General features: G+C 37.7%; 6 protein-coding genes across 6 annotated transcripts in view; 1 reads left to right on the top strand and 5 right to left on the bottom strand.

Annotated features, from left to right (window-relative positions):
• Positions 1–9,115: 9,115 nt before the first annotated feature.
• Positions 9,116–12,578, bottom strand: LOC131334120 (two-component response regulator-like APRR9). The gene is made up of 4 exons (XM_058368999.1): positions 11,754–12,578; positions 10,807–10,983; positions 10,438–10,566; positions 9,116–9,562 (listed from the first exon to the last, which is right to left on the bottom strand). The coding sequence occupies exons 1-4, from the start codon at positions 12,270–12,272 to the stop codon at positions 9,449–9,451; spliced, it is 939 nt and encodes a 312-aa protein (XP_058224982.1). The 5' UTR covers positions 12,273–12,578; the 3' UTR covers positions 9,116–9,448.
• Positions 12,579–24,843: 12,265 nt separating this feature from the next.
• On the bottom strand, positions 24,844–26,092 carry LOC131334122 (brassinosteroid-responsive RING protein 1-like). The gene has a single exon (XM_058369002.1). It carries the CDS (start codon positions 25,688–25,690, stop codon positions 25,184–25,186), a length of 507 nt encoding a protein of 168 aa, XP_058224985.1. The 5' UTR covers positions 25,691–26,092; the 3' UTR covers positions 24,844–25,183.
• A 17,769-nt stretch (positions 26,093–43,861) lies between these two features.
• Positions 43,862–48,132, bottom strand: LOC131334119 (uncharacterized). The gene is made up of 3 exons (XM_058368998.1): positions 46,905–48,132; positions 44,802–45,344; positions 43,862–44,302 (listed from the first exon to the last, which is right to left on the bottom strand). Exons 1-3 carry the CDS (start codon positions 47,820–47,822, stop codon positions 44,198–44,200), a joined length of 1,566 nt encoding a protein of 521 aa, XP_058224981.1. The 5' UTR covers positions 47,823–48,132; the 3' UTR covers positions 43,862–44,197.
• A 14,770-nt stretch (positions 48,133–62,902) lies between these two features.
• Positions 62,903–65,316, top strand: LOC131333369 (uncharacterized). Its single transcript, XM_058367854.1, has 6 exons — positions 62,903–64,013; positions 64,122–64,236; positions 64,345–64,426; positions 64,521–64,572; positions 64,697–64,751; positions 64,841–65,316. Exons 1-6 carry the CDS (start codon positions 63,636–63,638, stop codon positions 65,017–65,019), a joined length of 861 nt encoding a protein of 286 aa, XP_058223837.1. The 5' UTR covers positions 62,903–63,635; the 3' UTR covers positions 65,020–65,316.
• On the bottom strand, positions 64,774–69,043 carry LOC131332634 (uncharacterized). The gene is made up of 6 exons (XM_058366930.1): positions 68,975–69,043; positions 68,752–68,811; positions 67,887–67,957; positions 67,055–67,111; positions 65,323–65,456; positions 64,774–65,237 (listed from the first exon to the last, which is right to left on the bottom strand). Exons 1-6 carry the CDS (start codon positions 69,041–69,043, stop codon positions 65,053–65,055), a joined length of 576 nt encoding a protein of 191 aa, XP_058222913.1. The 3' UTR covers positions 64,774–65,052.
• LOC131333368 (mitogen-activated protein kinase homolog MMK2-like) overlaps positions 68,890–71,367 on the bottom strand; it is a 5,535-nt gene continuing 3,057 nt past the window's right edge. Inside the window, exons 4-6 of the mRNA XM_058367853.1 lie at positions 70,088–70,420; positions 69,514–69,697; positions 68,890–69,413 (exon numbers count right to left, since the gene is read on the bottom strand). Coding sequence (XP_058223836.1) covers positions 69,247–69,413; positions 69,514–69,697; positions 70,088–70,420 — 684 coding nt within the window. The 3' untranslated portion in view covers positions 68,890–69,246. The remainder of the gene's footprint in view (positions 69,414–69,513; positions 69,698–70,087; positions 70,421–71,367) is intronic.

The following is a 71,367-nucleotide window of genomic DNA, read 5'->3' as shown; positions in this document are numbered from 1 at the left end:
AAAAAAAATGAGGAAAATTCTCAAATCTCAATTCAACTTTCTTCCAGGTTTTTTTTTAATTTTCTTCTCAATTATTTATATTCTTTCCCTAGGCTCCAAATAGTGCCTTAGATTCAGTGAGAACGTAAAAAAAAAAAAAAAAATTCCAATGTTGCTGCAAAAGATTTGAATCCAGATCCCTTAGGCCTTAAGAATTTTCAGTTGACGATCAAACCAGTAAGATCATTCTTGAAACACTTTTCTCAAAAAGTATATGTATACCCCTCAAAAGGGAAAATAATCTCGCCTCCCGCAGGAGTCGAACTTGTGTCAGCAACCAAAGCTTTCTACATGCGCTGGCTTCGTCAATATGTATATATATACCTTATACTATCAAAAAAAAAAAAAAATTGGTTGCCCTTGCCTGGGGTTGCCCAAGTTCGAGGTCTTGCGGGGCTTACCCCGGGGCCGGCCCTTGCCCTACTCCTCATAAACAACTGTGCGTGGTCAAAACACATGAGCCCAATATGGATTGGGCCAGGAACAACCCATTGTGATGATGAGCCCAAGTCGGGGGGGGGAGGTGTGGGTTGGGGTTTCTGCCTTGGATATGAGGCTCAGTCCTGACCGGCCCATTCTGAACATGGCTAGAGCGGCCAAATCCCGAGCTGTGTCAGAAGCTCGACTCGTTGCTAAAGGAACTTGATATTGTCAGATTAGATAAATATGCACATGCTCCGAAATGAAATCGATAGAAATGGAAAGGGTTGATCGTGCATAGGCTAGAGGATCCTCTAGAATAGATGAGTTCAAAAGAGACTCGTAGTCCCCTCCAAGGGTGATGCCACTGCAGCATATGCTAAACGATTATTATCTCTCGCGCTCTTGATAACTTGGAGCCCGAGAGGGAGCTCACTAGAAGTAGGGAGGTAATCCGTAGAAGAGCGGGATATTTTAAATCATTCACTCACTCTTCTTCTCTTTTCTTTGTTTTCGTTATTTCATCCAAATTAACTTGGGCATCGTAGTCCCTCCCTAGCCAAATTTGTCGGAAGCGCTAATAAGTGTCTTTCTTTTCGGTACTAAGGGAGAACAGACGAACCATTAGGGGTGATAGCCTAGTTGGTCAAGGCTTACTCCTTTTGGGTTTGGGTGAGGGAGGAGGTACCAAGTTTAAGTTGTGCTAGCGGCGCCACTCTCGAATTTGGTCATTTTCCTCTGTCCGCCTCTGGCCTGCAAGCTTTTGGTGGGAAGGTAGTTGCTATAGCTCTTTGGTCCTTTTCGGGATCTGCCGTCGGTTTGGAGTCCCTATGGTCACGCCCATAAAAGGGTTGCCATGCCCGGTTGCCCCCTCATCCACCTTTTTAGCTAAGCGAAAAGGGAGAACAAAGGAGTTGCACGACGGATCTCGGTCGTGACCCAAGTCCAATGATCCTTTAATTGACCCAGTCATTTTTTTGCTCTCAATCCTTACTCTTGCGAACTTTAGTAGTTTGAGATGTTTTTTAATAAAGCATCTTACGTTCGCGACACATGCATTATGTGACTTAGTTCATGACATCTCCGAATTCGTTGAGTGCGCGTATTCATACCTCGCATAGAAGTATAGAACCATCAACATCTGGTCCTCTCAAATACATGCATCAGGTATGTATTCGAATACAACTTGTGTTTTGGTATAAACAAGATTGAGCAGCCGGCAGACAAAAATTCAGCGTCAACTGACTATGAAGTTGGTGAGGGACCCCACATGAGAGAGAGAGAGAGAGAGAGAGAGAGAGAGAGAGAGAGAGAGTGTGAGTGAGTGTGTGAGAGAATTTTGTTGAGGAAAGAGAGAGGATGAGTTGATCGTCGCCTTTATGGATTCTCAACAGTTCACCCGTTGAAGGAATTTTCTGGGCTTTGCCAAGGCCTAGGGGCGGAGGGAGCTTTTCTAGCATTTGACTGCTTTTTGGACATCCCATTTCTCTCTTCGTAAAATAATTAATAAAGCTATGGGTACATATAAGTTTGTTTATACATTGTACATATGAGTTTTGTGGAATTCATTTTGGGTCCCTCAAAGATGATTTGAACCGTTTATTATTTTTAAAACATTTTTTATGGAGCATTGTAAAAAATCATCTCAACCCAATATCGGTGAGGATTTTTTTTGAATTCGTGTGGACGAAACTACTTAACTGCTCAATTTCGCTTGTACAAATTCAGAAAAAATCCTTAGCGATATTGAGTTGAGCTGATTTTTACATGGCTGCATAAAAAATGTTTTAAAAATAATAGACGGTCCGAATCATCTTTGTGGGACTCCAAGTGAATCCCACAAAATTCATATGTACATAATATGTATATTGTATATATACACATAGCAGTACATAATTGACACTCCACAAAAATTCATAAACAGAATCATTACACCTGACTAGCTCCTCAATTAGATAAAATTAAAAGAAAGGAAAAGCAACCCTCAAACAGCAGGCTAAAGATTCACCAAATTAAGCCCTAAAAGTGGACCCAAAGGACAGGTTTTATTGCAGGACTCCGATTCTTTGCGGTCCAATTGCAGAGAAGCTTATGCACTCGTTCATTTCCGTAAGTAACGATACACTGACTCCTCTTTGCCATCCTACTTCAAACCGTCGAAAAACTTATTGATTATTGTACTTTTCTCAAGTCAGAGAGAGAGAGAGGCTCGATTAGTCCGGTTTATTAATGGGTTTGTTCCTCACCCATTTGACTGAAGTTCAATTCTTGGAATCAGGCAGCGAGAAAGTTATTTTTTGTGAATTTCTTAATTTCAGCGTGAATGACCTACATTTTACTGGACCGGGGAGAAAATAACCTAGCCCAGACACCCCTGACCGTCGGACTGGAGAGAGTGTAGGACGCAAATTACAACACGCAACCCACCACACCAAGTACCCAATAGCAGAGCAGAGCCCGGAGACAAAGTAGAAATAAAATAAAATTTTGCCTCATAAAGGAGAATAAACAATTATTTGCAGAAAAGATGGACTTAAGTGCGCAAATCATAAGAAAGTCTTGAAGAGAATACGAATAATTCCACCAGAATCCTAAAAGGTGTAGTCAACTATAAGCCATCAGTAACCACTTCAGCTTAACTAAACTGTAGAGAGAATGGAGTTAATTACTAATTAAAGAAAAAATACATATATATATATATATATATAGTTAATTACTAATTAAAGAAAAAATACATATATATATATATATATATATATATATATATATATATACACACACACACACACACACACACACTAAATAGAGAAAGAATTAAAAAAGGTAATAAGAAAATGATTCCTATCTATATTAATCCTTCAGATTATATATTTCCCTCTTTTTTCTTTCCTATGGTTCTAACTGCACTCATCAAATTTCTATTTACACCAGCATTTTTCATGAGGTACAAGTGATTTTGCCGAACATACGAAACTTACGATACGTGAAGTCAGTGCACTCAGAAACTTGGTTGGTGAATTTAGAAGCTCCCTTTTCTTAATTGTCCAAAATCCAAGCACTTGCTTTTCTAATGAGTCCTTTAGGGTACAATCAAAAGCTTAATCATGGTAAATTATGGATTGGTTCTTTCTTGTCTGCTATGTGGACATTCTTAAAACAATATTAATCAGGTCCACTTAATGGTCATTAACCGCCCGTGCATATATAAAATATGGTTATCTCCTCCTCTTTTTTATTTTTTATTTTTATAGTAATTGTTAGGACAAATTGTCAATAAAGTGTTGAAAGAACTTTGGAATTTTCGACGAACCAAATAGTGCCCTTTTTATTGCAAGAGGACAGCTTTTTCAACCGTTACATTCATCTCAATTGGTCTCGTCTTGGCGTGATTCAAACAGTTTTGTGTGCACATATTCAAAAGCACATATCTCGTAAAATGACGTATTTTATAGTACCGCAGAGTCATTCTTTACAAAGTATGTGCCATTCTGTACAACATCTATGTGTCCAAATCAGTATGTTTAGCTACGGCCATATCAATCTAGTTTTCTTGTTAGTTGGACGGACCTTATAAGGACAAGTAAGGAATCGATATTTTCTCATATGATGGAAAACAAAAACATGAGATAAATTTCATTTGGCGTCGCAAGAATAACCGTCACACAATCATTTGTCACTAGTAAAGAGCCACTAGCATTGTCTTTTGATATACTCCTATATGTATTTCAGAATTGAGGAACGAGATTTTGGACAACAAAACAAAGAATTGGAGGGACAATATACAAAATAGAATATGAAATAAAACTCTTAGTGTAAGTTTACCTTAGTTTCTTCCCACTGTCTGAAGCCCTTAATTTCTCTCTTCTCCATTATTTTCTGTTTCATCTCTTAAATTCCCTTGTCTATCTCCAGCCATTAAGTTTTCTTCTCAAATAGGAGTATTTGCTTAAGCTCTCTTGCCTTCCCTTTGAATTTCTTCTAATCCTTCTCTTCTCAGGGCCGATAGTCGAACCCTAGTGATCTAGCTTGAGTTCATATTCACTCGTTAAAAAGCTCGTTCGATGCCAGTTTGTTATAGAAATAATTCAAGCTTGAACATTTTTTTGCAACTCGTTATGCTTTCAAATCAAGTTCGAACAAGCTACTACTCAGCTGGTCCACCTTATGATGTTTAAGAAACTCAAGCTTCTTTAGATTGGCTCGTGGTCAGCTCGAGTACAGCTCATTTGGGATCGGTTCACCTTGTAAACAAATCAAGCTCGAACAATATCTACTTGGCTCGTTTGACTCGTTTATCAGTCCTATCTCTTTCTATCTCTTGGGACTACCACTATTACCATTGGCTTCTTTTCTGCCACTGCTGGTCCACACCTTGGACCTTGCTCCGTCAATGTCTTACTATCATGCTTTTGCTCCTGTGACTGAACAGCATGATTGGTCTTTCAAATTTAGTCGATCTTTTGAGTTAGATTCCAAGATATAAATTAAGTTTTGGCTCCACTGAACAAAAATCCTAGGTCCAATCACTCTGATCCCTGCCTCCACTGAACAAAAATCCTGGGTCCATTCACTCAGATCCCTGCCTGGGTATCATTCTAGTTAATGTGAGAGACCAAACGTCTCATCATCTATAGTAGTGCAATTATAAAGAAACTGAAGTTGTCCTTTGGTTGTTAAACCTTCTCTTATTGCCTTGGTCAAAACTGTTCCTTTGGAATCATTGTTAGTTTTAGTGCAGCTGCTCAATTTAATAAGCATTCTTTTTTTTCTTTTTTCTTTTTTTGTCCTTCTGCTCAAAAACCATTTTAGCTGTCCCACAGAAACTCACAAAACAAGGGGGTTTTTTCACAGCAAGAAGAATGTGGAAGAGATAACCTGTTGATGAAGGATTGATTTTGGGGACCAAAGAAAAGCCAACTGGGATGCATCTTTTCGGATGCTCATTGTTTCTTTATGGGCTTTCAGGGGCAGTTGTGATTAACTGTTCTATGATAGTAGCCTAGCAGGTGTCAAGCTAAGCTGAGCAGGGGAACTAGGGGGGGACTTTCTGGGGTTCTTCAACTGGAAAACAATCATAACTTTTGATAAAGAATTTGGTCAAATTATGTCAAATTATGATTGAAGATGCCACACTTGAAGAAAGCAGTGACTAAAAGATCCTGTGCAATTAGTACAAAGTTGAACTTTACATAATCAGAGCATCTCTTTAAGATGCTTGTGTTAAAATATTCCAAGACCACAAAAGATTGGAAATGGGGGATGCTGCTAAGTATTCCCGGCAAAACGGGTGCAAAGTGGTCTATCATGCCATTCATTTCGGCTATCGACTCAGATCTTTGCCGAGCAATTAACGGCTCAGAGTTGTAGTCGTTCAGATTCAATCTGAGTTGTTCGTGCCGAGATAAACGGCCGGATCAGCCGCTTTACAGGGATGTCGTTCAGCAGTGTCCCCCGACCCAAAAGATGGCATCCTTGTGGCCTGGGCTCTGGGTTTTATAAATTGAACAACATAAAATTTGGTAGCTTAGCAGGCTGGAATTACTTTTACCGGGTTTCAGCAAGCAAGTGAGGGGAATTAGACTTTATCTCACATCTCTCATCTAAGCCACCTAAGCTCGATTAATATAATCTAAAGACTACTCCATCTGTTACTAATTGATTTTAGGTCTAAAAATGGAACCACCCAAGAAATCTACTACTAACACTTATCAATATGACATAATTCAAAACTGTCATTAACTCCCCAATTTTAGAATTGGGGAAAGACCATCTCTCATGCAAGACGGGCTTGTCCTTCCCCCGAACCTCAAGGCGCCGTTATAGGACCCATTCCGGGCCCATATGCGTATCCAAAACCGTTCATTTCGTTCAGCTTATTGAGTTGGTCCATCGCAAAAGAAATACTAGATTTGATTGGACATGAGTATGTATATGCATGCTCGGAACGCATGTTCTTAGATAGTTTGGGCAACTAGTACGATCTTGAAAAAAGGTGGTATTAGATAAATATGCTTCGACCATACGATTAACTGTATCCGATTAACCAGATTTTTTTTGTGTGTGAACAATGGTAATAAACTTGACGAGCCAAATTAAGAAAATGAACGGTTAGGAGTTGAGAGTCCAAGAAAATGGGCTGCTGTGACCTTTGCCTTTCCCCACTCTAATGAGACTCCATTGATCTTCAAGTTATTTGCGGCAAGAATTATCACTCTGGATTTGACAGCACCGAAAGTGTACGGAAAACCTAATTCATAAATTATTATTCTCTATGCTCTAGCCTCGGAAATTCCTTTGACCAATTATTTTTTAAAGAAGAGGAAGGTTCCATTTCCTTTCTCACTTATATGGAAAACAATTTGGTCTTGTCCTTGTTGATTACTTTCCCTAATTTGGGTCCGAATTCTGTCCAATCATGTTGGAGAACTGGTCTCAACAGTGAAGACACAATTTTGTCTCGATTAATCTTCAGCAAAATGCAAAAAAAAAGTAAAAATGATTCTTTCGTAAGTAGACGTAGTAATGCTAATACAAATAATGGACCCGTTTTAAAACACAATTCGGGAGAGATATAAGAAGAAAAATAGCGATACCCTCGCTTTTGATTTATAAGAAGTAATTTTTCAACTCACATCCGTGAAAAAGGGAGAGGGTGGAACTGACTCCCAGAAAATTTCTGAGAAGCCCCACATTTGTGCGAAAAAAAATAATTTAAATTCCAAGAAATAAGAACATAGTAAGGGCCTTGCGGTTTTTTCTTTAGTAGATTCAAACATTAATTATTGTTAGCGATTTCCTAAATAAAGTTCGTGTTATTAGAAAAACCCTCAAATATATTCTTAAAGTAGCTTAATAACTTAGCGTTTCCTGAATAAAATTCGTGTTTTCAGAAAAACCCTATAAAGAAAACCAAAAACAGAAAACCAGAATGATAGAAGAAAAAAACTACGTACGTACAGTCTCAAAATATATCATGAGAAAGAGAATCCCACGTTACAAACACACTAAAAAAGAGGTGAGTGCTATGGCTGTAGATTATTCTTAGCACTCAAAGTTCCAGTCAAACATAGAGTTGATCCACCATTAACATCTAGCTAGGTCCAGATCTGGTCCTGACTTTTCGGAAGCCGAAAACGAAGATTAACGACGAAGACCTTTTTTTGTTGGATTATTATAAAAAGTGCCAAAATAAGAGACCCGCGAGCCGCTTACATTTTAAATTCTTAGGGCTCTAAAACGGCTGCACCTTTGAAGTTTACCTCAAGGCCAGCTCTGTGAAGGTTTATCATAACTGTGGCCTGCCTGATTAAAATAATTAAGTAGCCAATCGAACCTAGGCCCCAAGTACTCAAAATAACAGGAGCATTTTATGTGGCTGCTGTCCATTATATTTTTATATACTATTTTTACTGTGCTATTACTGTGATGTAAACTTAATTTTTTTACAGCAAGTTGCCACGATGCATGGTTAGAATTTGACCTGCCTTTTTCACTACATTCAATTCGATCTGTGAAAAATAGGCAGTCATTTTGCCCAATAAGAAGGGAATCAGAAAGAATGTTTTCAAAAGAAGCCTTATTCTCAATGATTTCTCACTTTTTCTTTCCAAGTAAAGAAAGTAATTCAATTGTAAAAGTAACTATAAGTGGTAAAAAGAGATTTACACCCTAGAGAAGAAGTATAGGGAGTTTAACTACTGGCTACCAAACTCTGAAATTTCATTCCACAATACTTAATTGAACGATCAAGGATGCATTAATTGTGATGAGATGATTGTAGACACCCTAATTTAGCTTCGTAAATATTTAAGTCCTGTCGTAGACAAATTCCGATGATGAAACGATTTTTGTGAGCTTTAATTCGAAGTACGAAGGTTGGTTTGGACACCATGGAACTCAGAACGGTTTGAAATGTCCCCTAAAAGTGTGCTAGGATTCGAAGCCCGTGAGTCCTATTGTTTTCAAATCGGAATATGTCTTGTGTAGTGCTTTTTCAATTTATGAATCGTATCAGGATACATATCGTGTATCATAAGATACGTTAACAAAAGCTAATATACAATTAAAAGTTAGTTATACTTAACTACAATCTTAAAATCTGCTCTATTTATGAAAATGAGTGTTTTATCTATGGAAAATAAGTTTTTAGAATGGAAATTTTAATGTCTCCCAAGTGAAGTCTATAACGTTGGAACCCGGGGAGCCTGTTGGTTGTCTGGAAAAAACGACGTTTTGCTTCATTCACACTCATTCAACGAATCCCCGTTTGGCCTCTCTTTTTCCCTTGTCCACCCATTCACAAATTAGCTTGGTCAAAAGTTGATTTAGCTCATCTAAAACCAAGCAGAAACCAGAACACATGTTTTATCTGGAAACACTACCTATCTTCAAAATGGAGCTGATATTTGGTCACCCTCTTAATTTACACATTCGTGAGGGAGTTCACGTGGTTGATCCTTGCCAAAAGCAACGCCGGGGTTATTCACTTATTCTTCAATTCTTTGCCCTCTTAATGGACTACTAGTCGGGCATAGAGTAATTGTGGATTTATGTCCCCTTTAACGTAATTCAGATACTTGTATTCTTTCATCGTTAGTAATCAAATAAAAAAAATGAAAGAGACGTTGATTATCATATATACAGAGCGTGGAGATGATTATTATAAAGAGAATAACTGCATTAAAAATGCATATGGTGCCATAGCTACAGTTGATGCATCATATCATAAATCATAAAAATAAAAAAAACAAAAAAAACGACTACTACTATTCTACCAAAAAACCAACTAACTTAAGCCGGCTCCGGATCCGGACACCTGAGTTATAAAAGAAAACTACTACTAGAGTAACTTATTATTCATCAATCAAGCTCAAGCCTTCTGAATTTCTTGGAGAGAAAATTAGGGCATTTGATCATGGCTATGTGGTCCACGTTCTGGTGAACACCCTTGTGAAATCTAGTACTCCAGAGTAGATGGTTGCAGTCATGATCAATAGCCGTAGTACTGAATCTGGGTCGGACCCAACATGTTGAAGAATGGACCACCTCCTCCACCCACTGCCATTAGACTTCTCTCCTCATCTTCTTCGTTGCACCCATCGATCTGTATCATCACACTCAACTTCGTTAAATTATGGGAAAAAAAAAAAAAACATTTTGTACTATGCTTTGGTAAAAAAGAGTAATTCTCGTAGTACTGTGTGGAACTACCCTTGATGCTCCGATGTACCTAACACATACTATTGAGAGATTTTTCAGTATTGAGCGGGTATATTCTACGTGGTACTCGCTCGGCGCATCCGAGCCGTTCGATACACTTTTGGACGGCTCGGATTGAAACTCTTTCTCTCTTCTCACCCCAACACTTTCTCTCTCATTTTTCTCTCTTCATATTTGAGCCGTTCAAACACAGAATGGATGGTTCAAATGCACGGGCACCAAGTGCCCGCACAACACTGAATTTTTTTTCCATACTATTAGTTACTCCATTAAAGGAGCGATTTTCCCACTCCACAGTTTATTATGTAAACATCCCTTTTAAATTTTGAGAAAATATACTAAAATATTTTTTACATGTAAGGAGTAAGGATGGTTTTGAAACTCCCACGTGTCAAGGACAAAAAAAAAAAGTGGTTTATTTTGGAACCCGGGGGTACACTTGCCACTTTTTATAACAATAGTAATAAACAAATAACCGAACTAGAATAGCATTCGTGTTGTCGGGAAGAAATCTTAGTTATTCATTACCGAGCATGAATGATTTGGATGGGCCTACTACATTCTGTCCCAGTTCGGTTGTTTGTTTATTACTGTACTATTGTTATAAAAAGTGGCACGTGAAAACTACTACCAGTGAAATTCCGTTTGACCAAAAAACAAGAAAAGAAAACTACTACTGGTATTTCTGAAAGGACAGAGAACAGAGGAGTAAAGTTATGGAAGTCAGTGAAATGAAGAGAAAATACTGTAAAAATTTACCCAGAGATCATCTTCGTCTTCGTATCGATTAAAATTCGCAGCTTTGGGAATCTCTCCAGTTTCATCGTTGCGCGCGAACCTGCCACGAATCCTCGGCCGATTGTCGGCTAGTGTTTTCCGGCATGCGTACTGTTGTTATTATTGCCAACGTCAAAAACAAAGAAAGTAGCCAACCAACATTCGTATTATAGTCGCGCAAGAAAACAAAACAAATTCAATTCCCAGATCAATTTGTCCAGGTCTAGCTAGGAACTCGCGTTCCGGACACAACTGTGTCCGAACGAGTTCGATGTACGAATACAGCACATCGACCGACTCTGGACGCGTGTTTTGAAATTGTAGTCTTTAATTAACCTTTGCTCAATTTACCTTAATCGTCTTGTTGAAATTTCTCTGGGTACGCTTTGCTCTGTACCTGTGAATTCTCTCTTTCCTTTCCTCTGCACTGTAACGCCCCACCTTGAGATTTGCCTCCTCAATGAATGAGCTCTCTGTTGCCAATGGGCTTGACGACAGCCTGTGGTTTGCCTGTGTTGTTTTGATCTTCTGAACAAGAATTAGTGCAAAAAATTTGTTAATGGTATTAGAATAAGAAACGAAAATGAAAATTTGTTAATTTGTTACGTCGTTCGGAATTCTCCTTGTGTAGCGAAGTGCTACTCCTTCCATCCCGTATTATTGATCCCCTATTCTTTCTTTCTTTTTTGAAAAAATATTACTTCCCTTTGAAATGCCAAAAAATCATGAGTAGATTTTCGCGAATTAATTGTGATAAAGTAACTATTTAAACTACTTTTATGAGTATAAAATCAAGTTAATGTTAAAAATCAGATTAAACTTTTTCGAAAAAGACTTGCATTAATCGCATGTCACTAAAGTTGAGTTCTGCTTATGGAACAAGTCATACGAAATAAAAAGACCATATATAGCAAATGTCATCGTCAAAATACCCAATAGTAACAAATCGACTAAAATCAAATCTGAAGTTGAATTAAAAGGGTCCCAAATAACTTTAAAATCAAAAGTTGGGTTTAATTGAAGACACCACCTGCGTCATAATTAATTAAAAATGTAAAACAGAGAAAACAAGGAAAACGACAAACAGAGATAGAAAACACCGACGCACATGCATTCCAAAATTAGGGACCATCACATAGAATTTGTCCGATCATTAATTTCAGTTTCTGTAATTATTTGGAGTGCGCGAAAATTAGTCCGAACATCTGATTACGTAAAAAAAAAAAAGAAAAACACTGATGCACATAGACGACATCACTACATGTATGCATGTAAAGATACGGAGAAGGTGAACACACTTGTAAATCTCCAGTGCTGTGAACCCTCCTCATTTGCCCGACGGAGAAGCTGCTTTCAGGCGAGCTCATGACCTGGGGCTGAAAATGCGGAGACTCGACAACGCAATCAAACCGAGGCTGAAACGAGAAGCTGGGCTTATTTCCGTCGAAAGAGTGGCTGCTGAAGCTCCTCTGCATCATCTTCGCCACGCTCTCAGCGGCATTTCCGTGCCCGAACGGCTCGAACCCGTACGGGGAACTCAGCGGGAACTGATGGCATTCCTCTGTTTTCACCTCAAGAGAAGAGAAATCTTGGAACTGGGTTGTCTGGTAGAGCGAGAGATTTTCAAGTTGGTTGCTGGGGGGTGAGGTTGAGAAGATGGGGTGGGTCATCTGGTCGGAAGAAGAATAGTTGGTTTCTTGAACTGGGTTTTGGGAGATTTGGTGGTGGTCTGAAATTGCTTGGAGGAGTTCAATGGGTGAGTCTAGGAATTGATCGGAGAAGTACGATTCATCAAGCAGGAAGAGATCAGAAGACATTGGAAAAACCAGTATTTTGAAGCTCTGGGCTACTTTGAGGGAAATTTTTTGAGAATCACTGAATAGGAGTGTATGTGTATGTATTGAAATTGGTTTTTGAAGCAGACAAAAGAACTGGAGTGAGGACAATTTGGCTTCTGGTTCGTTTAATCAAAACAGAGCAAGATGACAAGAAAGCAATTTCTCTCTCTCTCTCTCTCTCTCTCTCTCTCTCTCTCTACAAGAGTGGAGTGAGAGAAACCAATTTGAAAACGGCCTCTCGTCAAAGCCCAGGCCCCAGACAACACAATCTCAGAAACTAGTGCACTACTACCAGTATAAAAGGAGGCGGCATTGGTACTGATACCCCCAAAGTTCGCCTTATTTGCTAAACGGGGGAGGCAATTAACTTCTCGTCTTTGTATTTACTGATACCCCCAAAGTTCACCTTATTTGCTAAATGGGGAAAGGCAGTTAATTTCTCGTCTTTGTATTTACGCAACTCTTTTTGGTTTCTTTCAATTTTACCTCATGTGTTCAGGGTGAGCATGGACCACGTTAATTTAAAAGGAGGCGGCATTGGTACTAATACCCCAAAAGTTTACCTTTTTTGCTAAATGGAGAAGGCAATTAATTTCTCGTGTTTGTATTTGTGCAACTCTTTTTGGTTTCTTTCAAATATACCACAGGGGCCCGTTTGGATACGGAATAAGAATTGGAGGTACTCCGTATTATTTATGAAGGGAGATAAGATAATAGAGGGTATTATTTAAGAAGGGTAGACCCATATTAATGTGACTTTTATGGAAGGGAATTAATTAGTAGTTGGTTGGATGGGGTGGAGGGGGAGTACTTGGTTTGGATGGGGACAAGGAAGGGTGAATGATGCAAAAAATTGTTAAATACTCCCTCCGTCTCAAATTCTTTGTCCGGTCCGCAAAACGGAGTGTTAAAAATAATACAATTTTTGCAAGAAAAAATCAAAAGTTTTTCAACAACTTACAAAATATCAATGAGTATTTTTAATTTGTGAAAAAGTTTGAATTTTAACACTCCGTTTTGAGGACCGGACAAAAAATTTGGGACGGAGGGAGTAACTCTTTTGCCCTTGTGCATTAATAAATTAGATTATTCATTAAGTTAAATATAAAATTGCAAAAGTTAATGAAAATAATTACTTTTTCATAATTAAGCAATAATAATTTAATTTATTAATAAATTAATTAATCTAATAAGCATAAAAAAATTTAAAGTTGTTTTTTTTGCTAATAATGTGTTTTTTAAAGTGTGGATTGGTGGGGTTACATAGAACACATGGGCGCACATACACATAATAAATTTCCTTAGATCTTTTTATTCTCCTTGTTCTTGGTGTGTGTGTGTGTGTGTGTGTGTGAGAGAGAGAGAGAGAGAGAGAGAGAGAGAGAGAGAGAGAGAGAGAGAGAGAGCAACAAAAGACAAAAAAGAAGAAGAATTAAGAAACCAACCCAGTTCACACACGAACAGAGCTTCACGATCATCGTCGATTATTGACGGCTCCTCGCCGTCATCACGATATGCCTCTCTCTCTCTCTTCCATTTTTCCTGATCTGTCTGGGTGTGCATGTGTGTGATGTGAGGCTAGGGCTGGGGGAAAGGGGTTAAAGAGGGGTGGAATCGTCAAATTTTTGGCGGGGGATTAAGGAGGATAAATTATGGATACCTCAAACCCCAGCTGAAAATTAAACCCCTGAATTAACTCTTCTCTGGTCTTACCAAGGAGAGGAATAAACGAATACTCCTGGCATTTTGGCTTTCCAAATTAGGGCTTAGAGATGGGCCTAGGTCTAATTGAGGGGTGATAAATTAAAAGGAGGAGACATTGGTACTGATACCTCCAAAGTTTACCTTATTTGCTAAAATGGAAAGGCATGCAATCAATTTCTCGTGTTCGTATTTACGCAACTCTTTTTGGTTTTTTTTCAATTTTACCTCAGGTGTTCAAGGTGAGCATGGACCACGTTCATTTAAAAGGAGGCAGCATTGGTACTGATACTCCCAACCCAACGTTTACCTTTTTGCTAAATGGGGAAGGCAATTAATTTCTCGTGTTTATATTTACGCAACTCTTTTTTGTTTCTTTCAATTTTACCCCAGGTGTTCTAGGTGAGCATGGACCACGTTAATTTAAAAGGAGGAGACATTAGCACATAAGGCTCGGTTTGGTTTGGTTTAGGAGGCATTGGTACTGATACCCCCCAAAGTTTACTTATTTGCTAAATGGGGGAAGGCATGCAGACATGCAGTTAATTTCTCGTGTCAGTATTTACGCAACTCTTTTTGGTTTGTTTCAATTTTCCCCTAGGTGTTCAAGGTGAGCATGGACCACGTTAATTTAAAAGGAGGCAGGCAACATTGGTACTGATCGATACCCCCAAAGTTTACCTTATTTGCTACATGGGGAAGGCAGTTAATTTCTCATGTTCGTATTTACCCAATTCTTTTTTGGTTGCTTTCAATTTTACCCCAAATGTTCAGGGTGAGCACTGACCACATTAATTTGCATTTGCGTTAAATCAGGAATTAGATTAATTCTTCTAGATTGGTAATTTTGAGAGTCAAATTGATCTGTGAAACTCATAAAATTGGACCGGTCCAAACGTTTTATCTGCGGCTCGATTTTGATTTGAACTACGGCTTGGTTCAAGTTGCATTATTATGTTTATAAACTATTTATAGCACTACAAATTTATGTAGAATAATCAATTCAAAACTTATCTTTAAGAAAACGCTATTAAAATCTCATAACCGTCATTTTATGTATGAATTTTACTTTTAAAGGGTGTTTGCAAGAAAATGTATATTTGTATCCATTGAATTCAATTTTTCATATTTAATAATCCAACTAATTATAATTTCTCTTTTAACTAATGTAATATTCAAAAGGACCCGGCGAACTCTCTCTAGACCATGATTGAACCCATGACTTTATAGCTCTGATATCACTTGTCGGACCGCTTTTTCCACAGCTCTCCTAAAACCCAATAAGTGTTAGGGAGGGCTTTAATTAAGTCGTCTTTTATAATATTCGACATCATATATGCAAGTCTGTTTTTAGAGCAAATCCATAGAGGTACTCCAGGCCCAACAGTACGTGAGATTTGCCAAGGTCAAGAAAAAAATGTCAGCATCTGTTTGAAGTTTGTGCATAGCATCGCAGGGATAAACGGGTGCATTTTCAGGCGAGGTCACATATGGTCACCATTACTTGACCAACTGGAAGGTGGCTATTGCTTCTGTATTAGCCAGCGACATGCTCCCGATATATCTTGAAGACATAGCAAGATAACAAGAAAAGAAAATTAGCTAACAGAAGAATCAGAGAATAAATACTAGTACACCATAACACGATGCTAGCTCGGAGAGATCAAGTCCTCCATTTCTCTCCAGGACCGTCTAACCGCTGCAAGAAGAGTTTTTACTTGGACAAGTACAACTTTTTAAGCACTTGTAATAAAAGACCATAGTCTTCTATTGAAAGAACCTTTCTTTGTCAAGGGTGTGAAGGTCTCTTGAAGGTCCAAGCCAATTTCAGGAGCTAAGCCAGAATCGGCACGAGACAGTGATACCTGACTGGAAAGACTGATTAGAAAAGAAGCTAGCCATAACAGTTTGTTTGGTAAAGTCTCCCTTTTCCCTCTAACACTTGTAAATCCCTGCGTATGATTGAAGTTACTCGTCTTGTTCGAACTGGGGTTTGAAACGGAACACTCCAGACTAGTACGAAGTCTCCTTTAAATCACCACGAAGAAATGCAATCCGGATAGACTCTAAGGTCTTCGCAGTCAGGCGGGGTATGTAATCTTCTCTCCAAAACAGACAGGCCAGAGATGCTGAGATTATTTGCTGCTCCAGAAACGGAGTATTCGTGGTTAATGGGGATTGGGGCAGCATCTTCGAACTCTTAAAGTCGCTCTTTGTTGCAATAAGGACTTAACCCTGCTATCATGCACACCTTCTGTAAGCTCCAAAAAGCAGCTCTATTTTTTAGTTGGCTCCATTGACAAAACGCATTTTCTTTTGTATCCCATTCTTTATCGAGTTGTAATTTCTTTTATCTTTTCTAAGCGTAGCGAATCTGTATAGGAGTAGAGTTGAAGAAATCTTTATTTGTAATAGAGAGTGAATGAATCGAGCTAAAATGGAATGGATTGATCGGGTTATCAACCGGAGCAACCTGTCTTAATAAGGCAAGATTTGGGAGGGAAACAAGTAATTTAAATACCGACTCTTTTCGGCTGCTAGGGCAAGGGAGAAAAGCGGCAGTCTAAACACTTGCCTTTGAATATAAAAGAAGCAACGAAAAGGAAGCAGCAGCGATGATGCGGGTTTAAGTTAAACAACGAAAAAGAGGGCAGTAGTAAAAAGACTTTGTTAATTTTTCCAATTTAACTACTACTTTGTATCTTGGAGTTCCAATCCAATTGTTGGATCATTGAAGCGACAATCAATCTCTCCAAGAAGTATTCACAACTTTATTTCAACAACCTTAGAGTTGTTTTTCGGTGGATTTCCAAGGAATTGTGGAAGGCTTATAGATTCAAGGCAGCGGCAATTAAGCACCGGGTGTGTGGTGAACGAGCGATTCGGCGAGTAGGTCTTAGGGCGATTGTGAGGATTCAAATCGTGTGGTAAGATTACTCGTAACTACACAATGAGTTTTATAGTGCTTAATTCCTTACCGTGGTTTTTTCCCTTTTAGGGTTTTCCACGTATATCTGGTGTTGATCGTATTTTTCTTACTTCCTATTATTGTTTGGTGATTGGTTGAGTAGGAACTACGGTTTTTCACCTTCCCATCAGGAGCGCGAAAATGGGGGTTGTGACGAGTACATTTGGAGCAAGCCCTTGTTATCAGTTTGCCATATTATAAGAACAAAGAAGGGCCATTGCTTGATGCCGTGCTGGAATGCTTGGTTTTCCAAAGATGAGAACATTTGTTCAAGTATAAAGCCGTCATTTTGTGCATATGTACTAAAGATTAGGTCTATGATCAGTCAAATCCCATCATGCTCTGAGAATTAGCCTTGTAATATAAGGACGACTGTCATGACTCGACTAGGAATACTGCTCTAGTAGGCTAGGATTTGGGTCATTTGGCAGGGGACTGCAAATTGCCTCAGGCAATTGAGAGATTGCTTTTAAGCTTTTAGTGGTTACTTGGCTCTTAAGGAGCTGGAACAGCCACTAGCTGTAACTAACTAGTGCAGCTGTGAGCTGTGTTGTCTTTTATTCTGACCTAGACCGTGACATAATACATCACTTTCAATGTGTGCAAAAAGAAAGATTTGATGAGGCTTCAAGGAATTCAGAATTCCATAATGGGTAATTTTCAGCATCTGATGAATACAATTGATACTGGCGGACATGACTATATAGTTTGATAGCGCAAAGAGGAGGAGAGGAAGGAATGATTTCAAAATATTTTACTTCTGTACTGTAGATGAATTAAAGGATGACAAATTTTTTATGGGTGACTTCCTTAAATTATGCAAATGTATGGATCTAGCCTGGCTCTCTCCCACCTTATTTACCAGTTTTCGAACTTGCAGACTAACGCACCCCAGGTGCATGAGGAAGGAAATGAGTTCCCTCCCCCTTCCTGCTGACTGACTAGCTACAACCCTTCTTCCCTCTTCCCGCCCTCTTTCGTTCGTTTCCTCGCGCAACCGAACATAGCTCATGTTTGCAAGATGGAAGCTAGTGTGACCTTGTTACCTCAGTAATGGCATGGTATCGCAAAAGGAAATAGCAACTCTGTTGTCTTTAACATGACAGTTTCCTGTATCAGCCATCTGACAAGTTCATAACAAGGCATTTTGTAATTTTTTTTTCTTTCCCTGTTTTGACAAAAAGTTATCTTCTGCATCGTATTTGTCTCTATGTGTAGTTGGAATTTGCTTACCTCATTAGCTTGCAAGCTATCTAGTTCCATATATGTTTTCTTCCTCTGCTGTTTCGCAATTGATTTAGATTCTTCTACATCCCAGCAGTCCATGTGCCTCATAGCTACGAGCAAGCAAGCTCTCTAAACTGATACGTTAATGCAACTGAGTTTATCACTACTTTGATGAAAATTCCTGGTATCAGTACCCTGTGACAACGCACGTGCTGTGCGGGTTAGTGGTTATACGCCCTGGAGTTTATGCCCAGATCTTGGCCTTTTCACTTGGGTAAAATCATTCATGTTTGATCTTGTTGCTCATTTCGTTTACCCATGTAACTTTTTCACTATATCACACTAATCTTATGGCGAATTTTCCAGGTTTTCTTATTTACGATATAGTAATTCAGAAATTTGTAGGTTCATGCAGAAAACACAATGTGGTAGTTGCTCTCTCTGTCTCTCTCTGCACGTGTGTGGTGTCACGGCCATTTTTCATTTTCTTTTCGCAGATATCCAGTCTTGAATGTTCTGCCTTCAACGAAGTGCATGCATATTCTCTGTTGGTGCAGTGGTGGTTGGGAAGAGGCTTCTGAGTTTCTGTATTGTTTGGCTGATATGATTAATTGCTCGTGAGGTTTCCCTTCTCGATTTCCTGCTGAAAACTCACATCAAGTCCCTTCAAAAATTTATCGTACGTATATGTTGCTTTATTTTCATTAGATAAAGTAGGACACGACGTTCATTACATTGGAAATGAACGCTTTCAAATGTATTTTGGATGAAAAATTCCATGTGAATCGCTGCTGCTTGGACTATGTTGAAGTGGATAATGTTGCCTTCTCGTGGGAAAGATTTGATTAGGTTTTAAGATACCAAATGCTGTTGTTGCCTAAAATGAGTCGTGCAAATATGGCATGGATTGTTTCTGCGAGATGGGTATACTAACTGGTTGTCTGCTGATCAGGTTGTTGAATTGTCGATTGTGTATCTTAAATATTCTCATTGCAAATAAATGGAAGCTCAGCAATCGTTCCAAACAATTCAATAGACCCAAGTATTCTTTTGTGGTCCTCGCGACCAGCGAAAGGCACCATGCTTATGTGGACAACCGGAAAATTCTCCCATCTGACTCTTTCGCGCCTTGACTTGTATCGTTGACTCTCCTTTCGATCATCATCTTCCTATGGTCATGGTCTCATGTCTCCTCCTGATTACTGTCCTTGACTGCTATTTTCTTGCTGATAGAATCTGTATCTGTATAGTACTATCATACAATGGTTCTCTTACTCAGCCTACAGTCTGTGACATTGTCACAAAGAAGTTTTCGGCTTCGTCAATTGATAAATATCACAAGACGAACTCCAGCTACAAATTTAACGTCGTAATTCTTCTTGTAAGTAATTAATTGATTTGATTGAGTAGATGAGGCATATCAACATTGTGAACGTACCTATTTATATGGCCAGGCCGGTCGGTTTATCATCGTTAATTTAAAAGGCCGCGGATCACTATTGGAAAATTAAACAGCCCAGAATGTTTACCATTTGAGAACGAAACAACTCATAACAAAGTCATTTTCATTTTTGTTCACACATTTGATTGGTGGTTAACAATTAAAGTATGAGGGATGCTGGCATGCTGCCAAGCATATCTCCCTGTAGAGCGGTACCGAATCAACCGCTCATCTCGACAATCGATGGCTCGGATCTTAACATAATCCTCCTAGATTAAAAAGTTCCCACTGCTTTTGACAGAGGGATGTTGCTCACCTACAAATCATTGTTTTCTTGACAACACAAGCTTTAGTTCCCAAGCATTGAAAAGTGGGGATCCCACTTGACATGGACATTTTTAGTGAACCAGCGACTTGAGCTTCTTGTTTTCCGCACTGTTCCGAAAAGGATATGAATCCTATCCGGATAACTGTAAGTACTCCGAAAAGAAGAGAAATCAATGGTTCAAATTCACTTAGACCACTGATTTCTTTTTTTTGGGGTATTTTCATGTTATCTTTTCGGGGCATGTAGTATTGCTCATCCACTCCAGTCCCTAAAGGGATTAGACGGTCCGACTGTGGAGCCCACACTAATGGTCGAGACCGTTCATCTTTTAAATTCTATTGAGTGCATCAGCCGCACCAAAAATCATGTTCTTCGGCTATTGTTTGATATGTGTTTATAGATAGTTTTTATCTTCGGAAAAAAATATTACTGTACAAAATTAGATCAAAATTCATTTTTTTCAAGATAAATGTACCTACGAATGCATATGAGACATTATCCAATCAAATCATATTTAGCGTGGATGTTGTTTTTGACAAGTTCTGAAAGATAAATGATCCCTCTTATCAAAGTGGGGCTCGGGAAGGGTCCAAAAATAGGCCAAAGAGGATCCTCACAGTCTCAAAAGAAGGATTGGAGAGGATCCATTTTGTTCTGAAAAGCATAGCCACTGAGAATGTATTTATCCAAATGGAAAAACCATATACGAAGAAAATGAGGAAAATAAACAACACTACGAATCTAGCAGTATTAATTCTCTAGTCCGCGAGAGCTTTTTCCTCGTGAATTTCTTACTCTCTCTGTTTGAACAGGCTATCGATGACCCGATGATGGACGAAGGGGATTAGTCGTAGTGCACGTAATCCTGCCGAACAACTTGTACTGCTAAATAAATGAAAGAGTCTCAAACATTTTTTATCTATTAGGTAGAGATCGACTTAGGGCTGCAAACGAGCCGAGCCGAGTTTTACCGTGCTCAAGCTTGTTTGTTAAGTTTATAACGAACCTGAGCTTGAGCTCGAGTTTAGTGAAAACTTAACGAGTCAAACTCGAGCTGAGTGGACCTTGGCTTGACTCGAGCTTGAGCTTGTTCACGAGCCTTAACGGACCAACAAAAAAATGTATATATATCTTCGCATAGGCCTTATACAACCAAAAATATTTTAATTGTAAAGATATATATCTTTTATTTTTCTATACTCTACAATAAAATAATCTCAATTTTAGAATAATACTCCCTCCGTCCCATAATATTTGTTCGGTTCGCAAAACGGAGACGTAAAAATAATACTATTTTTGTGAGAAAAGTCGAAAAAAAAATCAACAATTTACTAGATCTCGACGAATTCTTTTAACTTATGAAAAAAATTTAAATTTTTTATCTAAAGAAATGCATTATTTTGTAGGCCTCGTTTCGCGGACTGAACAAATATTATGGGACGGAGGGAGTAATAACATGTAATATGTTTTTATAAGGATTCTGCATCAGGGTATCAAAATGCTAATGTTAATTGTAATAATTAATGTAAAAAGTCTACTAAGTCTTGGCTTGCGAGCCAACTTGAACCGAGCCTCTATTGGCTTGTATTCAGCTTGATAACAAAACAAGCCTAAAATTTGAACTTGAACTTGTTTATTTATGTTTCGAGTCGAACTCGAACGAACTTTTACCAATCCGAATCTCGAACGACACGCAAGCGGCTATGTTCGTTTGCAGCACTAGGCAGCGTACTTTAGGTCAACATGAACTGATGAACAACCAACTACTAATTGAACAATCCCTCTCGCCATGCCCCACGTGCAGCCTTAATTAAACAAATCCCGCGTTAAGGAAACCCTTTCCCTACGACGCGTTGATTGATCATCTCGATCTCTTGCTTAATTAATTTTATTTATGCTTGTAATCTGTAAAGTAACATGTTCCATGAATTAAATAAAATCTCGTACAATGCATCTATCCACTTAGTCTTTATTAATGTAGTATTTTCAAAAACAAACAATCGTAGTACATATACGGATTTCACGCTAATAGTTATCTCACAATACATTGTGTCTGCGTGCATCACACGCACCTCGACTAATCTTGAGGGACCTATACCACCGCCTAATTGCGGGATCCTAATGTAAGAAAAAACAAAACTTTGTATGAACTGACCTCTAAAGAAGTTAATACAGTACCACTTAAGAAGTTTTGAACTTGAAACTTTAGGAGGGAAAAAAATAAATCTCTCATAAGTACCAAGCCTTGATCACTAGACTAAGGGGTTCATGATTAGTAGTGGTTAAACAACAATTTGGGTGTTTGTCTTGAATTTTGCAAGAAGGTAATATAGGAGGGTTCCTATTCGTTTGAGATCTCAATACTATAGTTTCATTAAGGGCGTGTTTGATAACTCTCTTGGAGGGGGGATCAGGATTGTGAAGGTGGGGGACCCCTAATACCTTATTTGGTTTGACATTTGTGGAGGGGGACTAGTTGTCCCATGAGATTGTTAATCCCCCAAAATGGAGGTATTATCCATTTCAATTCTATTTCTAGCAAAAAAAAAAACATGTTATTTATAATCGTACACTCTAATTTTGTGCAAAACAAACATGAATAAACGATTTATCTTCTCATTAATAATCTCACCTCATTACCAACTACAATTCTAATCTCACCTCATCACAAATTCCGCCCAAACAAAATCTGTTATCAAACATGCCCCATGGATAAAATTTTGGCGTAGTGGTAGGATGACTCGTTTATTAACTTGGTCAATGTTTACCTCTTCTTTAGGTAGGCCCCTGACGGTTGCGTTGCGTGTCTTACCTCCTCTGTCACATAGGCACTAACTATCCATTCGCAGAAATGCTAGGTGCAAAGAAAATAGGTAAAAAAAATATTCTTAAAGTATATATGAACGGCTCAGATGCACTGCACAGTGAATCTGAGCCGTTCATGTATACTTTAAGGGTATTTTCTTTGCCAATTTTCTTTGTCCCTAGCACTCTTTATCCATCTGAGGCCGTGTTCTGTCACGTAGGCAATATCCATCTGAGGCTGTATTCTTATGAATTTAATTTAAATTTGAAAATCGTCTTTATTGAATTTTTTTTTATATTTGTTAGTTTTGTATTAAATTTTTATGAGTTATTGATTTGTCTCGACGAAAGGAATCAAAAAAGTTAATTTTTTTTTACTTTTGCCCATGTATTTTGAGAAATAACCATTTTTTAGCGCGAAAAGTGACCCTTTTTTTTTTGCTATAAAGTGATTATTTTTTAAAATATTTGGGTAAAAGTAAAAAATAATAATCACCGGAAAATCATATCTCCATACCCCAAAACTTATCCCGGTAATAAATACGCCGTAATTGTGGATGCTTTTACAACAATTTTTTTGGAAAATTGAATCTTCGGACTAGATTGCTCGCACATCGACTAAAATTTTGGAGTCCTGAAATTAGTGACCGTGCAAACCTCCAGTGACCTCAATGTTTGAAATGTTTGCGTTTCATGAGATTTGCATGGATATGCCTTTATGAATTTATTGTAATCCAAGAAAATCCTACCCTACTCTGGCCCCGTTCCAGAAATTTTCTTAAAAAATAAGCAGCTTATTTCACATTTTCAAATTTAAAAATAAAGTAAATGAAAAATATTTTTTCAATTTTTTTGGCATCGTATAAAAGATCTCGAATCGAAATCTTTCAAAAAAGATCCATATTGCATATTTTTAAATTTCATTAAACCCATAATATTTGAGCTTGAAATTGTCTTTTAAAAAAATAAAAAAAAATTTTTTGGTTCCGGAACGGAGCCTCTGTCCCATGATAAACGGAAATCGGGAACCCTCACCGATGGAGTGCTCATTACTTGTCCTGCCAATGTTTTCCAAAAAATGGACAAGTGCTCTGAATCCCAAGATGATAGTACTCATAAAAATGGTGGTTCAGGATCAGGTTCGGTGACGAGATCCGATGAATGTGCGCAGAGCATTCATGTGCGCACCCAGAATCTCCACGGGTACGTAGGACACAGCACAAGAGTATCATCAGGAATAGTACGAAATTCGAAATAATCTCCTCAAACATCTACACACATCTTATTTTCATTAAAAAAAGTCTAGGTACACAACAATCCAAACACAATCATTCTCATACATATAGGGCCCACACATGTATCTGTTGTGTTTTCATTGTTGGGTATGTAACATGATTGTAAAAACTCATTTTTGGCAAGATAAACGTGTTTCGTAAACATATTAAACGATATTTGATTATCATGAATTTTGATGCGCCTAATGCTCTAGACGAGGTCTAAAATATCAACGGTTCCACTCACTCATCGATAAGGAGCCAAGAAGGGCCCGAATTGATCAGGACAAGACTGTCGATTGAGTCCCTTGAAGGGATTGCAGAGGATCATGTTCCGTATTTAAGCGATTCCTAGCAATTCCAACCTCATGCATGTTCCCAAGTTGCAGATTTCATAGAATTAACGAATGGTGGCGTTGGCTGATCGGCTCATGGGTAGCAAATTATGTAAGAATGAGTCGAAGTATAGCTTTATATTTTAATTAAGACTCTGCGCAAATAAAAAAACCTCTAACAATGAGATCAAAGGGCCTCTAAATTTGTAATTCCGCGGCATATAAAAAAAAATGACGTTAAATAAAATAATTTTGATTTCGCACTTACAACCTTAACTTATCGTTCCGAAGAATTTAGCTACTATAGAATCAGGGAACGAAGATTTTGTTTTTCCTTTGTTCCTTGGTAGTTTAGTAACAGAGCATCGGTTCAAATCTTACGTAAAAAGATTTGATTCATTTGAAGCCTTTACAAATAAAATTAAAAAAATTCGGAAGAGTATCAAAACGAAATTAAATTACAAAGTGTAATAAAAAAGAAAAATCAACTAGATTCCATTGTATATGTACAACTTTTGTCTTCCTATTTTATCCTCCATATATTTTCCCCATTTTGTCCCTCCTCCTAAGTGTACACACTATACATATCAACCATCCCTCCCATCCAACTAACCCCAAAGCTACCCAAAAAGGGTAAAAATAAAAATAATAATAATAAGTTAAAACACAATTTTTTAATACAAACTCCAGGTATAATTAATTGTGTTTTGGAATCGTTCGATAACCGTGGGTCCAAGTGTAACGAACAGATGTGAACACAATTGTGTTTGTGGTTTTGTTTGTAAAATTGTGTAGGAAAAACTTACCTTGACTACAACAAACCACCAGAGGAAATCGGCGAGTACTCGCCGTGAAAGTCGGAAATACCCGCAGCGGCCCAAAGCCTCTCATTCAACCCCTCCACCAAGTCATTGGGCACGAACCGGGTCCGACAAAGCGGGCAGGTCTGCTGGTCGTGGTCCATCCACCGGTCGAGGCAGCCCCGGTGGAAGATGTGGCAGCAGTTGGGCAGCTGCCGGATCTCGTCGCCGCCGTCGAACTCGTACAGGCACACGGCGCAGCTCTCCGGCGGGTCGACCAGATCGGAGAACTTCACCACGGGCAGGAGCTCCCGGATCAGAATCGCGGACAAGGATCGGGGCTCAGGCGCGGCGCAGTCGGGTTGGGCCGGCAACGCAATGTCGGGCTCCAGAAAGTCGCCCAGGCCCAGCGATTTGAAGAGGGACGAGATCATTTTCCGGATGAATCCGAGGACGCAGAGCGTGAGGAGGAGGAGTTTTGGGAAGAGGAGTTCCGTGTAGCCGACTGGGAAACCCATGTCTTTTAGAGAGAGAGAGAGAGAGTTAAATTTAGGTGGTTAGAGAAATGTATACAGAGAGAGAACTGCTTTGCTCTGGCTATAATTCAGCTCTCCGTGAGCGGACGGAATTGAGTCTTTAGAATTTATCGAAGTGAGCGAAAACTGGCTGGATGCACACCTGAATTTAAAAAAAAAAAGGAACTGAGAAGGATCAGGTCTGTGGGTTGATATGTTGTTAGGTGTAGTTTGGTTTCTGGTATTGTGATTTTTCTTGTGATATATAGGTGCGGACTGTTGAAGGTAGAGGCCAGTCACCAGTGATGATAGGCAATTTGTAGAGAGAGAAGAGGGGCGAGAGAGAGAGAGAGAGAGTGCCGTGTGAATCAGGCTGAGAGTTACGTGGAATTAGCACCCCTAATGTCCAGCTTTTGTTTAACGGAAAATGCTTCTATGAGAATGTCGGTACGCTGAATTACCCAGGCCGTTTGATGCGTGTGAATCATATATGTTTATTCGTTAAGATCCGAGTGTATCACATTATTCTGCCGATAATATTTGTGTTCAAAGTTTATATTCAGACATCCGTATACGTAATACTGCTAGTCTTCTTTTATTTCTTTCGAAGATTTCTGACGTAAACAAAATTTAGAGTGATAAATTTTGACCCGCAAAAGATGGATACGATTATTTGTATTCTAAAATGTTGATGTTATTCTTGTGTTTGTTTTTAAATCCGAGAAAATTTTACTATATAAACTATTGTAGAAAAAAGGAATAGAAGGTGGGGTTGAACGGAGTGTCCATTATCTAGATCTGCCCTACAAAATGAGTTAGGAGGCAACTGCTGATTCTGTTATTCTACGTGGAGAAGTTCTATGCGTCATACATTTTGTAGGTAATTAATACAAGACTATAAATTATGTGTATAGTACTTTCTTTGTGAAAATATTTGTCATTTTTCTTTCCCTCATCGAATTTTAGACCCATATATAGTTGGATTCCTTTTAAACATATGGTAAAAAAATTAGAGTAGCACGACAAAGAATTTCTAGAGCGGCTACTGTACAGAGTTTGATAGACATTTAATCGTCAATTGCACATTCATATTTCAAATAATTTTACAGGTTTTTTCTGGAGGAGTAAGAATTTTATTAACAACAAAGATATAATCCATGGTGTGAATTTCAATTGGGATTTGGGACTGGTGATGGGGGCCGGCCAAAGTCCCCTGCTTCCAAAAAAAAGGACTATTTTGACTTGAGCACAATAATCAGAACTCTCAAGTCTGGTTGGTTTATACTCTCTCCGTCCCAAATTGAATGACAATTTTTGAAATTTGTGCCAATTTCAATTTCATATCTTTCAATACGAATCTCAAAAAATATGCAATATGGATCTTGTTTGATAGTTCTCGATTAGTTCTATCATACAAAGTTTTCAAACTAGTGAGAAAATTATAGATTGAAAGACATAAGTAATGAAAAATTATACAAATTTCAAATATTGTCATATTTTTTGGAACGGAGGGAGTAGTATTTGTGAGTTACAAAGTGTACTTCAAATGGCATAGTGTAATCTTGCAACTGCAATACATGGTTATCCAACACTGCCCGCGTTAGGTACTCAAAAGCTCTTTGACACAGTTCCGTTAAGTGCAGTGTCATGATCGGTGCTGCCGGTACCATGGTGGCTGGGTGGTGATCGTTCTTCCTCTCTCTCTCTCTCTCCTCGCGTTAGGTCCGGTGAGTTTTAGTTTCAGTTTTTTTTTTTTTTCGTTCCTTTCGCGTATGTAGCAATATTGTTTATTTATTTACCATTTTTATGGAAGCTTCAATTCCGTTGTTTATCCATTCACTGCTGGTGTGGGATTTACTGATAGCTACGGAATGACGTCTTTTATTCCTCAAAAACATCATTCCAGACAATTGATGGCTCCAAATAATCAATTTTAGAGGAATATCAGAATATCCACTTGCATTTTGAGACGGTATATATTGTCAAGCCCAAGAGTTGGTCCAGTGGTTTTGACTCACACATAAAGTCTCAGGTTCGATTCTCTTTACTAGTAGTTTTTGGAGTCACCTTATCGCCACCGTCAACGTGATAAAACTGCGGGAGGAGTTGTAGGTATAAAGTCCGAAGGATGCGCAACTTGCCTCGAGATGCTCTGCATTACATGCAAGAAAAAAGAGTGTATATTGTCAAGAACAGGCATTGTCTAAGAGGGTGGGTTGGTAGAGTTGATATTTGAGAGGATGTGAATAATAAGGCAGGAAAGAATATCTGTTTCACTTTCTCCAAAAAAAGTACTTTTTGAAAAAGAAAGTAATTTCAAACTCAAATATAATGAAAATGAAAAATAAATTTTTAATTTTTTTTGCACCATTTAAAAGATCTCAATGAGATCTATCAAACAAGATCCATATTGGTATAAAATTTATTTATATAAACATGATTTTTGAGCTTAAAATTACCTTTTTTTTCAAAAATTACTTTTTTTTTTTTTAGAAAGTGGAACACCATCTTAGATATAATTGAATTAAAGGTAGTAGCTAGCAATCAAAACGTAAGACTTTTCCCGAAAACGCCTGTATTCTCCTCTTCGAGAAGAGATGAGTCGAGCAAATAAATGAGCTCTTAATTAAGTTTTGCCCAATAACTAAACTTAACGAGGTTTTAAAATATGTCCCAATTTGGCCTAACTTTTGTGTTTATTACTTCCTCCGTCACTTTTTAAGTGTTCCGCTTCGTAACTCCAACTTATTAAGAAAACATCATCATTACACCTTTCACATCAATTTTTACCCCTGTTTTCCTTATTTACCCTCTATAGAGACATCATCATTACAGTTTTACTCGCTAACTTTTCAAAATTGAATCTACTTTTAGGAACAAAATGGAAAATGGATCAATTTTTACCTACTAACTTTACAAAATGGACACTTATTAAGGGACAGCCCAAAATGGAATACTGGACTTTAAAAAGGAGACGGAGGGAGTATTCTATTTTGTCCCATGACTTTTTTTTTTTTTTTTTTTTAAAGTTTGGGTCAAAAACTTTGTGTGATCTGACTCATCTCGAAAATAAGAATCCAACAAAAATAAGGCATTAGGTAAAAAATACTCCTCGGTGTGATTTCCAATCAAGCCGATTGCGAGTTGAAATCGAGTAGCGTCCATGGTTGTCTTATACCTCGTAAGTTTACAAAGTTGATCAGCATATAAGCTAGCTTATTCAATGGAAACATAGCTAAGTGATGAAAAATAGTGAGTTTCAAAATGTATCGATCCGAACTTAGCTTGTCAGCACAAGAAGATGCAACTTCAGATGTAGTCTTAACACGTCGAATACGAATAATTGTTCATTGTATGTTCCAACCATCATCTAGGGTTACAATGTTTTCCTATGAGTATATAGTGAATGAGTTTGTATTATCTCCAGTAACTTAAGGCCGACTCAACGATCTATAAGGAAAATCCTGAATCTCAAGTCGATAAAAAACCCCACAGTGAAACCACCGAAGACGGCCAATTCCTGGGAAAGAGGGGCCAAAGAATTGTTGAGGATCAATCAGTCATCAACTAATGGGACCTGATAAAAAAAATAAAAATAAAATAAAAACTGGAACCAAAAGAGAGAAATTAGTAACTTATATTGCAGGACAGGAGATGCTGTCGAGCAGCATCTCTGAGCGGTCGATTACTCAACAAAGATTCAAGCCGTCGATAACCGAGATGAATGGCCAGCGGTGCAACCGCTCTGGATGGGGTGCTTCATTCTTGTATTGCAATGACCTATGGCTAGGGCTGTCCAAGAAAAATCGAGAATCGTGAAACCGGTCCGGACCGAACCGATCCGTATTTTTGGATTTTGTCCGTGGATTAATGGTTCGGACATGGATTTGAAAATTAAAAAACCGTGAGATATGGATTAGGATTGGATTTTTATTTCAAAACCATAGATTAACCGAACCGAACCATGAGATATTTAAAAAATTAAATGTGTGTGTGTGTGTAATATTTATAAATAATTATAATTCTACTACTTGTTATGAATTTTTTTTTCAAGACTGATGGAATTTGGTTGCTAGAATGATGAAACCTGAACTGGAATGATGTAACAATGGCTGTAATGTAATATTGCAGTTTGTAGCTTATTGCAATGTAATGTTTCTCTTACTGCTGGCACTTGAACTGGATTGTAATGTTCTCACTGCTTGTCACTTGAACTAGAAATTTGGAATGATATGTAATACTACAGGAGTTGAAGTAATTTGGCGTTTTTTAGTGTTTATGGAAGGAAATTCGCGGATAAAACTGAGACCAAACCGTGACTCACAGAATTCAAACCGAACCGGGAGACTTTTGGATTAGGATTGAATTGTATTTTTTAAAAACCGTGAGATACGGATTAAGATTGGATTCATACGAATCCGATCCGATCCGGACCGTGGACAACCCTTGGTGGTAGGCCTGTCAATGAACCGGATCCAATCCGAAAAATCCGATCCGGATCCGAATCCGATAATGTCAATCCGAAATCCGATAATCCGAATCCGAATCCGGTAATTCAAATACGGATTCGGATCGAATCGGATTAAATTTGTTATCAATCCGATTCTGAATTTTATTTTTTTTATTTTTAAAAAAAAAACATTAAATTTTTAATTTTGAAAAAAAAAATGTTTAAGAAGTTGTATTTTTATTTTTACTTTTTATTTTTAATTTTTTTCAAATATTTTTTTCGGAAAATATTTTATTTTTGAAATTTTTTTTTTTTTTTTTTGCTAAAATTTTTGAAGTAAAAAAATTTTTCGGATCCGGATTACCATTATCGAATTCGAGTCTTATCGGATCCGGATCGAATTCAGATCTGTCAGATCCGAATCGAATCCGGCCCATTGACAGGCCTACTTGGTGGGGACTATTGATTGTATTGATACCTCCAAGGCTCCAATCATTACTGTAGAAGCCCACTAGCTAGCTAGGGACACCGGAGAGGGAAACCGGAAGACGGCATTGGAGAACAACAACAAACGCAACAAATGAATGGACAAAGAACCCACCCAATCATCGCTTTTGTGAATCCCACAAAACAAGTAAAGACATTAAAGAAAAACAAAAATCAATAAATATATGGGTGTGAACAGAATATGAAGTGAGGAGAGTGGCAATATTGAACTCCATGAATATCAACAACAAAAAAACTCCATGGGCCCACATGTGTCATTCTTGCAAGTAATTAATATTCATCGATTCTGTAACACCGCCTTGTAATGCTCCAGAGACACGCATTCAACCACACGGGATCCATACACTAAAGTTTTGGACGCTTGTGAATATGTGATGGTAGAGGATTAAAGGCCTTTGGAGCACTATGTACCGTGCTCCAAGAGTTGGTAATACTTTTCCGTTGCGCCTCAAATTAAAGGGGGCACCACTATTAAAAATGGCTTTGAAAGTTAGTAAAAACGTACTTTGCCAACAAATTTAGGGATTTTGGCTGTAGAATCATAGTCCTTTTCTTTTTAAAATGTAGGGTATTCTGGGTCAGCTTGCGCACATTTTGAACTAATCCCTACAGTCCCTCACGCAGCCGTTCACACGCTAACGTGTGAGGGTAAGGTGGCCCCAAGAGTTGTTGACAATGAGAATTGATCTTGAGACCTTCAAAGAGAGCAAGCCTCCAAATCTCAAGCTAAGACCACTTGGCCAACCTCTTAGGGTTTATCATACTTGTTATTAGAAAATTATGTTTATGTTTAGAGAGATCCTCATAATTAAAGTGAGAAGAAAAAAACAGGTCTCCCTCAGACTATTTAATTAAAGACTTATCACTTGCAAGAGAGGACAAATAAAATGAAGGATTAGGGTTAAATTACTTGAAAGTTTAGCAAAGATCATGTCAACTTTGTTACGGCCATATCATAAAAATGCGAAATTCGAGGTCTATTTGTCTGACTAGTAAGGCTCCGTTCCATAACACTTTTTTAAAAAATAAGTACTTATTTCACATTTTCAAACTCAAAAATAATATAAATGAAAAATTATTTCTCAATTTTTTTTTCACCGTATAAAAGATCTCAATGAGATCTATCAAACAAGATCCATATTGATAGGAAAATTATTTACGTAAACACATGATTTTTGAGTTTGAAATTGCCTTCTTAAAAAATAAGTACTTATTTCCGTTTTCGGAATGGGGCCTAATAATCGAAACAAAAGCAAATATACAATATTGATTCCGCACAACTGAAGAATTATTTGACCTCTTCAAAAAAAAAAAAAACAAAAAACAAAACAAAACAAAAAAAAGAATTATTTGAAAAACGATGGCGCAAAGGTTTTTTTATTATTTTGAACGGCAAATTTTTTTTATTAATCTTAAAATTGTTATAAGACTTGTTAGGATCGTCACACAAACACACACGATTTACGAGTATAAAACAATAAAGAATCAACACAGAGATATACGTGGTTCTCCAAAATCGGGTACGTCCACGGGAGCGAGAGCGGCTGCTGTTCTTTATTATCACAGTATGAATTAGGGTTTACAACATAGAGTATTTATAACTACTCTATTCTAATCCTAATCTGGTATTTGGTCTGTATCCCAAAAATACACATGTACGAACCGTACCGTACCCCCCCCCCCCCCCCGCACCCCCCAATTACGGAACGCTTGGGCCAAATTTTCACTGGATCATTGGTGATAGGCCAGACGCTGTCGCTCCGCTCCGCTCCACTCGTTGCGCTTCACTCCACTCGTTCCGGCTCCGCTCCGGTATCTGGCATTCTTTCTAGAACTCCTTAGTATCTCTTCATACTTAACATATGAGCCACAGTTCTAACATATGAGCCACAGTTCTAACAAGACTAATAAAAATAAGGAAACAACAAACATGTTCGAAGAACAACCTGTGACTAACCTTTGTGCCGCCCAAAGGCTCTCCCCACCAACCATTTATGTGAGATTTGTATACTTAGTCTTGAGCTTCACATGGATGTGTGGTAAGGGAAGGATCTGTAGTACCTCGTAACGGTGCTTCAAGATCATTAAATTACTTTCCCCCGACTCCCACCCACAAAAGATGTGTCTTATGCTGCCTCGGCACATTGGTCCCCTGCTCCCATATACCCAAATAACACCACAATAATGAAAAAGAGAAAGCAGCATACATTGGTCCTCATGGATTCGAGGTCCCTATAAAGACATCAAGTTGTTGCACCATGTAGTATGCATTAGAGTCGTTCATATCGATAATCAATGATTGAGATATGTTTGTTAACTCTTACCGGTAACAATTAACTTTGACCAAGTAGAGTGCTTCAACGAATTTGAACCATCGATTGCGAAAACGGACTATTCGAATCGATAATGCACTACAGGGTGTAGTCGCTACATGGACCCCGAATCCTCTTCTCATTCCTTGTCAAATCTCTCTCTCTCTCTCTCTCTCTCTCTCTCGAGTAGGGGTGGGCACGGGTCGGACGGGTCGGGTTCGGCCCCGAACCCGACCCGACCAGTCGGTTATCACTTTTTCGGGACCCGAACCCGAACCGAAGGAGGGGGGGATACCTGTCCGTGTGACCGATTTTTTTGGTCGGGTCGGGTTGGTCGGGTCCGACCAAAACCGAAGTAAAACTATATGAATTCCTTTGCTTTTTGGTCGGTTTGGTCGGGTCGGGTCGGGTAAGAAAAACAGCACCCCGAGCCCCGAACCGAAAACTTTTTTTTTTTTTTTTGGAAAATCGTATCCATACCCAACCGAACCACGTGTTCGGCCCCGCCCGAAACCCTTCGGGTCGGGTCGGGTTCGTCGGGTCTCGGTTTTTTTGCACACCCCTCGAGCATTCTACCACCCAGCCTACAAGCCAATTCCCCTTTGTCGCTTCCTTTGTCTTTGTATGATTTCATATGTGAACATGTTTGCCGTTTCCCCTTCTGTCTCACTATTTCTGCTTTATTTCTTTTTCTTTTTCTGAAGTTTTAGGATGAGCACAGAACTCTCTCTTTTTTGGGTAAGGGCACAGAACTCTCTTGCAGTAATTACTCGTCATGTGACATGTCTGGCAGTCTAGGAAAAACTATGATACTAAAAAAAATATGAAGGAAAATCCATTTTAGTTTTCACACACGTCTCGCTGGAAGGTGAAGATAGAGTTCCAATTAGTTCACATGCCAACACCTACGTACGGTTCCATTACCCAAACCAATACCTAAGATTACAAGCATTTATCATCTAAATTGAAACGTTGAACCATCATTACATGTCATCAAACTATAAAGTACAGGTTCAGCACCCAAAGTATTTAATTTGTCAGACGGTAAAAGCTCGAGAATTAGAAATTTTTTTCTCTAAGTCTCACGTTCAAAACTTTTCTGGAGATATCAATCGTTTGGGAATCTGCCCAGACGAGTTTGTTGCCTTGGCTCGAAGTAGACCCTGTTAGTAGGGGGCCTAGGAACTGTTAGCGAAAAGTGAGATTGATCCAATATTTCATTAAAACGGACACATAAACGACTATTGGACACCTCTAGTTATAGGAAAAAAAAAGTAGTGGTTCAATATTTCTACCTCCCTATGCATAGACATATATGGTAGTACCCTACAATTTATTACTACATCACGTACTTTCAAATGTGAATAAAGCAATTGTTTTATCATATAATATAATATGAGTAATTTGTACATGAAATTTGAGAGAGGGCGTGAGACACGATGTACTTTAAAGCTAGCATGATTCCAATGGTGCTTAATTATGAATTTAAAAAGTAGCTTTGGCACCTTCGATCTTTCGTCGAGCTAGCTAGCTAGTAAGTAGGAGGTACTTTATATTGTCACCTACAGTACTTAATCTGATAATTAATTAATTATTAATTAAGAACTAGGCTTTTCCTTGCACCAACACATGCATTAAATAATGGTCCTACATTCTTAAATACATCAAACTTGTCTTTGCTGGAGTATAACGTAATACTGTAAGTATTTAACACTCTTTTTTGCGGAAACTGGGTGGGTGTTGTGCATCATCCGAGCCGTCCGTCCGGCAATTTAATAGTCCAGATTTTATCTCGGTAATGAACGATTCGGATGCTATGCGTTAGAGATAAAATATGGACCGTAGAATTGCGGAACGAACAACTCAGATGGTGCACAATACGTACAGTGTACTGTTGTGCACCCCCTGCACAGCACCATCCAAGCACGATGTTTTTTTCTTTTTTTTTCCTCAGTAATGTCTTCGTTCATCCTGTTGCATTGTTATTCTGTCCCTATAAGTTTCAAATCATACTTTATCTATTTTCCTTCCACATATCTATTTCTTTCATGTAGCTTTCAATGTTCGACCGAGCTAATGTTTTGCATGAATGTTCTACGGTTCTACCCGATGCATTATCTTGCGTAAAAGAGAGAGTAAAAACAAGAGAAACAACTTTTGCCCTCCACCTTTTTACAAGCGTACTCCAAAAATTGTTTTTCTAACGCATAATTATAAATCCTTTTTTGGTTTAAAACACATAATTATAAATCGCATGTCTACAGATATGCACTGACGACATGTAAATCGCACGGTGGCGCACGGCGCCACCAGCAGTGTTGTTTCCCTCTTCTAACTTTAATGTGGTTTCCAGACAAAGCTATTCAACCATTGGCTGTTTTAGGCTCGCAACTCCACTGTACCCCCACGTTTTGTTTTCCACAGATAAAAATTCCAATGCATCAGTGGAATATATTGGGATTAGGGGGCCCCAAAAAATTTATAAAAGTAAGTATTCATTATTTAATCTCTCTGGGTGCGCAACAAAAAGCCAAGCACCCCTGCTAAGCGAGATGCCACTCATTTCGGTTTGAACGGCCCAAATTAAATCTAAAGACATACAAATCTGAATCATTTGTTGCTTGGTCAAGATTCAAGCTGTTTGATTCTCGAGATGAACTGCGGAATCGGCCTCTCGACACCGTTGCCAAGCACCCTCTCTTAACAGAATCTCCCAAACCCAAAAAAGGACCCCACAAGGCATGAAAACATTATCTTTGTTCATCTAGTGGGTTGGGTCTATTTCCCTTTTGACTCTTGAATTGGAGTTTCCTTCAAGGGACATGTCCACTTCTAATCTTTCCTTTCATATATAACACTGAGTGGTGCTTATTAATCAACTTCTAGTGATGTTTTTATTTTTATTTTATATTTTATGCAACTTGTCTTCCCTCTTCCTCCACTAGTTTTCCAATTAAGTTTATACATTTTTCTCCCCTGCCAAATCCTTCGCTTTTAGGCTTTCATTTCTCCACAATTTTTATTCCTTTTTTTTTTTTTGTAATGCAGGGTGTTCCGGACCATCTTACGTACACTTTGAACTAATTCATACAATCCCTTCTACAGCCGTTTCACTCGCATATAATTTTAATTCCTTGGTTGTCTATTTTTCTTTTCCATTGGGTTTTGACAATGGAAACGTGTAATTTGGAACGAGACCCAACTCATACAAGAGTCTCAAGCTCGAGACCTTGGTGAACTTGAAACGAACACCCAACCAGTTGGGCCAACTTTCAAGTCCAATTAACGACTTCTTTTTGTTAATTAAGGCTGAAATTTATTACAGCTAGCGCAATATTAATCATTTACTCACTAATTAATTAAGGCTGAAGCTCTACTGATCCCTTGTTAGGCCTAGTCTAACCTAGAAAGTGAACCCCTACTAGGGTTAGGGTTGTCTGATGGGGAAATGGCCAGAAAGAATTAAGGAATGGGCCAGGTGTTTCTGGGATTTACAGTTGTTGAATATTGACAGATACTAACAAATTATGATCAGCAGACACATGTGGGTCACGTTGGCATGTGGGATGTTGGTGTTCTTGTACCTAAATTTACCTAACCCCCACCCCGTCCAAAAGTCACTTGAATAATTACCAAGGCACTAGGAATAGAGAAGACGTCATTTGACCTTTGATGGAACCATCAAATTAACATCGCACCGGTGACCGGCCCCAGCGGCTCTTGAAAATCTAGAGGATGGAGCGCCTTTCATGCCCGATCGTACTCATAAACACATCAGGTAGAACCGTAGAGCAACCTTTGTATGTTTGAATTGGGCATGGGATTAAGTCATCATATACTTTGTTTGGTCAGGACACTCGAACCAAATCATTACTAGTGTAGATCTTATTCTGCAGTTTACAAATTAAAAAGATTGTTTATGAGCAGTGGCGGAGCTATGTTAGGGCCGGGCGGGATGACCCCGCCCCCCGTCCCCCTCCGAACGCTCGAGTTTTAAAAAATTTATTTTGTATATATTTGATTTTAAATATTAGTGATAATTATTTGTGTATCGCTTCTTATAATCTTAATAATTTTGGCTTGATTTGATTAAAAATCGGTTATTTTATATTCTCATTTCTGATCAATTTCTTTCATAAGTAAAAAATAATTACGTGACTGTTGAAGTTGCCTAAAGAAAAAACAAAATGATTGGTATTTTAACTCCATTAGGCTAGAATGTACAAACGTAATGTCTCGGAATACAAAAATCTTACTATGAAATAATAAGTATACATTCTGATAAAAAATATGTCTATTAATTCGATTCCCGAGTCAAAATCCTGACTCCGCCACTGTTTATGAGTGTTTAACGCTGAACACCTTGATATTGGGTATGAGTATGATACTTTAGTTGAGAGTATGAGTCTTATTATCGCTACAATGCTATTGTCAATTGATTTTACTTTCATACTTTAGTTAGACAAAATGATGCGAGTCATGCTGATAGATAGAAACATTTTTCCAACTCCTGATATCGCAGATCCCACTGTGCGGATCATCATTGAAGAAATCAGGTTGATCCGATACCAATTTTAGCCTCGTGATTTTGTCAATCCTTTGCAGTCAAATGCGACACGATGATGTATGTCTACGCTTAACGGATCAAAATCGTTTTGCTATGAATAATTAATCTGAGCATGTAGCTTTCAGGCCTACGAAATGAACTTCGACTTCAACTAGGCTTTTGCTTAGAAGGGCCCAATTGAGATTTCTTGTCACCCACAAATACGGACCACATGATCTGGCCTGAAACAAGGATGAGTCCAGAGATTATACTGGCCTGGCCCGAATTACAATTTCAAGTTTACAACTGTCAACTCTCTCTCTCTCTCTCTCTCTCTCTCTCTCTCTCTCTCTCTCTCTCTCTCTCATGTCTTGTAAGTTTTGAGGTCTCGGGTTTTCTGTTCTTTTTATGATCAGAAAAACTGGGTGTAAAACTGATGTCCAACGGAATAATTATGGCGTTTAAACACTGAAAATACGGATTTGTAATCTGATTTTATGTGTAATCTAGTTGGTTATGGATTCTCAAGAGTTAATGCGGAAACTGCGCATTGTGCGGTTGAGAATTTCTTGGCCCGAGGATGAGTGTGATCCAATGACCGGAACCGTTCACCTTGTACAGCTTTGTTTAGTGTGTCAATCGCAACAATAGTTATGCTGATTGAATTTCAATTAGAACACGGGATAAAATTAAAAAGGAAACGTAGAGATCAATATGTTTCAAGCAATTAATTATCCAAATTCAATAAAAGTGATTTTTGATGGGATTGATGCCCTCTCGATGAGCTCTACAAGGTAAACAATTCCGATCTTTGAATTGGATCCATTGTTGGGCTGAAAAATGCTCAACCTATTTCCACTTACTTTGACTGTTGCGGATCCATCTCCAATCTAGTTATAATCGAAAAGGTGACTTGAGAGACCTGAGCTTCTAGTTCGATGTTCATGTATTTGTACTTGCGTGCTAAGGGGGTTCTGAGTTCGAAATACTAATAGAATAGTATCAACACTCTTGCAGTAATTTAACTCACAAACCCATTAACCTAGAAGAAAAAAAAATTCAAACAGGGTCGAAGAACTGTGATGGACACAAACTAATGGGTAAATTCCTGTGAAATAGATACGAACAATCACAGAGTTTGCCAGCAACTTAAGTCTTACTAATTTGTTTCCAAGGAGTAGTTTTTGGGTGCCGGTAGGATACCACACACGTGGTACTCCGTCGGCGATCCGAACCATCCAAATGTGTTGAGATCAGCGACATGTACCGCCACGTGATACCAGCTCGACACCCGAAAATATCTCTCATTTCCAAGGCATTAATTCCTCTCTAATGAATTGGCGGTGTGTGGGCCCTTTTTAGCGATTTTCTTGGTCGTTTTGAACATGGTATGGGTATTCCTATACAAGAGTAAATCTTTTGACGGTTTTGTCGGCAATGTTAAATGTGAGGGAAAATTTCAAAAAAACCCCTAACCTTTCTGACAACTCGCAAAAAAACACCTGAACTTTCACTATTAACAAAAAAATACCTGAACTTTCTAACAACTCGCAAAAAAACACCTGAACTTTCACTATTAACAAAAAAAACACCTAAACTTAGCATTCCGTTAACAATTAGACCCATGCCGTCCAATTCCGTTAGTTTGTAACGGATGGAGCTAACGGAAGGCGTTAACTTCTTTTTTTTTACTTTTTACATTCAAAAATTACTTTTATTTCATATTTATTTACTACTAAAAATAAAGAGTTAAAAGTAATTTATTAAGAAAAAAAAATTTATTTCATATTTATTTACTACTAAAAATAAAGAGTTAAAAGTAATTTATTAAGAAAAAAAATTTTATTTCATATTTATTTACTACTAAAAATAAAGAGTTAAAAGTAATTTTGGAAGTAAAAAATATAAAAAACAAGAATGCTGAAAAAAAGGAGGTTAAAAGCAATTTTGAATTTCTGAAATTAGAGCTAGAGCTTTGGCAGTTGATTGGTGGAGTGAGGTTAAAGTTCTAAAAAAAAGAGGGAGAGAGAGAGAGAGAAGGGGAAAGGTAAAATTTGAAAGTAACAAAAAAGATGGTGGTTAAGGTTATTTTTGTAAATAGTAAAAAATAGAGTTAAAGTAATTTTTGATAAATAGTAAGAAAAAAAAAGAACTTTATTGCATATTTATTTACCAATAAAAAAAGAAAGAGTTTAAAGTAATTTTTGAATGTAAAAAGTAAAAAAAAAAAAAGTTAACGCCTTCTATTAGCTCCATCCATTACAAACTAACGGAATTGGACGGCAGGGGTCTAATTGTTTACGGAATGCTAAGTTTAGGTGTTTTTTTGTTAATAGTGAAAGTTCAGGCGTTTTTTTGCGAGTTGTCAGAAAGTTCAGGTGTTTTTTTGTTAATAGTGAAAGTTTAGGTATTTTTTTGCGAGTTGTCAGAAAGTTCAGGGGTTTTTTTGAAATTTTCCCTAAATGTGAACACCAAAGTTGATTGTATGGAAGTAGGTGTAGATCCCAACAAAAAAACCTCCTTTTAGAAGACTTCGCTGATGTTGATGATATAAAAATAATCAAATTCTTACCGCTAATGATCATTAAGAGAAACGATTTTCACACTTTTCTTTTTATAATCCACACTTCCTTTTCTTTTTTAAATCTTTATCCATGAAAATTTATAATATTGCCCTTGAATTTGTGAAAATGTGTATTGAAAATGGGCAAAATAGTAAATTCATTTGAATAATGACAAAAAAAAAAAAAAAGTTTGTGAATTGTAAAAAGAGGAGTGTGAAAATCACTTTCCATGATTAATGCTATAATCAACATGGTTTTGGTAGTCAAGACCTGAAACTTAAAATTTGTTCTCTTTTAAGGTTTCAGGTTCGAAATCAGATGGTATTAACTCCGTTGAGGATAGTTCATGTAGAGTTTTGCTCTGACCTTAATTAAGACATCCACAAGTGAGCAGTGGGATTGGTCTCCCGGGATTAATACGAGTAAGCTAACTCAGACACCTGAGTTATGAAAGAAAGAAAAGAAAAGAGAGTATATGCTGTACTCCATCAGAAACATGTGACGGATGTAAACAAAGGCACGAAAACAGTTTGGATTGTGCTTATTTGACAATGATTATTCGCTTTTGTGAATTATTGTTTCGTCTCTGAGAGGAATCGGAAAAGTAAGAAATTATGACTTTAACCCTAATATTTTTGAAAACATCCAAGATACAGCCCAAAAACAAAACTAAAAAATGTGAAATTGTTATTGAAGAAAAACAAATCTCAACAAGGCCTAATATGCCGACTGTAGTTTCACCAGCGACAACAGTCTTGTTGTCACCAAAGCAACAAATATTTCAATTAGTGCACTTCTCAAAGCACATTTCTAAATACTTTTACATAGTCAACCACGCTTGTTAATCTTAACAACAACAATTCAATGAATTGTTTATGCTACTCCGTCCGTCCTATTTTGTTTTTCAACTTTTTGACTTTTCATTGTCTCAAATTATTTATCCACTTTTTGAAGACCAAGGAAGAAGTTCTATAAAAAAAATACTATTTTACCTTTCTCTCTTTTTTGAATTTATGTGACAAGTACAATTTGAATTGAAGGGCATTTACGAAAAATTGAATTTTTAAAGTTTAATGATTGTGTCTCCCTGATAAAATTGAATTCTCTCAATTGAATAAACAAATAGGGACGGAAAAAGTATAGTATTTTTCATAAAAGGATGGTGCAGTTCTTTCCTTTCAAGTGAAATGGAGGAGGCCAACATAAGGAACAAAAGTATATTTTCTTTTTCTTTTTCAATATTGTCAGTGTGTTTGAAAATAGAAATTCCTAAAGGTGAGACCTACTCCCCTGAATCTCTATGACAAAAGCTAGACAGTTTGGTGGGGTAGTGGACCCCAATTCAGATTTCACCCGCCCCAACTCCGAAAAAATGCACCATGGGATGCACCACAATGTATGGCTTGGAAAGCTTGTACACCTACTAATGGCATATCCTAGGGTTTTTTTTTAGCTCATTCTTTGAATCTTGTTGTGGTCCCTGCCTAAATAACATCACTCCCACTAACAAGCCTTAGTGGCACTAGTGTCAACATACAAAGTAAAGTGTGATTCGCTTTCTTATTTTAATGACTTAAATGTTCAGGTCAATTAACGCATACATTAACTAAACTTGAAGAATCAATTTAAAGCTCACTTGCGGAGTCCCAACTAAGGTTTGTTTTTTTGTTTTTTACTCCTGAGATATGAAACCACTTTGAAGTCCACATCTGTCGAAAGCTTTTTCCACTAACGTTTTTTAGCATAACATTCCTCACAATTTTATTATATAGCATTACAAGCACGGTATCTGTACTATTCACTATGCACAAGAGTCCAGTAAATTTTTTAATTATATTGATTAATGTGAAAATTCTATTGAGATATGAGGTTTGAACAAGAGAAGAAACTTGAGAGAAAGTTTAAAAGCATTTTTTTCCTTGTTAAGTGGGACAAAAAACAAAGAGTGGAGATAAATTTTAGCGGCTGTGGTGGATTTTTGTGTGGTACTTTTAAATGTTTTTTTCGAAAAAATAAGAGCGTGTATCGTGTGTCGTATAAGTACTTACTATACAGTATAGATAGTAACCTTTATCAAGACTGCAAGTGGCTATGTTAACATGAGAAATAAACATTTGAAAGAAGTAATTAATTTTCACAAATCTCCTTTTTATAGTCAACTTTTTTTTTTGGTCCTCTTGAGAGGAAATTCAGAATTGCCCTTTAATATGTTCAAAATTCCACACATAAGAGAACATTAATGTAAACGTGCATGCAAAAAAAACAAATACTATGTGATACTCCCATTTGTTCATAAATGATGGTCCACTATGAAAAAACGTGCAATTTTTGGACTAAAAATAAAGCATTTTCATGCACAGTTTTTTACATTTAGTGACACCAAATTAAAAAATTAATTGAAATTGTTAATTTGATGTCAAGAGCTTTGAAAAATTATGCAAGAAAATTCTTTGTTTTCTAAGTCAACTACTTCCTCTGTCCCAAATTGCTGGCTCCCTACGAAAAGACATGCAATTTTGAGATTAAAAAAATACTTTGTAAAGAAACTTGAAAAATGAATCCTGGAAGTACTTTATTTTTCAAACCAAAAATTGCACAATTTTTCATAGGGGGTGGACAATTTGGGACAGAGAGTATCTTTTAGGAACGGAGGGAGTATTATACAAAGAGGGGGTTATAAAAATCACCACCCTTAAAAGACACATAGTGGAGAATGATTATAAAAAAATTGGAGTGCCAAAATCAATTATCTAAATGAAAATGATAAAAAAGTAGTCGACCAGACCTAGTAAAACTATTTGAAAGGCCATATCTGGAACAGTCAAGTAACAATTACTCCAATACAATAAACCTGATTAATACTCTTACAAGGGGTGTTCGGACAAATAAGCCAAAATGGCTTATTTTTTATCCTTATTCAAATTTTTTTCGTATCACTTGGCTTATTGTCATTTTTTGGGAATTATTGTATCCTCACGACAAGAGGAATCTAAAAAGTAAAAAATTTTGACCAAAATCTAATTTTTTTTGAATAAAGACGAAAGTAAATCAATAAGCCAATTTTTTCGTCTTTATTCAAAAAAAATTGGATTTCGGTCAAAAAATTTTACTTTTTAAATTCCTCTTGTCGTGAGGATGCAATAATCTCCAAAAAAATGACAATAAGCCAAGTGATACGAAAAAAATTTGAATAAGGACAAAAAATAAGCCACTGTGACTTATTTGTCCGTACGGATCCAGGACTTCCCACAAACCATACAGTGAAACGTGGGCCTCCTGATTAAGACCCAGTTTACAAAATAATAGGGAAATCAAATCAAATGTCCATATCAAAGGATAGAGGCCAAGATAGATAAAATAAACAAATTGTCCTCCACCTATGAAAAAGGAACCACAGAGCAAGACCAGACAAGAGTGGCTAGAAAGGGAAAGGTCTCAAGAAGAAGACTTCCCTGTTTCTGGTTTTCTTGGACAGATACTGAGAGGACCAAAAACATTTGACAAAGGTATATACCAGCATTTCAAACATTGTAAAACTCTCTGCCATGTGCATGTGAGAAGATTCTCACAAAATTAGCACTTTTGTTGAGTGTGCTTCAGTTGTTTTATCCGGGGTTGTATTACAGAATTATCAGTGTCTGTTTCCGGTGCTTTGTCCCCGTGTCTTATTGTCCTGTATCTCTGTAATTTGATCCGCTTGAATCACTTCTTTATAATAACAATGGCAGGGATCTTCTTCTAACTAAGCATCAAACAGCAGCCAGCTAATTCATTTGCAGTTAAAACTTACAATAGTGACAATCAAACCCATGAATTGGTAATTGATATGATCATAACAAACATGACAAATTCGCTTAAACATATTTAAAAATAAAATAGCTCAAGAAATGGCATGAACATTGTACCAATTCCTAAGATCTCCTAACTTCAGAAACTACACTGCGGTAACATGTATTTTATGATTTGAAGTGTAAATACAACTTTGTACACATTGGCGTACTAGTCGCCTCAAAAAAGAACCTTCGAAGAAATTTTGAAGGCTTGAATTTACCAATTAAGGTATCTAATAGAGCTGAGGATCAAGATAATGACGAACAATAAAATAAGGAAAAGAGGTTCTCATCTGTTGGATTATGTCCGTACTTCACTGATCTCACCTTCCCTACACACACCCACATCCACCACCATGCTTCTTCGCTTCGAGTTCAAGATCCTGCAACAGTTTCTACGTGGAGACTGCAAATACAAATCAAGGAAGATCCAATTAAACCCACATTTCATGTTACATAAAACAAACTAATCAATAGGACCCACATTCAACGTGATCCCATTGTCATACATGACCAAACTGATAAGGTCAACGATTCAAGACATATGCATTTCATTTCACGTATAGATCCATGTTTATGATTCAAAACATGTTCGTTGAAGTGATCAACAACGAAAAACCGTTTCTTTGAATTCCAGCTCGACATAAGAAAATACTCCTCCATATGTCAGTTTGTATTTGGAACTTGAATTGTGAGGGACGTAGTGAAGGAAAAGAAAAAGCAAGGTCACATAAATCTCAAAGTTGCGGAGAAACTCCCAAAAATTTGGTTTTTCTCTTAAAAAATCCAACATTCAAAGACAACCTAATGGTATTCTTAAGGTTGCAGTTGCTTGCCAAATGGATTATGTACTACGGTGATAGAAGTTCAGGGTTACAAATATTCTATAAAGAGACATTGCTTACCCTATCCCATAGATGAGGATCAGGTTTTTTGTATACCACCACTCTGTCAAGGTCAGCAGGATCTGGCATCTTCCATCTACACGAAGGATGAGGAACTCGATGCCTATCATAAATGCTCACTGTTTGGTTTGTGGAAGAATCTAACCTAGCTTTTGACATGTAGAACACAAAGGGCTTCTGACAAGGATTCCTGGCCACCGGTCGCGTGTTGAACGCGTAGGCCATGTAATCCGCTCTCTTATACCAATTCAAGAACGTCCTCGATGGCATTTCTATCTCCCGTGGCGATAAAACCCCACGAATAACTTGAACTGCAAAACCCCAAGATACAGACACTGTCCACTTCTTCTCACTGTCGTAGCAAATAGATTGTTGTATGAGACCTGCTGAGTCGAGCTTCATTGGAATTTGCAGCCGCTGCAGGGCTTCTACTTGAGTCACGTTAGGGAAAATGGGTTCCACCACATCAAGGTGGTGCAACGACACCAATGGTGCTACTGGGTGTGCCGCGAGGAGTCCAAATAGATTCCCGTACACATCATACTGCATTGCCATCCAAATAGAATAGAATCAATGTTAGGACTCACCAAAGAACGACAACTCTTCGCGAAACTATGATCATACACTTCAAAATAGTTAGATTTACACTTATCAAAGCTTTTCACCGGCACTTCCCTAAAACTGATACCAACCGGATGCATTGAATTGTCACCTTTGAAAGTTTGACAGATACAAGTTAGGGACTATTGAACTTGTATCATAATTTGTTCAAAAAAAAAAAACATGCAACATATAGTAAAGTAGACACATTGTTTATGTTCCCAATTCTAATATCTAACAATTTAATAAAGAATAAGATGCAAGAACAACACAAGTAGTATATACAAACAGGTGATCAAAGAAAATCCCTTCCTAGAAAAAATTGTAAATTCATCAACAGATCGAACTCCCTTTTCCTAAATAATTGGTACCTCCAGTATTCAATGCAATCCTTATTTCCAGAGGAAAAAAATACAGTCAGCCCATTTCTGTAACCATTTGAATTCACGTGGACTCCCTTTGCTCAGCAGGACCTTGAATTTTCTATAGATCCAAGTTAAGAACAGGTCAACTTGCATCATGTAGTAACCCTAGCTAAACTTGCGTCAAACTGTTCAAGTTCACGCATTGTTTATGCGCATTAAATTCCAGCAATTTACCAAGAATTAGACCAAAGACTGAAAACATTAGTGATCTAAGAACCAAAAACAAATACTGAATTTCCAAAGCACCATCCAACTATCTTCCTACATAATTGGCACTTCTCGTACAAGTAGAGATTCAATCCAAAAATATATCCCAGAGGGTAAAAAGAACACTGAACCAAAGTTGCAGTGCAAAAGGTAACCAAGAAGTTAGAAGCCAATTGACTCAATGTCCTACATTTCTGATAAATCAAAACCACCACCTTAAAAGGTAACTGAAGCAAACAAGGCGTATGGGTTTGTATGGCTCCACTTTATAGGAAATCTTTCTCCTTTCCTTCAAATCTCATTTGGGTAAGAATGCATATGGTGGAGACTCATCCTTTCAGACAGAATCGCACCTCCCCCAGATCGAATCGGTGGCTTATTGCATTTTAACAGAAACCAAGAACAAGAATTAAAAAACAATACAAGAACACCAAGAATGGAAAGCACAAGCACCCAAAAGCACAAACACCCAGAAAACAAAACTTCAAAAGCACGCGAAACCAATAAAACCCACAACCCAAAACTTGTTGAAAACAGAATTGGGAGCAAGAATATGCATTACCCCGCAGCAGAATCGAGTGGACTTCCCTGCATTATCATTTAAACAAAGAGCAAAAAATGAAACCAAAATCAAATCACCCGAAACTGGAAATGGAAGCAAAAATCACCCGAACACGCCTAAGAGGTTGAGAGGTCAAATCTTGTTGAAGGCCAGACTTCATTCATTACTAGTTCTTCATTATAGGAGTATTCTATTGTTACTTTATTTTTTCCCCGCGTGGGGCTAGTTCTCGAGTTATTATTCTTCTTGATTTAGTAGTCAATGATAATGATTCTTTGAACATTTAAAAAAAAAAAACCATAAACAGACCTGGTGGAAACCGAGTTCTCTAGTGAGCGGGACGCCGAGTTCGGCCATGCACGCCTGCATCCGATCATCGGAGGCAAACAACCCAGGATACCTCTGTATACACTTGTCCTGCATCCTCTCCACCGCCTTCGCCAGCGGATAACTAATCGCAAACCCACCTCCGCCGAACGCCATACTGTAAGAGAAATAGATATTCTGCATATGGCTCTCCGACAACCCCCCAACGTAGTAATACTCCCGGTAATCGTACTTGGACAAAACCCTAACCAAGTTGTCCGTCACGAAGACGGTGTCGTCGTCCCCCATCACAAACCACCTTATCTCCTCCTCCCCAGAAGAGGATCTCCTCCCCGCTACGGTCCGGAAAGTCTCCGATACGATCCTCGAGATCCGGATGGCGGACCGGTGGCCCTGCCGGTTCGAATAAGCGAACCGGGTGGTGTCCTCGGAGACGTTGACGGCGGGCAGGTCCTCTTCGGGCCGGGTCTTGACCCGGCTGTCGACCCAGACCACGCCCCGCATTTCTTTGGGCCTCCACCAGAGCTTGATGTAGCTCTTGCGCTGGTCCCACAGCTTGGCCGAGCCGGCAATGCCGAAGACGATGTGCTCGAGCCCCAGCTGACGGCTCCGGCCAGGCGGCGTCGTTTGGCGGAGGAGCGTGGTTCGGGGCGGGGGAGGCTGGGGATCGAGCGACGTCGTGTTGGGCTGCTGGGGCAGGGAGAGGCGGCTGTTTCTGAACAATGGCTGGTTGTCGTCGCAGTTGTGGGGAGGGGAGGAGAGGAGCTTGAGGGTGTAGACGACGTAGGTGGCGGAGACGAAGAGGATGAGGTAGGCCATGAATTTGGGCATCGCGGGCCGGGTGTTCGAGCCCGGAACCATAATGGGTACCTTATCCGAATCTTTATGGGAAAATTTCATCCCTTTTAGTTGCTTTTCTAGGGGAATCAGAGTGGATTTTGTGAGGATGGGTACGAGATCTGTGGGGTGGGAGTAATAATGGGGGATCTGAAAAATTGTGGGGAATTCTTGTTGCGAGGGAGGAGATTTTACAGTTGATAGAGGAGGAGGAGGAAGAAGATGAAAAGTTATGGAGGGACGAGAGATTGATGAGAGTGGAAGAAGTATTTTTTCTTTTTCTTTTTCTTGTTTTTTGCAAAGAAGAAAGAGTCACAGAAATAAGAGTGGGGAAAGCGTGCATTGGGGTGACAGGTATGGATGCAGCCAAGAATAGTTATGCCATACGAGTCATACCCCTGTTTTTGTTTTGGTTTAGGTTTTAGTTTTGGTTTTACACGCAGTAGAATACTGTGAATTCGGATGTATTGTGGATGATCTAGTTTTGATTAAACTTAGATGGAGATTAATGAAATGTGTGTAATTTGATCTGGACATTCTTTATCATTAAGAGTTAATGCGGTTCTTTGAACAGCAGAAGGAAGGGGTAATTGTGATTAGAGAGAAACTTATTTTACGGTGGAGCCGTGAATGGCTCTTCTCGATCTCACACGTTTATTCACGCAATCAATAATTGAGATGTGTTTTCAATTTTGACTCAAAATTAATTTTCAATCTAGACCGTTCAAAATATTTTTTAACCCGCGCAACTTAGTACCGTAAATCTTCTTTATAGGACGCCCCGTGAAGAAGTTTTTCTCTTGTGGTTAATAAACGGACGGATGACTAGAGCAACTCGTTTTTCTCATGTGGTTAATAAATGGACGGATGACTAGAGTCAGAAAAGAGTCAGAAATTGCACAGAACTTGAAGAGTGTATGGCACATAGGAGTATTATATACTCCAGTACTATTTGTGGGACTATGATTATGGATTATTAATGAAAAATCTATGATTTGGGACTATCTTCATTGGAGTATATCCGAATAACGAGTCACATGGTTATTATTAGTGTTTTGCAGATACTCCATTATCTAGAGTGGAATAAGTTGTTATTCTTTAAACACAGTCCACAATTTTGATTATGCTTTGTTTGTCCTTGATCTAAGTGAAAAAGGGCATAGCTCTTTGGTATTTTAAACGACATAAATGCCAACCACCTTCTTCATCGTATTTCGTGTTTATTTTTGTATTCATGGACAATAAAAATAGTAGCATAATCAATAGCATCACATTCCGACTTTCATAAACTAACCATAAACTTAAGACCAAGGAAATGAATGGCCTAGTGGTTGTGGCACTTCTTTATCAGGTAAAATATCTGGGTTCGAGTCGTATCGCCACGAATCGATCGCAGCATTCAGGGACGGATCCAGAAATATAGTGTAATGGGGCACCTGTTAATCATAAAAGCAAAAAATTATTTTTGTAGTCAACCACAATAAAATCGTACAAAATTAAGCCATGTATAGTACTACAAAAGTTTGTAAAGCATATTTTAAGTTAAATTAGGTAAAAATAAGCACAAAATCTCATACAAAATTTTTAAAGTATGTTTTTGAATGAACATTGACAAGTTTTAGAATAATCGAGTTAGTTTTGTTAATGACTTTGTTTTACAATATTTCTTCACAATATTTCTTCCAGAAGGTTAAAAATAAAGAGAATAAAAAAATAGCTCCAAATGGAAAAAAAACTTGTAAAGCAACTAGTATAAATACACTATATGATGAAATTCAGACATAAAATTAATTCTATATGTGTTTTTCGAGATATATACAAGTGTGTATGTTTATATATTAGCATACTTTTATAATTATGCTAATTTATACCAAAAAATATTTTAATTTTGAGCGGGGGCATGTGCCTCCGCTTCGATCCGTTCCTGACAACACCCCTTCTCCTATTCCTTCCTATCGATTGACAAAAAAAAATACATGTTTTATTTTCACATCCATAAACAGTGGGAATAGGCATGGTTAAAATCTATAGTATGATACAAATTATGTTCTCAAATGGAGTACGACTTTGTTTCATAATTTAGTTTTTAAATCTCTCTTCAATACTTTGTAGTAGTAGCTTATTATTAAAATCACAAATTTATTTTCAAGCTCACTTGAGACAGTTTCTGTCCATTTTGTGAGCTGATGTTTACATATTGTCCTTTGGGGCGTACCTATGTGGGGTTTCATGGGGCACGGGTCCTCGCTCGATTTCGTAGAATAATATTAATATATTTAGATATTTCAATTATACCTAATAAATTTATGATAATGTTACAATAAGATTAGGAAATTGATATTCGCGTTTCATTTTTTACTGATGGAGCTCCCCTTTGTTCATGAAGTTACTAGTATTTCACATTAAAATTGAAGCGCCTTTAATAAAACATGGAGCGCGAAAATCAGTTTCCTAAGATTACTCTAAGTTCTCTATATGGATATTTGTCAAATCTATTTCTTAGAGTGTCAAAATTTTCACACCATCTTTTTGTGCTAATTCATCACTTTCCCTTTATTACAACATAAATTTACTACATAGTCATTGATATGTTATTTTACTGGCAGAAAAATGGGTATTGTTAGAAATTATTAACGTATGAGTTAAAAGTTTATTAATTTGTGCTTCCACTAATCCGAATTTCTGGGTCTGCATCTGATTGTCCTTAATTGCCACAAATCTAATAGTCTAAAGGGTTTTGTCATCTGGTCCAATCTAATAGTATTAGGATGAAGAAGACAAAATTAATAGATTAGGGTCTAAGTAAATAGATTTTGAATAGTTGAAGGGATAGAAGAGTTAAAATCCCTAAAAATTCCTTATCCGAACAATCCGGGTTTTTTTCCAGCTTGTTTTAGTTGTTTACGGTACCCTTCGGAATTGGGAAAAGCGTATAGCCGTTTAAAAGTGTTTTCAATGGTTCAAATTAAAAACAAACTATTCTTCAAAAAAGTTTAACTCTTCCATGAAAAGTTCCCTTCGAGCATGCACCCCTTTTCAAGCCTCAATAAATGATTTGAGTTGTTTTAGCTTTTAGAATTCGCTTACACCGTGTACAATGCTAAAAATCATGTTGATAAGCATATACTCCTGTAACGCCCCGATTTCTCAAGGGATTTCGGAAACATTAACCCTAAAATACACTGAATTTTACAAACTATTAGGCCCTTATTTATCCTTATACAAAAATTACAATTTCAAAATAATACAAAAATTTATGTACATTTACTTAATAAAAGCAACTCCAGAGCGACTCTAATTTTGACACGAATTCCAAGCAACATTGGCCCAGACTTCGTTCCAGGAGTCCCACCTGTATCAACTTCTCCACTGTGGAATCCTGCACACTCTGGCAAATTGAACGCCGAAGCAAACGATTTGCCAGGATACAAACGTATCCTGAGTGATAATTCACTAAGTAGAAATCCTAAAACCCAATACCACAATATGCAGATCAACAATTTAATAATTCATAATACACCGAAGGTACAAAATAATAACACATCGTCTTTTTCTTTACTATCCATCATCTTACATGTAATCTAAGGATTCTCTCCGCGAGATCCTTTCCTCCCACATCCACTAACTACAATCGTCTCATGGGTCCATCCTTCCTCTTGCTTGTCCTGCACCAGGGTCCTAGGTGAGCGCATCTAAGTTATGTACCGAGTATGTTCTCACTTAAGACCATAACAGGAGGATCGAGTCATCCCATGACGTATCGTACATTAGGGTCGAACATCCACTACCCCACGCTAACTATAACCGTCTCATGGGACCCATTCTCTTTCTCAAAGAGAAACTTTCCATGACGTATCATACATTAACGTCTCACTAACTATAATCGTCTCATGGGACCCATTCTCTTCCTCGAAGAGAAACTTCCCATGACGTATCATACGTTAGCGTCACAACACCGGGCCCCTCAGGTAACCCATTTCAACACAGGGCCCCATAGGTTACCCTTGCCATCACCATGGCTCAAATCACAATCCACACAATCACACTTCCAACACTTTATCAATTTCCATTTACTTAACATCGTCTACATGAGTCACTACTCGTAACCACCCAGGGAACCTATTTGTCCAATCTACAGCCACAACAAAATATCACACGGTTCAACATTTCAACTAAAAGTACTAACAACACATAACCATGCGATAAAATTAATCCTGTCATAGAATTAATCATGCGAGTAACAAAATAATATTCAGTCAAACAATTAATTACTACACTTAAAATTAAGTCTATTTCTCTCATTTAGAAATTTTATAAAACATTTCTACTATTTAAACATTTTCTTTAACTCTCATACTATTTATAGATTTTACAAACTAATTTTTTTTTATTGAAAAAAAAATACTTATTGCAAAATTTAGTATTTACTAACTATATTAAATATTAATATGAGATTTTTATAACAACAAAATTATGAGAGGCTATTCTAGTTAATATTTATTAAAGTTAAAGATTAACTAATATATAATCTAAAATATTTCTTGTTTACAATCTAAATAAATTTTTACTAATAAAATATTCTTGTTAATATTTCATAAATATTTATCTACCCCAATAATTTATTAAACACGTAAACGTCCACTCAAATACAAATTAACAATGTATCATCAATAATAATTTCACAATCAAACATTTGTTAAACGATCATAAATTTTCACAGGAGATAACACTAATCATTACAGCACAACCAGACTAAATTTTAATATAAACAGGACTAAAAATAAATTAACAATTTAACAGCAGATCATCATTTTCAATAAACTTTAAATTTAAGTAACTCCATTAAAATGCAGATAAAGGTTTTGGGTTTTCGGAAAACTACCTCAAACGCGATTCTAAGTTCGGATAAGTGTTATGCGGTGTCCGTAGATCGCCATGGTGGTTTTGAAATCTAGAGGCAGCGTTCGGCGGCACTCCGACAGGCCCCGCAGCAGCGGTGTGCACACACCTACGGCCACAACTCTCTCTCTCTCTCTCTCTCTCTCTCTCTCTCTCTCTTCTAGACTCAACAATAAAATTGGGAGTGAAATAATATACTGGTGTTCAATTTTCGGATTATGTGGGTATGTATAATGAGAGAGAATAAAGTAGTGAGAATATGAAATGATAAGTGTAGAAGTGGTGGAATGAGGAAGGAGAGTGATACTGATAATGATAAAAAGATGCGTGACAAGTGCCACATTTGGGGGGTTTTCAATTCAAATGTATGTGGACGCATGTATGTACATGGTGAGAATGTATCTGGACGCTTTTATGTATAGGATGAGAGATAGAGAAGTGGAGAGTTAGTTTGAATAGAGTTCTACTTAGGGTTTAGATAGAAAAGATAAGAGATGAATATGAATCACTGATTTCTTGTATATCTAAAGTTTAAATACATATCTTATACAATAATGCAAATAATATCAATTATACACATAATAATATATTTTAATTATTCAATCTAATTAATTATTGAATTAGAAATTTAAAAATATAAATTTGTATTTAAAAAAAATTGGGTCAAAAATCCGGGTCGTTACAACTCCCTCCGTCCCTTTTTTTGTGTCCAGTATTTCATTTTGGGCTGTCCCTTAATAAGTGTCTATTTTGTAAAATTAGGGGGGTAAAAATTGATGTATTGTCTATTTTGTCCCTAAAAGTAAATTTTATTTTGAAAAGTTAGTGAGTAAAAGTGTAATAATGATGGGTAAGTAGGGAAAGTGGAGGAAAAAGTTGATGTGAAAGGTGTAATGATGATGTCTTTTTAATAAGTTGGAGTTACGAAGCAGGACACTTAAAAAGGGACGGAGGGAGTATGATTTATGGGTGCATCTTTATGAGATAACTGAGTTAAATGAGTTAGAATCCAGTACATCCAACATACTTTTATATACATGCATATATACATGCATGACAAAGTTATACATACACTAAATTCCGTTCAACGTGTTTTGTAACCTAGCTCAATCTCGATAAGATTTAAAAAGCAAACGATTTCAATCATATTTGAGGGCTCGAGAGGAACCCACGCCAAAAATTTGCCCCACAGAAACTGCGACAATGGAAAGACGAGACTCCCTGAGTCTTTTTCACTATTGTGAGACCATAATTTGTTTTGAAAAGGTGTGGGGATGAGAAACAGAGACTGGTGCAGCTGGATTGAACCAAAATTGCCAACTGGAGTCCAAAACATAGCGGGTCCAAGAGAACAACGTTATCAAGGTAGCTCAAGAGTCTGGATAATTTTGCGTTTCTTTTAGGCTCTGTTCAGTAAAATTGTCAGTTCTGTTTTTCAAGAAAAACATGAAATGAGTTTTTGTTTATTTATTAAAAAATAGGCGGCTGTTTTGTCGCTCCCCTCTTTATTAACACCACTTTCCTTCTTGTTTTTATTAGATGAATGTACTAAAATATCATTGCACTCTATTAGGTGAATTTACTAAAATACCCTTGCACTTTATTTGGTATCATAAAATGCATGTGTGTTTTAGTAAATTCATCTAATAAAAACAAGAAGGGGATCAGCTGCCAAAAATAAAAACAAAAAACATGTTTGGTGACCGAAATAGTTTTTGTTTATTTATTTTTTGAGCTGCTTAAAGTGTTTTCAAAACAAATGAAAATGCAATTTTTGTGTTTCTAGAATTTTTCGTAAACTAGTGGAATTAATTATGTATTTTGTAAACAAAAATAGTAATACAAATATGTTTATAGTGTCTATTTAAAAAAATATTAAAAACAAAAAACTGCAAAAAAAAACTTTTCCAAACAGAGCTTTAGGCTTTTTAGGTAACAATAATAATAAGTTGGGGACGAGGCCCCAATGGAGAAAGAAACCCAGCCCAATGTCAGCAAAGGGCTTCAGAAAACACCCATCGTTTCGAGGTCGAGCTGTGGGGTAGCTCACGGAATTTTAAGCTAGCCGAGTTAGCTCGGCTAGCTTGAGCTTTGCTAAATTTTAAACGACCCGAGCATCCTAAAGTTTGGCTCGACTTGATTCCTTTGCACACCTAGTTATACTACTACTTTGCCCTACATGACTGTGAGGCTACTTTGCCCATCCCTCCACCTTTCCTTACATAAACCATAACTTGATCATAAGAATTGGCAACCATTAGATCATGGTTATGATGGGTTTGGATAGCGACTGTTGTAAATCAAACCAAACCAAACCGAGCCTTGATTGCAACCGTTGTAAATGTCGTCCAGAATTCTCGATTCTGAGTCCAAACCATGGAGGTAGAATACTCGAATAGAATATGATTATGCAGGCTGTAGAGACTGAAATTGCATTCTTATTATCAGTCGCAGGCTAAGAAGAAAAATAAACAAAATTCATTCCAAAAGAAAGATTCGATGCCAGGGCATGGTGCCTAGACCCAGCCCAAGTTTGGAAAGAAAACGCACTTTGATTTTTCAATCATTACATTAATAGGGGCCTTCCAGGAATTGACCAAGCAGTAACCGGGGATCACGTATTAGAAGATTATCTCCCCCTGTGGTCGACATTCCATTCCCCTTAGTCCTAGGTGCTCGTTCTATTTTTATTTGAATGGGGCAGGCCTCCCGAGGTACATATGACCGGCCCTTCGGGTGGGTGTCTCGGTGATACAAACAAAGAAAAGATGAATTCCAATCACATCCCCTATCAACGAGTCGGGCGCTTATACGTGGTCCCTTGTTCCCTCTAAAATGCTACTTTGGGACCAAATCTTTTGCATAGAAAAACCCTCTATAGTCTATACTTGTTGTTCCTGTGCCATTTTACAATCCCATGGCTGAAAATGCACGGAAACAGAGATACGGAAATACAAGAGATCTGGTGGGTGTTTGAGATAAGCAAATTTGACTAACACAACCCTCGAATTTTACCCGATTTCCCCAATTCTTGGCCTTGTACGTACATTAGGTGACTCAATTATAAGCAATTATGCTAGATAAAAAACAGTTATAGCAGCTATGCCGGAATGCTTATGGATATTTAGATCATCAAATTTCATTGAAGTTATCGAACTTCACGCGTTTGCTAATGTATTGAATTTCACTTTAACATTCTTTCATACTAAACCATAACATCCAACTGAGTTTACGTCTAATTTGGAATTCCAAATTTCTGCAGTAAGATGACAAACACAATAACACCCCAGCTAATTCCTACTCTCCACTTTGAGAAAGGGAGCATTCCCTTGGCCAATTATACATACCAAACCGATGGATCCAAACAAAATGAAGAAACAAAAGATGTCATATAGCTTTCTTGGTATGGTGAATCTGTGAAGAGGCTTTGGAGAGAACTGATGCAATGGAATGGAAAGCATTTGAAGCCATCCTTGACTTTACATGCCCCCTCTTCGGCATAGGCCTAACTGTGCCTCTGAAGCTTTCACCTATGGCTGCTGCAGCAGCAACTCCACTGATCATCTTGTTCATTGTCGAAACTCGAGCTCTGTAACAGATATGGACAGGAAGTGAGATTTTGGCTTTGGTGACGTGGGTTTGGTGTTTGGATTATCTTGGAGAGTGCATGTATATATAGGCAAAAAAAATGGTTGATTAATTGCAATACAAGGTGCTGGGAAAGAGAGGGGAAAACTTGGAGCAGTTTTTTACTCATGGGCAAGAGGAGGTTGGGGGGCAATGCCAGCTTTTAGTTGTCTAGCTGTACAAGATTCCTTCACCCCCAACTTGAGACAAATTGAATCAGAGGATGATTTGGTTAGTGATTCACCAAATTAAGGATTAAATATGTATATATGAAATATGGATGATTATTCAGTACATTGTAATAATGATGATAAAGCACCGAGGACATGGTTGGTTTTTGACACATCTTTTCAATTCATTTGCTTAATTTGGAACCAATTAAAGCCTAAATTTAATAAGATTTTGAGCAAATAAGACGTCAAACCAAATAGGCCGTGCAAGCATACTAACATGGTACTCTAAAATAGAACAAAAATCGATGAAGGGATTCACTAGTAAAAAGCCTCCCATATCAACAACCTTCTCCCATAAAGTTTTAGAGCCCCCAAATCACCCCGTGTAAGGGAAAAAACAAGGTAACGATCCGAGTCAAAATACTCAATATTGTACATCACGTGCGAACTAGCAATTGAACGAGTCATGCGAGTCTCAAATGGGTTTGAAACTTGAAATCGTAATCGACATTAAATTCGAGACACGACTTACGGTACTTTTTAAAAGCAACCTTATTTTCTCGACCTTATTTTGTCTGGAGCACCACATCGACATTGATTTGGTGGTTTGAGTGAACTGAATATGTTTGCTTTGTTAATTTCACTCATCTGCACGACGTGGCAAGTTTCTAAAAATAAATTATTTTCATGCTAGGAGATTTCGAAACAAGGAAATCACATTTCAGAGTCCAGAGCAGATGTATGGCAAAAAATAAATGAAAAAAAGGAGTCGTCAGATTTTCAGTTCATCAGCTGTTCCTCCACACTCTATTTAGTATAAACTTGACTGGAAGATATGTTTATAAAAATGCAACTGGTGCTGCTTCTGGGGGCAACCCTCCAATAGTAAATTCTTCTGATGGCTGTCCATGTTTCTAAAGGAACAAGTTACTCGAGTTTGAACTCGTAGTTGCCCTCTAAAAACTTATTCGAGATCAAATTGTTAATAGAAAGCGTACAACATGCTTCAATATTTTTTCCCCCATGGATGTTCAACATGGAGGTGGTGTTACCTAGAAGGCAAGCAAGGTGTCTCCAAATTAGCACTGGTGCCCTTGTTCAAGTCCTCTAATTAGGACTATTGTTGAACACCCTCAGAATCTCAAAATGGATTGCTACGCAGGTTTTTTAGCCGAAAGCTAGTGATGTGTTGCAAATAATAAAGTGGATCTCACATTGTTCGATTGACGTCAAATTCTGGAGAAACATCCGGTCTCGATAGCAATGTGGTCATTAATTTCCTAGACGCTGTTGAAATTAATTCCTTCTTGTTTTTTATTTTGTTTGGACCAAGTTTTATGTTTGTAATTGGGCTAAGGCCCCGCTCTGCTTTCTCTCAAAACCTTCTTTTTTAAAAACATATCCATGTTATGGGGCCCAAGGTAAGGATATAGCCCAAGTCCATGTTATGTATTGCCCTAATATTTAAAGGTGAAGTGAAATGAAAAAGAATAGCTGCCCTATTTTTCGTTTCTTTCCTCTGCTTTCCAGACGAGCCCTCTTTCCTCCCCTGTTTTGCCGAGAACAGTGACTGCATTTGAGCAGTCCATTTCCTCCCATTTTCTCTTGGTTCTTCCACTAAAATCAACAATAGTTTTTAGGGAAAGGCCAACAGATGCGCATTTGAGGTGTTCCAGCGCGCACGAACCCTTCAAGACATTTATAAGACTGCACATGCATCATGCATGACACTCGGGTGTGTTTTTTTGAAACAAAGTTCAACATTTGCAAATTTGAACAACTCCACACTCGAATTTGACCACATTGATTTTGTAGATTAGGTGAATCAATTACAGCAGTTCCTGTAATGCTTATGCATATAGTTAGATCATCGAATTTCGGGTGAAGTACTTTTGCTAATATATTGAAAAAATGTAACTATATCATATAGATCAAGTGGAGTGGTAGCCCGGTCGTAGGCACCATAGGGTACTCCCATACATTTAACTGGGTTCAGTTCAAACTTCACTAATTACAACTAACACAATTGACTTTCGCCGAGGGGGAAAAAAATGGTATCATATAGCTTTCTTGGTATGGTGGATGCGCGAAGAGGCTTTGGAGAGAACAGATGCCATGGAATGGAAAGCATTTGAAGCCATCTTTGACTTTATGTGCCCCCTCTTTGGCATAGGCCTAATTGTGCCTCTGAAGCTTTCACCCATGGCTGCAGCAGCAACGCCACTGATCGTCTTGTTCATTGTCGAAACTCGAGCTCTGTAACAGATGTAGATGGACAAGAAAGTGAGATTTTTGACGTGGGTACGTGATGTGATGTGGGTTTGGAGTTTGGATCATTTTGGAGTGTACAAACGTTTATATAGGCACAAAAATGGCTGATTGCAATACAAGGTGGTGGAGGAGAGGGGAAAACTTGGAGCTGGTTTTTTTTTTTTCCACCCATTGTCCGGGGGAGGTTGGGGGGCAATGCCAGCTTTTTTAGTTGTCTGGATGGTGTAGAAGATTCCTTTCACCCCCAACTTGAGACAAATTGAAGCTTTACTTAGTATTTATTTTTGGGTAAAATACGTTAATTGGCTTATTTTTTGTCCAGAAACTCTCAGGCCACCGAAGGTCATATGGGGCCTATTTTGGGCCCCGCACAGATGATCCAATCCGTTCAATAACTTTTAAATAAAAAATTGAGTTGGTTTGTGAAAAATCAGCTCAATCTGATATGTATAGGTGTTCAATCCAATCTTTCATTTTTTTTATTCCAATTTCGAATTCGTAAAAAAATAAAAGATTAGATCGAGCACCTACACATATCTGATTGAGTTGATTTTTCACGAGCCTACTCAATTTTTTATTTAAAATAAACGGCTGGATCATCCGTGCGGGGCCCAGAGCAAGCCCCGCATGCCCGTCGATGGCTATGGGGCTATGGTCTATTTCCGTAGCAAGGTTCTTTTTTTTCTTTATTTAAAAAAATAGCATCTGTTTTGCGTCAAATTTTTGTCAATGATTGTTCGAATCGACGACAGAAATGGAAAAGTAAAAAATTATGGTCCAAATCTATTTTTTTAATAAAGACAAAAAAAATTACTAGCTTATTTTTGTCTCTGTTAAAAAAATTAAATTTCGATCGTAATTTTTTACTTTTGTAGATTTCTCTAGTCATGAAGAAACAATAATCTACAAAATAATTGATGAAAAACTAACAAATGCAAAAAAATGAAAAATGAAAAAAAAAAAAAAAACCAACTAACTTATTTAGTCAAAAATACCCCGAGTCCGAGGGTGATTAACCCAAGGACAAAGGACAAATTCATCTATTTGCATGTCATCTGAGTACGCTCACAAGGTGGACTCAAATAGATTAAATAAGAGCACTAGTCAGAGGGTGGGTTAAAGTCTTACTCATGTTGATTAGTATTGTGAGAGACAATTAATATTCTTCTGGAGGAATTCACTAGTAAAGAGCCCCCAATACCTACAGCCTTGTCACATTAAAGTGCTAGAACCCCCAGAACCGCCCTTTGTGTTACGAAAGAGTCAAGGTAACAAATTGAGTCGAAATCCCCAGCATCATACGCCAGGTGGAAAATGGTTATAGATCATAATCTGCACTAAATTCGAGACGCCACTCCCGATACATTTTCCGCGCGCCTTCATTAAAATCTGGGGCACCGCGTCAACGTTGATTGGTGGTTCAACTTTTCGTTTCGTTTAGATGGTAGTAGAACAATACTCTCACTTTGCCTAAGAACTCCTTGCCTCCCGGTCCTCTCACTCATCTGCACGACGTGGCAAGTTTCTATCTATCTAGAAATTAAAAAAAATTATCATGCTAGGAGATTTCGAAACAAGAAAATCACGTTTCAGAGTCCGGAGAAGATGAGTCAGAAATTTTCAATTCATCATGTTTTCTGCTTCTCCATTATTTCATTAGTATAATCTTGACAGAAAGATATGTTTTAAGAAATGCAACTGGTGCTCCTTTTGGGGGGCAACCCTACAATAGTAAATTCATTGGATGGCTATCCCTGTTTCTAAAAGGAAACAAGACATTAGGGTTTCTTTTTCCGCTGATTCTGCGGTTTCATGGACAGTGGAAATCTCATTAATCCATTCATGCACGTCGCTAATTAGATGACGAGAGTCGGTGCTAAACCCAACAGTGTTAGACAAGTTTGCAAATTTTTTGCTTGGTAAGTTTCCACAATGATCCTTCAGCATCGACAGAAACCTGGTTATGACTTCTCCTTCCTCTAAATGATAAGGTTCGGTGGCACTCTTAAAAAACTTGTTCAAAGATCAAAATTGTTAAAAGACACACAAACTTCAAAAAAAAAAAAAAATTCAATATTGTTAAGCTTTCAAAACAAACTCGAACAAGATGCTAGTCACCTAGTTCGACTTATGAGAACATAAAAAATTCAAACCACTACAGATCGGTTCTAATCGAATCAATTAAAACTCTGTTGAGATCAAATCATCTTGTAAACAAGTTAAGCTTGAATATGTTATACATTCAATTTTTTAAAAACCAAACTTCAACAATTAACTTATTGGCTTGTTTATCAACCCTATCTTTAACAACATGGTGCTGGTGTTACCTAGAAGGCAAGCAAGGTGTCTCCATAGTAGAGATCCATCGGATGCTTCAGCACATGTTGTTGGTTATGAGGAAGCTTAGGCTCAAGTTCCGCTTAAGGGATTTTTGGAATTTTTCTTATTTTGTTTTTATTCAAATTTTTGTCGTATTTGCTAGTTTAGTGCCTAATTTTTGTAGATTATTTATTTATCTCATTAAGACGAATCAAAAAAATAAAAAAAATTATGACTTTTACCCAAATTTTTTTTGAAATATCCAAGATAAAGCCCAAAAGCCCGCGACGAGACCAATTAATAATCCATAAAAATTAGACGCAAAACTATTAATCGTAAAAAAAGGCTGCTGATAACAAAAAATGCACTTCCAAGGGAGTGACGTTAACAAAAAAAGAGCAGTAAAATTATTTCTCTAAAAAAAATTAAATAAGGACAAAATAAATAAAAAAAATTAGCATAACTTAGCTTGAATGGGGGAAGCGTCAAATGCATATTGGACTGGGGTTAGGAAAGAAGGTGACTTTAGAATGAGTTAATGATGATGATGATGATGGAAGCAGCCTTCCTGCCCTTCCATTTATGGCTGTATCCATTTCTCCAAATTTGTTTTGATCCCGATACTGTGCTCAAAACAGCCCAAAAGCACTTTAATTCATAATAAGCACATGTGGTATAAAGTTGTCAGGAGCTAAATTATTACCCCCTGGTTTCTGAACCCAGTTTCAAAACCACTGCTGGTTTAAGAGAGTCTTGTATTTTCCTCCTACCTATTGTAAAAGGGCAAAATAAGGTAAAAGGTCTATAAAAACACACTTCATCTAATCCCAACTTCAGTTTAATAATACCCAAGTTGGCTTAATCAAATACCCTAAATCACTTTTACACTTTCTTCTGTGTATCATCAGTGTCTTAACTAACCACTACCCACTCGTCGAATCCGTCCGAAAACGGGTCCCAAGTTTTGCAGGACTTGATCAGAAGAATCCCCCACATCCAAAACACCAAACTAGCACTAAAATCTGTATCCTGAGACATTTCTGTTCAAAACCACCATGCAAGTAGAGCTGTTCAACAGATATTTATTTGATCATTGGCCAAGACGCACCCAAATCCGAGGTTTTAAAATCTTTTTCCTTCACAGCCTAGGAAAAATTATTTAAAAAAAAAAGCCTTTTATGTAAAAAGAATCGATAAAAAGTCAACAAAATTAGCTGGCATGCCTTCCCACCTCCCTGTCTAGCTAAATACCCTGTTCCTAAAGTCTCCAAATACATCTCAGCCCATTGGTCACCCCCCTCCTATATAAGCTCTTCATATCATGGCAATTGGTACGAAGTCTAACCTTTATTAGCTCAAACACTTCATCGAAGAAAGTGACTACATCTGACTTTAGCAAATGAGGAACAAGGTGAACGATGCCGAAGCTGCAGCGGCTGCACCGAACAAAACTGGAAGAGGAAGAAGGCCTCTCCCCAAGAGGGGGCAGATCAAATCGAGGATAGCATCGAAAGCATACCGAGCTATTGTACTCTGGTTCTCTCCCGCCTCTTCTCCGCAGAAGAAAGTCATATTCAAGGAATGCAAAGATGTTCAGGAAATCATGATTTGTAAAAATTGTTAGTTGTATGGTGACACCTTCTAAGTAGTTATCATCTTCTTCCAATCTTTTTGCGATTGCATTTAGAAGAGTGTTAAGTAGCAAGTTCAATATCAACTTGCAAGTGATATCATACGGGTTCTAGTAACCGGAATCAATCTCTCTATAAAATGTTACTACTGCTCACATATCCTGCTATATGTCAGACTCCTCATTCTTGCTACCCTGACTATTCCGTATCAATAACAAAGTTGACTTACACCATTAGCAGGGCAATATGCCTTTGAATTTTGAAACAACGGGATATGAAAAGCAGTTACCAACTGATTTGCATAAGAATCCATCGTACGCTGTATTAGATGCGGGAAGAACAGTTTGCCGAATTCACAGTGAACTAGAAAATGCAATATGACTAATCAAATAGGATCGGATAGGTGAATCAAGCATTATACCTGAGAGCTTGAGTTTTCGGATCAGGCCATCGTAAAGAATCAAAAGAAGCAATGATACTGTAAGTTCAAAGAGTATATCTCCTCATGAAGATTGAGACTTGGACCATTTCATTAAACAGAGAGTGGAATCCTCAACAAAACAGGAACTGCGGTAATTATGGTTGTGCAGCTATGCGGTAGTAGTAGGACCATGTTACAGGAACATGAAGCATTCAATAACGGATAGCTTCCACAGCAACTATTCGGTTTACAAGGGAAAAAAAAATGTCAGAGAAATAACCCTTTTGGCAGCAGTGGTGCCCCAGATAACATGAGGGGGTGTTAAGTACTAACCAGTGGTTCTTTGATTTCAGGCCAAGGCACAAAATGTTCTATGCAAATTTGAAAAGACCCAGAAACAAAATAGTGATTCCTTGTTTTCAATGCCAAGAAACAAAGATGCACCTTTATCCTTTCCTCCAATCTATCAACCTTACTTTATTCCATAAACCTTCCAGCATAAATAAATGTCTAAAAGGCCTCTCCATTAGCTCCAATGGCTTTCTCAGGCCAAGCCACAGGGTGTAGTACATCTTCCAACACAAAGATATGGGATCACAGCTTCTTGCCTAAGAAAAAATGTCGATTTAAGAGTAATAACATGAAGACCCCAAGGCATCAGATGTGCATCAGAGCAGAGGCAGGGAAGCAAACATGCACGAGAGCAGGGTCATGGAAGAGACGCTACACAGACCATAGGTTAAAGGTACTGAGCAGTTCCGATATAATACCTAATCCTCCTCCTCCATTCGAGACAATTAAGCAGTTCTACGCCTGCATCAATAAGAAGGACTTGAACCGACTAGGCGACTTCATATCTGATGATTGTTTCTTTGATGATTGTTCATTTTACAGACCATTCCAGGGGAAAAAGGTATCTTTCTCTTCTAAACATCAAAGCAGTATTTACCCAAAAAAAAAAAAATCAAAGCGGGTGCTTTTCTGCTTATAATTTTAAAGTTGCTTCTATGAACCATGATAGGAGGTTATGGAATTCTTTGGGCAACTAATAGCTAGCATGGGTCCGAATATAGAATTCAAGATAAGACTAGTACCCGGAGGAAATGATTTTACAACTGGAGTAATCTGGCATCTAGGTACTTTCCATCTCTAGTTGTCTTAGAGGATTTGTTTCTAATGAGTGTGGTATATGAACTTTTAAGTTGATGCTTAAAGCCTAACATAGATTTCTTCTATAATGGCAGAATGGAACAAGAAAACGATCCCCCTCACCAAAGGCAGCAGCTTCTATGAGTGCTCAACAGAGGGAACAAAACTACTCATCAAGTACCAAATACTCATTCTCAATACTGACCAACATTTCTATCTCTTTTGATTAAATTATACTGAAGAATACTAACATATTGGTGAATAAATCCAGGAGAGCTCAAGTGATAACCGAATCACCAATGAAACCAGGACGCTCTGCACTGGTAATTTCTTATTGCCTTTCTTGGAACCTTGATGATTCCAGTCATTCTATGACAAGCCGATCTATTTATTTTTTAGCACTCCGATATATTCATGTCTTATTGTTCTTCTATTGAGAAAATTCAGGTTTTACTAAAGTTTTTGACTTCACTATTTGACGCATTTCCGAAGGCTACTGAATGTATGTAAACTTCTACTTACGCTTTATAAGCTAAAAGTTACCATTGAGACATCACATTCCAATAAACATTGAATATCTGGGTCCTGCAGGGTTCCTAGACAATTTCCATCTTATACTACAAGAAATACTGAAGGTCTACAAGATGGTTTTATGGCCATTTATAAACCCAGTTCTGGGATGGTACATTAAACTCTGGAAATTCACAAAGCACTTGCTCATCAGCACACTCAAGATATTCATCTTGATCTCTAAGATCTTCTCCAACTAGTGGACACTTGAAGGAAAGGCTTCACATCACCTGTCAGTCATCATCACTATACCATGATTCCACTACTGAGAGAGCAACAAATGGTCCGAGAACAGGCGGAAGCGGTGGGGGTTTGCTGAAAGCAACAATAGGATCAACCCTGTCATTAGTAATCCTTTTTCCTTTTGCCCCTATGTCATTGCTTGTTTGCTTCTTCAGTGTTGAAGTAGCCACTGTACCTGAAGCAAGGATTTGAACTAAAGTCAATAAACAAGTTTCTTAGTGAAAATACAAAAGAATGCAAAACAGATAAAAGAACATTACCCCATGCTCCTTTCGCAGGGCAGACTTGCTTGAAAATGTTTCTTGCGGACAAAAAGCTAGCAGTTCCACGCATAGGTGTAGCCACTATTTCCTTTATAAACAGGCCAGAATCAGATGGTGACAAACAAACAATCCTGCAATCCGGAGACAAGGGGAAAATGAGTCGAAGTCACTATTACAATGAAGAACTGTTTACACAGTTTGCATAGGTGTAGCTATAACTTAAAGGAATATATCCAGAATAGGGAACTAAGCTTCTGAAGCAAGTTGAATGCAACAAACCATTATTTGGAATTTTTCATGCAGCAATTCTATCAGATGCAACAGCAAACGAAAGCGACATAACTGTTGATGGAGTAAAACATCAAAATTGACGTTGGATGCTGTGGTAAACAGTGAAATAAATATATTACATTAAACTGAACATACAGACCTTGATAAAGAGAAATGTCAAAAAGTGATTCCCGTAGTCGACCCCAATTTTGTAAGGAAGGCTTAGTTTGAGTTTGAGTAGGTTATTCAATCAGATATGATCAATGTCAGAACATTCTGATTAATTTTGAAAGGAAGTTCATGCAGCATGTGTTGGCAATTGCAGACCATGTACTGGACAGGGTATTCTCGGTGGAAAGTTCATGAAGATTTCGTATCTACATTCATCACAGAAATCAAAAGAACAGAGAAGGGCTGAAAAGAGAAGTCTGCAAATGCCATATTATCGACAATCACATCAATTCTTCTTCTAAATGTAACTACCATAATAATAAATGTTCATTCTAGCAAGCATACACATTACATAAGCAACATCATCGCCTCCTCCTCCTCAGGGAAACAAGAAATAAAACTTCAACTGACAAATGAGCTAAATGATTTTGACAATCCATTAGGCTTCACCCAAAGAAGACCACACAAAAATTGAAGTTAACCTATGGAGCATGGGTACCGGTACGCGGTACGGGTACGGAAAACGGCAAAACCCCAAAAAAGTAGGGTACGGGTACGGCGGGGGTACGGCGAATAGATATATAATTTTTTTCTATTTTTTTATTGCTTTAAATGAAATATAAACCCATTTTACCAACAAAATGTAAGATAGATAAAAGTTCGAAGTTCATACATCAAGTTCAACGTGCCTAGATCAAAGCTAGACGAGTTCCTTGTTCTTTACATACAACAGTACTTACAAACATTGACTCAGTGTAAACGTGTATGTGTATATAAAAGAGAGAGAACTTATGTCTTCTGTTCCGATTTGGAGCCCTAGACCGCTGCCTCTCTCAGTGACTTAGTAAACGTGTATGTGTATATAAAAGACAAAAAAATTACACAATAAGCTCATATTTTATAATTATTTACAAAAAAATCCCTGAAATTTTGAAAAAAAAATCATTTTGGGCTAAAACGTACCCATGCCGTACCCAAAATTATCAAAAGTACCCGATCAAATTTTGCCGTGCCCGGTACGTTTTTGCCGTACCGGCACCGTACCCGTACCCGTACGGCGACATTTCTGAAGTACCCGTGCTTCATAGAAGTTAACTAAAAGAAGTCCCTGTTATGTTTCCCCCCTCTATTTCGAACTTGTGGAAAGTGAGAGAAGAGAAGAAAATGAGAGAAAAGAAAGCGGAAAATTTTACTACTATTCTAGAACTCAATTTTGTGTATCTTGTCTTTTTTTCTCAAACCAAACAAGGGGAGGGAAAATTTTCAAACTTTTCCTTCTTTTCCTTACCTTTCCACATGGTCATCCTCCAAAAACCCATCACATCCACTGCAAAAGCATGCTTTTCTGCCAAAAATTCAGGGAATATCATAATGATTTGTCATTTAAACCATTATCTCAGAGGGTTTGTTTCAAATCAAATGTCATTAGAGAACGGTTAGTAAAATTTCTTAAGAAAACAACAGTTCGCTTTTTCATTCAAGGTTACTTCACTATGCAAACAAAAGATAACGAAAAACAGCGTAGGGAACCGACATCTAGTTGCTGATCATAAAAGCTAAAACTCGAGTGAAGAAGCTATTAATGATGGAAAACTTTGGGGAAGATTGAGATCAAAGAGGGCGTTGCTTTTCGTACCTGTAATAAGTCTGAAGGAATGGACCAATGGTGGAATTACTGGTACTAGTTCTTTCGTTGCAAAGACACGCACAGACGTCCGGCGTCTATTGTTGAGAGACAAATGGAGACTGCGGAATGTTCGGGAACTTTCGGGTCTCGCGGAAGATATTTCGGCTAGTTTTCTTGGGCCACTTTTTTTTAAAAAATTGACTTTTGGGCTCAGCGCAGTTGGTCTGTAGCCCCCTTGAAGCGAAAGGTCGTGGATTCGATTCTTACGAAGAAGAGATCAACTCTTTATCGTATTAAGCCGTTCCCCTGTTTGAAAAAAAATACATTTTGAAAAAATGGTAATTTCAAGTTTAAAAATTATATATTTATGTAAATAATTTTTCAATCAATATAGATTTTGTTAGATAGATCTCATTAAGATCTTTTAAACGGTGCAAAAAAAATTAAAAAATTATTTTTCATTTTCATTATATTTGAGTTTGAAATTACCTACTTTTTAAAAAAGAAAGTAATTGGAGAAAGTGGAACGGGCTCTACTTCTTCCGTCTTCATTCTTTTGTCCATCTAAAAAATTATAAATTGCAAGATATAATTAATTGAAAAGTGGTACGGCCTCCCAAAAGGGACTAAAGAATGGAAGTGGAGGAAGTATTAACTAATACAGTAATTACTAACTCTACTCATGTATATCGCCTGACAAAATAAAATAAAATTTTTGAGACAGCGTCAATTTGTCAAAGAAAAAAATTATGTCCTATGGAAATTGGTGCTGAACAAATGAATCAAACTACTTGAACTTGACATTTTTTTTAATCATCAAAAGTCCATTCTAGGAGCGTTTTCGCCGCTATGCTAGAAGTTGTGAATTACTTTTTGTAGTACTTTAAAGTCAAGTTATTTCGACTAAACTTAAAGTTCATTTCCCTATAGAAATTGTGTTTAAGTTAAAAATGTATTAGATGTTTTAGTTCAGTGAAAACTTAATTTGAGCAAAAATATTTAGTTTAGTATACAAAAACTTAACTAAAATCACAAAGTTGTAGTGAAAAAATTTAGTGATATCCTAGCCTAACTCTACCATTCAAAATTTATACCCTAAACTCGTGTCTCATTTTGTTGTGTTTCGAGACTCCTGTTTGGTTTGAGAGAGATTTTTTAGAGTAATAAATGGATATAGATAGATATAGAAAATTTATTTGAATTTGTGCCTACGAATTTTGAGACCCCAAAACGTTGAAGGCATGTAACCATTATCACCATTATATATTGTCCTTCTGTTAGCTTTTCGAAAAAGTGGTCTGTAAAATCCATTCTTCTATTACAAAATTGCTTTGCTTCGGTGTTGAGAAAAAATTTACAGAACAAAATGTCACCAGTGCAGAACCATAGCAAGCAAATACTACACAATTTCCTGAATTCTGGCGTAATACGTAAACAAATAGTAAGTTACTTTTCTGTTTTCTGCGTCTCTCTTTTTTCTGTTTTGAACTGAAACAAAGAACCAAAATATGGAAGACCCTCCTTGAATTTACACACAACTTTATTGTACCAAGTTGGGATTCTAAATATAATAAACACTACAGAATCTATTTCAAGCTCCCAACACCTCTTCCAACAACCATGGACATGATCTGCAGCAGCTTTACACATACCCTTCCACTCTGAAGCTTTTCAGCTAGTCAAACCCGTGTAAACACAACCGGAAGTGGTGATACGAGTTCTGTGCTGGTGAATTCGAGACCAACAATCCCTCTAGATGATTAACTTTCATCTCCTAGCACAAGAGTCAAGTTTAAGTTCCCAAATAACAGCAAACAACTCGTATTTCAGTTTCCGCTAAGCATCAAGACTCATCAGGAATCAGGATTGAACTTCAGTGATTCCCTCCAAATGAGCTCCTTAATGTTCTCTTCGGAGAAAGAAGGATGCTCAAAATCAAAACTAAAAGGACTCCGGCAAATTGGCTCATCGTTGATATCGTGAAGCGATGATAAGAAAGGGTGGCATAGAGCCTCATCAACTGCAACCATATCGGGAAAGTAAAGAATCATAAAGTTAACAAGTAATCGGGCAACTACTATTTCATGACAGCGTAGTGAAAAAGTTGAACTCTTTTGTACCTGTAATGCGCTTGTTAGGATCAAACACAAGCATCTTCTCTAGCAAATCGAGAGCCAAAGGAGACATATTGGGGAATCTCGCTGAGAACTGTTGTTTCGGGTAGCGGGGAAGCTGCTTAACGTATTTTCGCGCATTATCACTTCGGAGAAATCCAAGGCTGGTTTCATCGGGTGAACCTAGTAGCTTTAAGAACCAAGGGCAAGCAAATTTCAGCTTCATAGACCACAATCGTCACACAACATCGTGAATCAAATCGACGATTGAAATGTCCCTTTCTAAAATACATTGAAAAACACTTTTTATGTACACCAATGATGAAGATAGTGTAAAAACACATATTTGATGCCCCAATTAATAACAAGCTTGACTCAAACGATGACTTTATGATCACGTGGGCCGTCAAAAAGGAATCAGACTCCTACGTTGGCTGCTACCACCGGTCCTCCCCCAATAAGCACAGGTCAAAGCTGAAGAGTGGTTGAGAAAGGAGAAGACAGCTGTATTTGTATGTAGGCAGGGGTTGGTGGAAAATAAAGGGCATGAACAAATCAAATCAACTTGGAAGTATCATACCTCTGTTATAAGCCTCAGCTGCTGAACATAATCTTTGCCAGGGAATAAAGGTTCTCTTGTCGCGATTTCACCAAGTATGCAACCAACGGACCAGATGTCAATTGCTGCAGTGTACTCTGAACAGTTAAGAAGCAACTCAGGTGCTCTATACCAACGAGTGACAACATATTCAGTCATGAAGTCAGTCTCTGACGTTGTTCTTGCCAGTCCAAAGTCTCCAATCTTCAGGTCACAATTTGCATTTAGAAACAAATTGCTGGGCTTGAGATCACGGTGCAAAACATTCGCTGAGTGCACATATTTCAGTCCACGTAGTAGCTGGTACAAAAAATACTGGAGAAGTTCCACGACAAATCAGCCTTATGTACAGTTTCAGCTCCATATAGGTACTAGAAAAGGACCCGGGGGTGCTGTAGTGCACCCCCCGCACTACACGTGTAGTGCGGCCAATCCGGGCCGTATGGACGGCCGGATCAGCCGCACAACACGGAGTAGTACGGCAGTTGCACTACAGCCCCTCCCATTCCACTAGAAAAACTCAAAACCGAAAATGTTTCACCTTATGGTTAGAATAAAAGTTTTGATCAAGAGAATGCTGTTTTTCAGTTCAAGAAATTTAACATATACATGGGATTTCAGTTCAACATTCTATACCAAAAAGGTTGCTCTCTAAACCTAAACGTTAATTTGTTGATTTTGGTCCACTGACAAGCCAATTAATTAATGTTGTATTGGAGCACTTGTCAAGAAAGAACAGTAATGAATATCATAAACAACTACACTCCATCCATTGTCAAGTAGATAGAGAGAACAATCTTCTCCTTCTCAGAAAAAAAAAAGGACAATCCTATGCAGGACTCAATTGGTGTAATGATTGGCTCATCATTTGAAACTTTCGAATAGCAACAAATATAGCATTCGCAGAATTTCTATCCACTCAGCATTCGACCGTGAATTCAAGTCCTCAATGGTGATAAGTTTTCCACAATCGCTGAGCTCAAAGAAATCGTCAAGTTGATTAGAAAATCAAAATATACTCCAACTATATGGAAACCGACAACAAACACCTCATGGATCATGTTTGAATATGATACTTGCCACAGATGGTGCAGTGGCTCCTAAATGCTAGTTACATATAACGTGGATCAAGCTTTCCAACAGAGTAAGTGACTAAGAAAACTGCTTGATCCACTCTACTCGATCATTTCATCCACCTAAATCCTTGTGCAACTTTTTCAGAGACACAAGCAAAACAGAAAGGAACAGATTTGTCATTTAAA

This window comes from Rhododendron vialii, chromosome 7a (genome assembly GCF_030253575.1).
Source record: "Rhododendron vialii isolate Sample 1 chromosome 7a, ASM3025357v1".
NCBI lineage: Eukaryota > Viridiplantae > Streptophyta > Magnoliopsida > Ericales > Ericaceae > Rhododendron > Rhododendron vialii.
The sequence above is the reverse complement of the archived record's forward strand: the minus strand, read 5'-3'. Positions and strand labels throughout refer to the sequence as shown.

Bases quoted from the DNA above. Each gene is read 5' to 3' on its own strand.
- LOC131334119 (XM_058368998.1), bottom strand. From the start codon at position 47,822: ATGAAATTTTCCCATAAAGATTCGGATAAGGTACCCATTATGGTTCCG. The intron at 45,345-46,904 runs GTCTGTTTATGG...ATGGCAATGCAG, and splicing joins GAGAACTCGGTTTCCACCAG to TATGATGTGTACGGGAATCT. The intron at 44,303-44,801 runs GTAAGCAATGTC...TTGTATTTGCAG, and splicing joins ATCCTCATCTATGGGATAGG to TCTCCACGTAGAAACTGTTG.
- LOC131334122 (XM_058369002.1), bottom strand. From the start codon at position 25,690: ATGGGTTTCCCAGTCGGCTACACGGAACTCCTCTTCCCAAAACTCCTC.
- LOC131332634 (XM_058366930.1), bottom strand. From the start codon at position 69,043: ATGTGTAAAGCTGCTGCAGATCATGTCCATGGTTGTTGGAAGAGGTGT. The intron at 67,958-68,751 runs GTAAATTTTTTC...ATAATTTTTTAG, and splicing joins CACTGGTGACATTTTGTTCT to ATGGACAAAAGAATGAAGAC. The intron at 65,238-65,322 runs GTAATGTTCTTT...TCCTTGCTTCAG, and splicing joins CCCTGCGAAAGGAGCATGGG to GTACAGTGGCTACTTCAACA.
- LOC131334120 (XM_058368999.1), bottom strand. From the start codon at position 12,272: ATGTCTTCTGATCTCTTCCTGCTTGATGAATCGTACTTCTCCGATCAA. The intron at 10,984-11,753 runs GTGTGTTCACCT...ATTCTTGTTCAG, and splicing joins ACAGCACTGGAGATTTACAA to AAGATCAAAACAACACAGGC. The intron at 10,567-10,806 runs GTAAATTGAGCA...TAATAACAACAG, and splicing joins ATTTCAACAAGACGATTAAG to TACGCATGCCGGAAAACACT.
- LOC131333369 (XM_058367854.1), top strand. From the start codon at position 63,636: ATGGCTTTCTCAGGCCAAGCCACAGGGTGTAGTACATCTTCCAACACA. The intron at 64,237-64,344 runs GTACTTTCCATC...CTATAATGGCAG, and splicing joins TGGAGTAATCTGGCATCTAG to AATGGAACAAGAAAACGATC. The intron at 64,427-64,520 runs GTACCAAATACT...GAATAAATCCAG, and splicing joins GGAACAAAACTACTCATCAA to GAGAGCTCAAGTGATAACCG.